Source organism: Bactrocera latifrons, unplaced genomic scaffold, assembly GCF_001853355.1.
Source record: "Bactrocera latifrons isolate USDA-ARS-PBARC rearing strain unplaced genomic scaffold, ASM185335v1 scaffold_92, whole genome shotgun sequence".
In the NCBI taxonomy this organism is placed as follows: Eukaryota; Metazoa; Arthropoda; class Insecta; order Diptera; family Tephritidae; genus Bactrocera; species Bactrocera latifrons.
Window position 1 is genome coordinate 281,339 of NW_017537623.1, and position 61,516 is coordinate 342,854.

Sequence of the window (61,516 nt, forward strand, 5' to 3'; positions counted from 1 at the left end):
CTATGTTTATTCCTAAACTGGAGAATGTTAATTGAAAAGTTTAAAGGACGTAAATTAAAATTCTGTGCTATTCTTTATTATGTTCAATATAGCTCTAAAAGTTGAGGCCGCTGTCTACGAATTTCGGTTGTAAATTTTAATAATTTTGACTCGTTGTTGAATCGTATGTCCTTACAATGGTATACCTTACTGGAGAGAAATGTCCAAAGAACGGGGAAAATATGGCATCGTTTGCTGCCCCTAACGGTCGACTTTGGTAGCGTCCCTATTGAAACCCCTATAGTTGAGAGTTTTTAACTGACGTAAAATATTACTGGCGGTTTTGGTCCATAAGAAAATTTGAAATTTTTTTTTTAAGCTGGCCAGAGCTTCAATCAACCAAAATCAGCTGATCGACGTGCTGAAGAATACTGCTTTATCAGAAATAACAGTTACTAGATTGGCGAAAAGGTAAGCGTCTGACCAGTTATGGTTACCGTTCGTACTAGTTGTAAGGTAATGAGTTCATATCACTACAGTATGACATACAAGTACAGCGTGTTATGTTATTTGCATTTCACAACAACATACTAGCTTATGAAAAAGCCGAAACTAGTCAACAAGTAAAAACATCGTCAACCTATTACACAGCAAATAAAATAAATGCCCACTAAGCCCCCATGTTCAGCGGGATATGAGTGAGTTTTTCATGAGTTTCGTTAATAAAACACAATTTATTTGTCACAAAATGCCAATTTGAAACTCGCGGGAGTTGCGTGTTTTTTCGTGTGGCACACACGCACACATACATAACGGCACATTTGCGCACAAGCACTTACGTGGCACAGCCATAGTTCCGCAGAGAACTTTAAACTTCGTGTTGCAGGCATGAAATAAAATCATAAATGTCTATATTCATGCACATGCCTTCATATATGTATGTATACATGGGTGGTAGTAGCGTATGTGTGTGTGTGGTCATATACCTGAAAAGCATAAGCGCATCGAGCCATAAATGCACACATTTGTGTACACCAACATGCATGTTGCAAAGTCAACCTGAAAGCGCATCAAATTGACAGAACAATTTTTAAATATTTCAATTTTTTCCGAAAGTCAGCAAGTTTTTTTACGTAATATGTTGCATGCCCCGACAGATTACAATGAAAATGATAGACATAAAGAGCTGAGTAAAATTTATTTATTTTTTTTTTGTTGTGCTTTTGTTTGTTGTATGGCAAAATGCTACTGTAAAGCGAGTTTTTAAGTGATATCGACCAAGTGTGCGTTATGATGCGCGGATTATGTTGAGAATTCGAAAAATTTTAGTTAAATAAAAACAAATATTTTGAAAACAAAGAGCTTCTCTTAAAAACTTGTATAGTTACAATGAAATACAATTATTGGTTTCAAGTGTTGCAGATAAAACACAAAATTAATTATAAATGTTTTTATGAATGTCCTAACAATTTTTAATTGTTTTTTATAAAAATTAAACAAATATTTGTATAAGTGACTAAAAACAGTCGAATGATGTTGAAATGTTAAGATATTTAACTTTTAAACATACTCTCAAAAATCCAGTCCTAAATTTTCTCATGGTTAATATCATAGATTACCTTAATCTTTACTCTCTCTAAATGGGAGTTTAGCGAAAAATTGTACTACATTGACCTTTGCAAGACTTGGAAGAGTATCAGAATTAATTTTTATACCCCAAACAGAGTATACTAAGATTACCACGAAGTTTGTAATACCCAAAAGAAAACGTCGGAATCTCCATAAAATACTCCCTGAGGTTTTAAGATTTCGGTCTATAATTTCGAATATTCTCCACTCTCCACTCTCCCCAAAAGGCGGCTAATTAGTCATAAGCGACTTCGAAACATTTTAGCATCTTTGTATGGAAAACTTCTTTATTTGACGAGATATCTTATATAATCTATGCTAAGAAATTATCCAGATAGGACTCTTTTAAGAGAATTAGCCTTTTATATTTCGGGACTGTATTACATAAATAAATTTTATCCAACGAAAATCGCTTTATTGCTTTTCAAAGTAATGTCCATTAAGATCTATGGACTTTTCCATGCGCTTTAAACAACTGTCGGAGCACTTTTGCCTGTTTGAGGTATCTCCAAAGCAAGCCCTATGAATGAAACAACTGGCTCTTGAGATGCTGAAAAAAGTTCATCTCTTAGTTTGTTTTTTACGAACGTGAAGTATTCGGTCCCAAGTCCAGACGATACGGTGGAAGACTCATCACATTCACGTTTTGAGTGCGTAGTGAAAATGATCCGTTTTGCGTGTTTAGTTTCTTGCAAGAAAACTGGCAAAAAATTATTATATATCACTCACAATTTACAGTCCTGCATTGTTCTAGTGGTATGGTGGTGGCATATCAATTTTTTTCCAAAAACTTCCGCCATTTGGATTGGAAGGGCTTAAATTACTCCTAGAGTCGACTGCTGTTTACTTTTGAGCTCATACTTGGACATCCTTCCTTGTAGTACCCTTAGCTCTTGGTTTCTGAACATAAGGCTGCCGACTGGGTATCTCCTCCACACCCACCTCGTGCAGGATAAGTGGGATGTAGGACAAGTGTCTTGGTATCTTTTATTCCGCGATCTTTTTCTACTTCACTAGTCTCCAGCATGTTTTTGTTGCCGTCCGCGGGGCGGTGCTTCTTGAGGCAAAGGAACACGCTTCCCACCCCCCACGCCATCTTCCCAAATCCCGGATACAAAATATCTTATGCCGATTTATTGATCTGGAGGATGCATCTTCATTAATGGATTTCGCCACGCTTAACACCTCCGGTCTAGTTGGCACGTCCGGATTCTGTCTTTATAGCAGCCGCAGAGCATTTTTCGGGTCCACCGCGCGATGTATGATTACCTTCGCTTTGTGCACCGATGGAATACTGCCGAGGCCTATCACCTCCAGCTGACCGCTCTCTTACCTATTTTATCGTCGGGTCATCGTCGTATTTTAAGGCTTAGATACTATTAAGCCATCCTGCTCTATAAAACAATGCGAGTTACTGCGTTTTCACAATCTCATTGGCGCCGCCGCCGCTGACTTCAATGATGTTGGTTTTTCGTCCGCGTGCTTGACGGCTAGTTTCCCGGCTACGTCTTTGCACTTCCTCTTTTCCGAGGGCGCGTTCATATATTCCCCGTTGAACGCTACCTCTTTCCAACATAACACCATATACGTGTGGCGAATTGTGACCTGGCCATTCTTCACCTTCTCTCTAGCCCAACGACTGAGGTAAACTCTTCTTTCTTCCGGCTGGACTTTCCTTCAGGCTGGACTTGCCTGCAAGGTAGTTTCAAATTCCAACCGCCGCCTTCTATCACTCTTTTTCCTTCTACTCCTCCTTGCTTGGCTTCTTCCGGAGTTTTAGATTCGGGGGTCTCTACACCTAGCGATTTATACCTACCAATAGGCGTTGAATTACTTATTATTTCACCCAGTCAAACATAAGGCGATTATTGGGATAATGCCTCAGCCTTCGCTAGGAGCAGCGACCCCCCTTGCAAGGTCGCTACCGCCGCGGAGGGGTGCAGCTAAGAAAAAAGCGTTAAATTAACTAGTATGCCTGAGCGTTAGAAAACAAAAATTTTCCAAAATTTGTTGTTGATTTAGTTCAACCTTGAAACAGTGGTTTTCAATTTTTTTCCTTAGATCATGGTACAACTTTGTGCTACGCAAGCTGAAGCTATAACTCCAAAAAGAGATTAAAAGTAAAATCAGACAGCTTATAAACTATATACATATATTTTAATCCACATTTACAAACGCGCCTAATTAAGCACGAAATCACATATATTTTTAGCAGCGTTTGGCAAACTTTTCGGTGTAACTCGTTGAACTCAACTCTTGTGACAAAATTGTATCTCCGACATTAAAAGCGGATTAAAGAACAAAGCTTAAAATTTTGATTACACAACAGCAACACCTACAGTAAAATATGCGCTAGACGAAATTAATTCCTTCACCCACCCACCCTCTTTCTACTCCTCACAGCGCAGGCGTAAGGAAAGCCTGCTGGAATCAAGCGCCACACCAATGTTCTTGACGATAAGCAAGAGATTGAATAATTCAGTATGGACAGTATGGCTGTGTGTCTATGTGTATGTGTGTGTGTCTACTGCTAACAATCTCTCCACAAGATTGTATTTACATTATACACAAACAGACACAAATGCACTTTCGTACTGGTCGTAATAGTGGTGATAGTGCCACAAACTTTATCAAAGAAAAACATTGCCAAATACGTAGAGACCGAGAAACCTCCTGCTCAAGCCTTAACTACCCCCGTACGCGGACGAAATTTGCATTGTTTTTCTGCTTAGCAACGCTTCTTGTCTCCCCCAAACTTTCCGGATGAGTGTGGCATAGATACTTAGATAAAGGATAACAGGCCGACGCATCCTCTCTTGTCACCCGTTTTTAGTCAGATTGCCATTGTTAAGTTACTTTTGCACTTTTGATGAGTTCATGTTTTTCTCGTTGACGTCGTCGTTGTTAAGAACACGCTCGCCGCATTGGTGCGCAGCTCCGTACTTAACTGCATTGAAATTCGTCGGTTCGGCCGAACTGTTTATACTCAGTTGACTTCATATTTAAGTTGAGAGGTTTTTGTGCTGAATCATCACAACGGTCGCTTGGCCTTTCCCCGTGCTGGCGTATTTCATTTTTCCGGGCGTTTGCTGAGATTACAAAACTACTTAACATGCAAATGATTTAATTGGAGCCTTATGCATTAAATTTCTTACCCGGATTAAGTGTTACAATGTCTTTGCATTTGACACTTTTCGTTGTTTGGCGCAACAATGACGTTATTATGCTTGGCTCACGCGGAAGTGGCTGGCCGAAATGCGACAATGCTGAGAGAAATGGAAATCTACGCCAAAACTAGAGTGCAGATAGTTAAACAGAGTTAATGCGCTAAGTGCATATGTATATGTAAATCGTGGATGCGTTAGTGGTGCTAATAATGCCAAGTATTTGGTTAACAGTTGTGAAATAAAGTTCAAACTCTGCATTATGAAGAGATGAAGATTTTGAAGGGAAATTTTCGCATCTTTGGAACAATTGAAGTAGATAAAGCACTAAGACTGCCAGAGATACTCCCTTTTGTAGCCTCAAACGCTCCCAAACTTAAACATCAGGTATCGGCCAAAACAACTCGTCTCTACTTTGGAATTTTGTAATAACTGGAGGTATATCTTAGTTCTTATCTGACAAAGACGGGACTCTTAACAAGGAATTATTGATTTGATCTGGTAAGATTTTTAACCGAACATCGATTGGTAATGATTAGTGGAAAAAATTCGGCACCTTGCATGCCGACTTGCATTGATTTATGAGCATATTTTTACATCAACTCTCAGAGTAAATTTGTATGACATCTATTGTTATAGCTAATAGTTCTCAGTGTGCAGAGCGAACAGTACTAGTATGATACAATTCCTGAATCATTCGGGTTTCTTGGATGCGAATAGCTTGAGAACATTGTAATCGTAGTTTACATTAGATTTAAACCCGCGCACTTTTCTAACATGACAACGCTTCTTCTAACTAATTAAAATTATGATTATGAAGAATTTAAAAAATTAGTCTACTAAGGTCATATTTCACAGTTTACTTTCTGCGTAGTAAATGCCTCTTAATTCTGTTTCAAAATAGGATGAAACCAGTATATAAGATATATTCAAAACTTGGAGTTTCCAACAAGTTTAGTCTCAGACTTTCACCTCAATGTTAATACTTTAGCGTCCCATATAACAGGTGACCCATTTCGAGGCTTCCTACATAAAATAAAACACCGAAACTTTGCAATGGTTACGTCTCAGATGGTTAATCCGTTGACTCAAACTCTTGATGACTCGTTCGAGCATTTCGGCTGGTAGATAGCGAATTTACTCCAAGATCTGAATTGAAGACTTTAGGGTTTTTGCATATCCCCACAGGAAATCGTCTAACTGCGTGATATCACAAGATTTTAGTGACCAATCGAACGGCCCAAAACTTGAAATTATCTGCTCACCAAAATGTTCCCTCAATAAATCCTTTAATTTTAGTTATCGAATAGTCAGTTATCCTGGAGCTGTAATGGTCGACAATAACGATTACGTTTCCACCAATTTTGAAGAAATATGGACAGGTGATTCCACCGTCCCACAAAACACGGTTTTATGTGTTTATGTGTGTTAAGTTTTTTCTAAATGAGATGACAGATCTTGAATCTAAGATTTGTTCTTGAGGTTGCTCTTCATCCCAAATACGTCAATCTTGATTGTTTACATGCCCATTGAGCCAGAGATGGGTCTCAGCGCTGAACAAAATTCAGTACGAACACGTCGGATCTTCTTGGAACTTTTCAAGAGCTCATAGAACGTAGAGGTGTCGCTTGGAAAGTTCGAGCGGCTTTAGTTCTTGCACAAGTTTAAGATCTCGACGTAAAAGTCGTCCACTGTCTTCGTATACACTATCAACTATGACTGCTATATTTTCTTTTGGATGCGTGAAATATAATCTTCTTCTAGGAAGTGTTTTTGGTATTGTTATAGAATATTCAAAAATATTCGAGAACGCGTTGACGCCGAATCACGTTCAGGATGTCCATCAACCTCAACTGTATTTGAGAATCAATAATTAATAGTTCGAGATCTCACTGGGATCGTAGGAATATCGTAATGGATCAGTGAAAACCATTTTGAAAGACCATTTGCCCCTAAGAAAAGTCTTCACTACATACACAGAACGTGGATTTTCGTAATAAACTTGAACCATTTGTAAACGTTGTTCAGGCGTAAGTCCTTCCATGAAGAAATGCCAAACAATACTGAACAAAACTAGCATGAAAGCTTGACACGACTAACGCGTGATCTATCAAAAAAGGCTATTAAGAAAAATATTTTTACTTTAATTTCCCGATGTATGCATCTTTTATTGACAAAGAAATTAAGAACAATGAACAAAAAAATGACACTTACAGAAGAACTTTGGATATTCGAGAAGGCAATCATATAGCATTTTGAACAGTAAGTATTTCATATCTTCTTCTTCTTAATTGGCGTAGACACCGCTTACGCGATTGTAGCCGAGTTAACAACAGCGCGCCAGTCGTTTCTTCTTTTCGTTACGTGGCGCCAATTGGATATTCCAAGCGTAGCCAGGTCCTTCTCCACTTGGTCCTTCCAACGGAGTGGAGGTCTTCCTCTTCCTCTGCTTCCCCCGGCGGGTACTGCGTCGAATACTTTCAGAGCTGGAGTGTTTTTGTCCATTCGGACAACATGACCTAGCCAGCGTAGCCGCTGTCTTTTAATTCGCTGAACTATGTCAATGTCGTCGTATATCTCGTACAGCTCATCGTTCCATCGAATGCGGTGTTTGCCGTGGTCAACGCGCAAAGGACCATAAATCTTTCGCAGAACTTTTCTCTCGAAAACTCGCAACGCCGACTCATCTGTTGTTGTCATCGTCCAAGCCTCTGCACCATATAGGAGGACGGGAATTATGAGTGACTTATAGAGTTTGGTTTTTGTTAGTAGTTTTTGAAGTATTTCAGATAGCCGCTTAATTAAGTCAATTAGCCTTTTACATGAAAGTATTATCTATTATAGGTATCGCGATAACAGGGTCTATGAAATATCAATTTAACCAACTTCTAGAATTAATTAATAATAGGTGAGTCAATAAACAATTTGCAATCATTTGCTAATTGAGTTCAATTAATGAAAATCAAGCGATTCGTAAGTGTCCAAAACCGTGAACTTTTTCAGCGTTACATTTTATTAAATTTTCTCTCTACTTGGTAGAATACTTATGTATATATTAAATTGGTATTTGTAGGGTTTACAGATTTTTAAAATACCAACCAATGTCGACCAAGAACCACTCTTCTTCTTTACTGGCTTATGAGGTTATAGCCGATTGCCGCCAATTCAAAAGACCAAGTGCAACCAGGTCGTTCTCCATCTGATCCAAAGGAGTGGAGTCCTTTCTCTTCTTCTGCTTCCACCGGTAGATACTGTGCCGAATACCTCTAGAGCGTGTTCATCAATCCGCATAACATCACCTAGCCGTCACGGCCGATGCCTCTTGATACGCTAAGCTATGTCAGTGTCGCTTTATATCTCGTACAGTTCGTCATTCCATCGACCAGTTGTCAAAGCGCAAATGACCATAAATCTTCCGAAAAATCTTTCTCTCGAAACTTTGTAACGCCGTCTCATCAGAAGTTGTCATCGTCCATGCCTCTGCACCATATAGCTGGACGGGAATGATGAGGAACTGATAAAGTTTGGTCTTTGTTCATTAAAAGCGGAAATGCCCGATTAGTTATTGATTTATTATATTTAATTATGTGGTTTTCGACATTTCCGAGGTTTAATCCCTTAAGACGTTTTCCTCATGCCCGTTAGAATCTAAATTATTAGACATAATTATCTTGATCTTGACTTCAGTGGAAGAAGCGTTTTTGAATGTAACCGATCTAGAAGGGTATTCATCTCAAGTAGTTTTCCGAGCGTAAATGTTCTGAACCAGCATATTTTTTTTTTATTTCTTAGAAAATATAAAGCTGCTTATCCACAGATATATTTCGTTTCTTATCTTAATTTATTATATTTTATATATATTTATGTATATGTATGTATATATAAATAAGTGTAAAATCTAAAAACACAATGTGTATGAAGCTTTCTTTTAGTCTTTTTAGTTGAAACAAGTGTAAACAATTATTTTAAATGCGCTGTGATGTATATAAGTAACTGTTATAAAATATATAGAATATGCAACAGGTGATGAGTATTATATTAAGGCATTTTGCAAGACTTGTAAATACAGATTTCATCAGAATTCATACAAATAATTACGCGGAATACTAAATAATGCTTACATATACTCTCATAAAGCTTTGACTGCACCAATGCACATTTTTACTTAATTAGATACCAATAAAATACAATATATTTAGATCTGCTTAGAAATCTTGGAGCATGACTCATATTAACCGAGCGCTGCGGTGAACCACACGGCGCACGAGTGCATTGCGGCGTCCTAACAGCGGGAAGTCTTATACAAAATTCGTAAATAGTTTGCTAAAGCTTTAAACTTAAACTAAAAATCTCGCAAATTTTCGCAACAGCCAATTTAAATGTACTGCTGAAAGCTTGGCACTAGATATGCATAACACTAATTTAGGCTGCGACCCAAGGGCGCAAACTACCTATTTGGCAGGGCTGGCCGGCTCCGAAATGGTCAGTTTTTCAAACATCGGCACGGCGCCGGGATTCTTCAAAGCATTCACATCGAATACTTCAGCATCGGGATTTACGGCCAAATCGGGATTCTGCGCTGCTATATCATTGACGGCAATGTCATTGGACAAATCCACCGGCACCGCATCGTAGGCATCAATGTCGTTGCTCAAATCATTTTGTTCACTGGATGCGCGCGCCAGATCTGCCTTCAAGTCACCCCACTCCGAGTCGAAACCGGGATTCATCTCCACTTCGTCGCCCTCCGCTTCGTCATCGGATGATGAGAGATCTTCACGATTCTTGTTGTTTGCGTAATTTGCGTAACGTTTCTCATTTGGTTCGTTGTCAACTTCATCAATGCCGGCGTCAGACGGCGCAGCCACAGCCGCATCTTCACCCAACCACTCAGCCGAATCATCAGCAGATTTCGTCAGCTCAGTTACTTCATCGATTCCGGCTGTTTTACCACTAGCTGTTTCGTTAATATTTTCCTCATCCAATTCAGCACGCAAATCATCCGCAGTCTCAGTGGTTGACTCGTTGGCGGCGGTGTCCTCTTCAACGTTAGTTGCATCATCATCGGCTGATACGACTACGGCTTCAGTTGCTGCTGCTTCTGCCGCTGTGGCATCATCATCAGTATTTGATGACTCATTTGGGCTGTTATTCGCTGCCGTTTCCTCATTATTTTCAATTGTAAGCGCTTCGTCCTCAACAGCATCCTGTGTCGTTGGTGTTGCTGCTGTTGTCGTTGTTGTTGTTAGCTCCTCCACAGCAATTGTAGTATTTTCGAGGTTTTCCATGCCGGCTTTTATCTCGCTGTTGTTAACAGACTTATTGGTTTCCGCTTCGATATTTCCGTCTATTTCAACTACCTCGGCGATTTCTTCTTCCGAACTCTGTTCAGCGCTTCCTTTGCCAGCTGCCGCTTCAAGACTATTGTCTGTAACAAATGCAGCATTTAAGTTGGCGGCATTGTTCTCATTTGTTATTGGCAACATTGTGTCTTGTATGAGTTGCGCTAGTGGCTGGGGATCGGTGTTGAATGCGCAGTGCAGTCAAGAGTATTGTATGCCATATGAGCGTGTGGTGCGGGTGGAAAAGCGGCGAGTGTTCAGCGCGTTGATAGGTGGTGGTGACAATGCGGATTCAAGAAAACGGTTGATGTGCCAAAATGTGGGATTAAAGTTGAAATTATAGTTGAAATTTCATTTGCAATGTGTGTATGTGTGTGTGCATAAAACGATAAGAAAAGATTTTGGAAAACTCAATTAGTTTTAGGTAAGTTTTTGGTTAGTTTTAGTTTAGTTTTAGGTTAGTGTAGGCTAACTTAAATGAAACGCGAATGAGCGTATGAAGAAGCTGAGCAAATTAGTTGGTTTAAAAATAATACTCACACAATGAAATTGAAATCGAGACTTAAACTAGTTGGCTTATTGTTTATGGTATAATACTTGAATGATTGCTAAACCAGCGCGACCACTCTTTATATATGGGCAGCAAAACCGCAAATTCACTATTGATAAACAAAACCTACGCTCTAAAAAAAAAAAAAAAATATTTACGCTCAGCAGAGCTCACAAGCAACCACTCTCAAACCTCAAATATACTATACACTCAAATACACTTCTAACGCAGTCGTCTGAAAAACCCGCTCTTAGCAGGTTTGAGTCATGAAACAAAGCTTCAATGTTGCTCTTACTTGTTTTGTTATTGTTGTTAGCTATACTTGTAGTCAATTTGCACTCTCTATTATTGTTTCAGCAAATTTTTTGCGTAGCGCACTTAATACTCTAGGCATTACTCATTAAGATTCCGCTGCGTTGCCGTGAGTCACCTTCAACGACGCCGAATTACCATATTTCCTGAACAGTCAAGAATTTCAAAAATCCTACGCGCCAAGTGCTAACCACAGTCGCGTCGTATAGTAACTTATGCCACTGGCTGGTAGCTGTTAGCTGTTAGCTGTCACCTTAGTATGACGTTTCAAGCGACAGATCACTTTACAAGTGCTTTGTCGCTATTATGTTGTACCCAGCAGGGAAAGCATTAGGTTTTGAAACTTTTTGTAATAGTAAGACTTTTGAGTATAAAATTCATGCGAAAACCTATTCACAAATTTTTCTTTTTGATTGGTATGACAGTCAGTCACATCTATGCCATATGTCACATCAAAATAATCATTAGCTTTTGGTATACGCTTGTCTTTCTGAAGTACATAACGTGCAATCGGAGACCTTTCGGATGCGTGAAATCTAATCATGTTCTAATAAATTTTGTGTGCGGAATCAAATTTTTTCAAATCAAATTGGTATTGTTATAAAATATTAAAAGATGGTCGAGAACTCGTTGACGACGAATCACGTCCAGGATGTAAATTAGCATTAGCTGATGACCAACACGTCAATAAAATAAAAGAATTGGTATTTGAGAAGCAACGATTAACAGTTACGAGATCTCACTGGGATCGTAGGAATATCGTAATGGAGCAGTGGAAACCATTTTGAAAGACCATTTTCCCCTAAGAAAAGTCAAAGCACGATAAGTGCCAAATCACTTAAATATTACGAAAAACAGGGTCGCGTTAACGTTTGTAAAACAATGTTTTTCGACTACCAGGATGTTATGAAACATATTATTGCTGGCGATGAGTCTTGGATCTATGCTTACGACCAGGAAATAGAGGATCAATTGGCTGAATATCGTGGTAAAAGTTTTCTTCGATTATCTAGATGTCGTGTACGCCGTGTGACTTTTGACGATGCAGCGAACTCAAATGACTGCTCCGGGGAAAAGATTTTGAGTCAATTGAAGACATTAAACTTAAATTACGTTCAATGTTATTACGGAAATTGACTTGCCTTTAACAGCTGTTTCGAGGATTGCAACAAACGTAGGCACAAGTGTAGAGAGGCCAAGGGGGATGACATAGATTTTGAAAAATAAATTAAGAATTTTAAAATTATGAACAATATCTTATTATTTTTTGAACAAAATTATATGATTATGAGTTAACCATCACCAATTTAGCACAGCCTCTACTGGGTAGGCATGCGTAATCCATATTGGTGTATATGTAAACAAAAATATTGACAAATTCATACTTAGTATGTTCGTCTACAAGTCGGTGTGCTACAAGCATGTTTACAAGCGTAGCTGAGAGCAATTTTAATTTTAGTTGCTTTTTCACCCATTTCTCGTTATGATTTCGTGGAATTATAAAAATATCGTTCTTTTTGAAATTAATCACCGGCATTTTTTGGACGTAATCATCACAACAAAAATAAAAGACAAATATTGATGATTTGCGGCTTTTGCACAATAAAACGTGTGCAAAATTGCATGCGACTTCATTGCGAAAAAAAATAAAAAATATGAAGCTGGATATGCTACAACAATTATATTTATGAGATTAACGAGATATTTTGTATTTTAAGAATTATTTTAAATAAATTCAAGACACTTCTTCGTTTTACGAAGAATAAATCTTTTTTGCGGTTACTTTCATTTTTGCAGCAGCCGTTCTCTGCGCAGACTTTTTCTTCTTGGAAGTAAATAATTCTCAATATAACTATACCCATAGTAATATATCTATTTCACTTCACATTAATATAAAAGGATAGATAGATTTTATTTAGTTTTATTAAAAGAAAAATTTAGGAAACTGAGAGTAGTTTGTTAGCAACACAATAAAGTTAAAACAACCGAATTCTCGCTTCCATGTCACTGATAGCTAAATTCACGGGCATAGAGATACCACTGATCCTGTCAGCTTTGTCTTATACTACACAAATTAGGATCCGCAATATATACAACAATAACAATACTTAGGTTTAAATGGCGAAATGTCATGAATCTGGACCTGGATCAACCAAAAATTACTTTAGGATTACAATGTTCTAAGAGTACTTGACTTTTCCAGGCTATTTCACATGATCAATCATATATTTCTCGATTATATGAATATTATTACACACTGACAAAATAATAGAAATGATCTTTAGAGATAAATCTTTTAGGCCGGAAAATATGAAAAATATCATTATATTCTATGCAGGTTTACAAAAGTATGGAAAAACTAAGAAAAATTAAACGATAATTACCTGCTTTTTCGGTAGAAAATAAATCACAGTACTCATCTACTGAGACATAGATAGGAGACAAATACTGGGGTCCTTTAGTTAAGATCACATCTAAACTGAGCAAAGTGAAAAAACCTGTAATCCTTCCTTTACACGATAAAATGTATGTGGAAATCGTTACTGAAAAAGCTCTCGTAGATAATCGTCGTAGAATATTTAAATCTTACTCAAGTGGTTTTGACAACATTCCTCTACTCGTCAAAGCATATATCAGCAGATACTGACAACAACCTTACTCTGATGTCGCACAAGGCAAATGCACATCAGTGAGCGCAATACGGGTTAACTTAGATCAATGCTAAATACTGGGGCTACGTTGACCCTGAACCGCACCCACCTATAATCGGCTGACAATAACACAACAGTTTTGCTCATAAGCAAAGTATTAAAAACACCCAAACAATTTGAATAGTGATATTAGGGAGTACAACTTTCTATTGTTAAACCTTTTTTTGCTTGATAATTTATACCAAAGCATATTGCTAAGCAATTCTTTTCAGCAAAGTTGGTGCTAATCAGATTACTCGAAGAAGCTACGATGGGGAGTTAAATATTCCGTAAAACCTCTCTTTCGAACACTACTATGGAACACATCATCGGACGAAGTCATTGTCCATGTCTCTACACCATATAACAGGACGAAAACGATTAGTGACTTGTAGAATTTTGTCTTTGTTCGTCGAGAGAGGGTTTTGCTTTTCAATTCCCTAGCAAGAGTGATTCTGCATGGGATTTCTAGGATGATACTGTTGTTGGTGCTAATGCTTTGCTTCCTTATCCAGTCTGGAAAAAGTAGAACCAACAACGTGGTTGTTGAGATCAACCTTGTCAAAATCATCACATTTACAGAAGGCTTCACCTTCTCTTTTTAGCTCTGTAACTCGTATTATTTTTTTCCAACAATAGATTGAAGAAGTCACATGATAAAAAGTCTCTTTGTCTGCAACCTCGCTTGGTATCGCGCGGCTCCGAGAGTTTCTTTACGATCTTGACGGAGCTTTTGGTTTTGATCAACTTCGGCTTACACAGGGGCTTTTGTAGGGATACAAAGTTCAAAGATAACGGCAAAGAGGCAGTTCCTTTTCGTGCTGTTGTAGGCGACTTTAAAATTGACGAAGAGGTTGCGTGTATCGATCTTCTTTCCACGCGTATTTTCTAAGATTTGATGCATGGTCCTGGTCGATAGAAGCTTCTTCACGTCAAAAGCCACACTCATAAAGTACAATCAATTTGTTGATGATGGGCTTAAGTTTTTCACACAATACAAAAAAGCTCATACCACGGTATTTAGCGCAGATTGTTGAGTCCACCTGTTTTTTTTTTTTTTTTTTTTTTTTTTTTTTTTTTTTTTTTTTTTTTTTTTTTTTTTTTTTTTTTTTTTTTTTTTTTTTTTTTTTTTTTGGATTGCACAGAGCACATTTATGATCCCGTATGGGTATGCTTTCAAGCGATCATAACTTGCTCATAAACGGAGCAGATGCATGCACTTTCACTGCTATTCAACAGGCTGCCTCGGGAGGTTTTACATAAGTATGTTCTGTTCTTAAAATCTTCTGTTAGTCATATTTTTGTAGAATTTTTGAGCATTTCCACTGTCGGCCAGCTTCTGAAGCTCTTTATACTCATGCATTTCTGCATCTTTTTTTTTTTTTTTTTTTTTTTTTTTTTTTTTTTTTTTTTTTTTTTTTTTTTTTTTTTGTCAACATATGCCTCTCGCTTCTCTCTTCCATTTACGATAACTATACCATCCCGCTCGGGCTGTCGGCGATCGCAACGGGCTGTTCGCTTTTTTCTGACTAACTGTCAAGATGGTGGATTTACCACTTCTCTGTTATTCTCTCCCTCTAACTTGTTATGAATTTTTCTCTCCACTTCAAAGCACCCATATTGATACACCCTTTAGCGAGCCAAATATTAATAATTTTTTCGTGGCCATGCAGCATACTAATTTATAGCAATGACATATAAAAGCCACAGTAATAAAAATATTACTATGAAATGCTTTAATTATGAATGCAATTACAAATGACGTATTAAAAATTAATTACCATTTTTTCTATGCAAATAATGTCACCGTGAGCGCAGAAAAAATATCGCCAGCAATTAAATGGTCAAAAATTACTGTAAAAATTGCGCGATGCCATGAATTATTAAATTATCAAATGAAAATGTACTAAGTAAATGCGCAATTATCGTACGAAGCATGAATGACACTCATTAAAACGGAATTAATTTGCAACCAAATGTCACAAAAAAACGAACAGCAACAACAAATTCAACAAAAATAAAATAAAGTACATAAAATGAAATTCTAAATTTTTCACCGCATATTCCAAATTACCGCGGCGTGGATGGTTAATTATACAAATATTTTAGAATTCTTTCACCTGTTTTTTCGCCAACACATTCACGCACGCACACACACATATGCATATAGTATATACAAACAAGCCTTCATTTGCTGAAAGAGTTATTTATGTCATTAGGAATGTGTGTGTGTGTGTGCGTGTGTGTGCGTGTATATATATAATCCAATCAGCAAGCAAATATGTGCTAACGGTATTTTCGCGCATACATAATAAACACATCACATTAATTTAATATTAACCGTTAATGTAGCAAAATAATATAGAATTTATACATTTTTTGCCGTCATTTTTGCCGCTTTAATGACATTAAATGTCACACGCGTTCACAGTTGCTTTTGAAAAGATTTGATTATTTACAAAAAAAAAAAACTAATTTTTCCATGTTTGAATTTGCTCATTTGCATGAATAAATCACTGTTGAAATTAACGAATTTTTATATGAAATAACACTTGAATTGAAATCTCGGCATAAATGAAATTTTTAGCCTTTTCGTTCGTTTTTTTGCGCACACATATTTATTTGCAGCAAATTTTGATTTGATTTTTTGCATTTGCTGACCTTTTGGCAGCATTTAAGGGATTCTGATGCGGACTCACAGCGCAGCAAACGCGCTTACCAAATCATTTTTATGTTTTACAGTGTCTGTGGCATGCAACACCTACATTTTTCACATTTTATCTAGCTGTATGGCTTTGTTACATAGACGTTGTTATGAGCAACACACACACACATATATACAAATGCATTAGGGTGAGTAGACAACTAACTGAGCGAGTCATGGGTTAAGCATAGGTTAGGTTAACCTAGTATATAATGTGATTTCTTGTGAGGGCGCGAAAAATTCCATTGCTCTTGTTGTTGTTGTAGCATCAGAACTCTGCTGGGTTGACAGTCCTTGGCCGCATAAAAAATTTAAGTTGATTTCGGCTATGTAGACCCGACTGTCGTGGGAACGGCGAACTGTCTGCTTCTCCGTTGTGATGTCACAACGCCTAGATACAGATCAAATAGACCGTCGTATGTCGACAAAACACCTAGAGTTTACCACAAATTAATTGAGTGTCAACACCAGCCCATTCGCCGGGTTCATCTACATCCCTTTTTCAGTTCACCGTATTCATTAAAAGTGTTACAACAGAGATGTTACAAACTAAGTCTGACAAAGACTGAACTTTGGATAAGAAAGTGTTCAAATATTTCCACCTTATCTCTTCATTGCAACTATGAGTGCTTGCGTCCTCTGTCTACATCCCATCTTTAGCTTTGCGGGTTCGTGAAAAGCACATATGACAAACTAGATGCTTCAACCTAAGTCTGCCGAAAGCTAAACAGAAGACAAGAAAGTGTCTAGATATTTTCAAAATTGGACAAATTGAGTCCCTATTCTACATCACATCATTAGTTCGCTAGAAGTATGACAACAGGTCGGGCGTCTACTAGACAGCGAAAACTGGACAGTGGATGAGACAGTTACTAGATATTTCTACCTTATCTTCCTCATTCCAACTTGGACAAATGACAAATTACATCCTTTCTTTTCATTCCATCTTAAGTTCGCTGGGTTCACTAGAAGCATAGCTACAGGAATGTTTGAACCTAAGTCTGACAGTGGATGGCAAATTGTCTAGATATTTTCATCTAATCTTTGACAAATTACGTCTTCCCTCTACATCCCATCTTCAGCTTACAGCGTGATTTCCATTGTGATAGTGTCCACCTGGGACGAACTTTAAGAGCTAACAGTTCAGTGGACCTTCTTCATTTCACTCTGTCTCTCTCCGACGACTTTCACTACACCACAAAATCAAGATTTACTGAGCTCTCACGAGGTCCATAGTCCCGAAGAATGGGAGCCCTGTTAGAATTTCAATAGCGGTTTATATCTTGCAAGCCATCGTTTTTATACTTTCCAAGGATACCGCTGTGACTAGGCAAATTTAATATGGAAAAAGCTTGTTGATACGACTAATGCGGTCTAAAGCGACTAAAGCTCTAAGCTCACAGTCAGCAAGTTCTGAGCCTTTACAGCAGCTCTGCTATCGAAGTGGATGCACACCTTCCTAAAAGCAGCCACTCTTGGGAGAAGCCCAGCTGCTGCTACCTTGATGGTTGCCATTTGCCATTTCTGCCTGAAAGCCATTATAGTGGGCTGGCTGTCGACAGAAAACTACCCCTCCAGCATTTCCCTCGAACTTCGATCTAATTATGAAAAAGCTCACTAGGCATTCCCCTTCGCGGCACTGTGTTATAAGGGTACAGTCAAAGTAAGCGGGGAGTCGGAATATCTCTCTTGGCACTCTTAATTTGTCCAGCTTCCTGGAGTCTGTAAGCAACCTTATCAGCAATGCAGCTGCATGAATTTGATAAGCTCACCCTAATATACACATATTGTATATTTATGTATGTGAATTATGTTTGTTTATGTTTGTACTTGTCGCTGTGCGAATGGACATTTCATATTTATGGCCATAAATATTAACTGTACAGAAAACAACGCAGCAGATATTTTGCGCCAGCAGCCGTCATATGGAAACAATTTGCTTGTTTTGCCCAGCGAACGGCAATAAATTGCCAATACACATGTCTATAGATGCGTGTGTGCGGCAAACAAGCCCTTCCCTGAGTCGTCGGTCGGTGCTGGGTCTCATAGGCATACACGAGCGCGCATGCATTTGCGAATATTCGCGATGTTCAAGACCTTGTAGTTATATAAACACATATTCTCCCATATATGTACTTGTTGGTAGTCAAGTTAGTCGATACAGTTACACCTAGAGCTATGTTTTCAATTTCAGCTACAAATATGCTGTCATTAGGGGATTCACAAATTTGATTTGATTTTTTATAACGGCTGCCAAACGATGCATTCCATAAATATCGATATATAATCAGTTGCTACATATATATTGATATGTGTAGCCACCTTTACTTGTGTATAGCAATATACAATAATACAGCAATATCGCGCCCACCTTCCTTTTAGAACGTTTTTCTTTCTAATAAATTAAAAAATAACTATTGACTAATGTTTTCCGTCAATAGCAAACGGACTTTAATACAATGTTCATATTATGATAGCTAACATTTTTTCCGTTTTGAAATTGTTTGCGCAATCAAAAATATAAATTACAAGCACAAGGTGGCTGGCGAAAAGTTCGTGTCGCTTCAATGACTCCTTTCAATTTGACGCTTTCTACCTTAGTTGGTTGCTCCTAGCAGAAATATTATAAGTGTATATAGTGTTGAAGAAATGTATATAGTGTTGAAGAAATTAGCGATATTATATATATATTTTAATGAAGATCACTCATAGCGATATACTATTCATTTCTTCACTTTTTTTTTTTTTTGTACTATTGTTACTCATACAACATGACACACCCAAAATACCCTAATATAGTTTTGCAATGTTACTCATACGACATGTACAACTCAAAAGAATTTCGAGCAAAAAGTTATTTTTCGTTCTTCTTATAACTGTTACAAATATTAGAAAGGATTTTAAACTTCTGATCTTAAAATTATATAAAATCAGCTGTTTTAGGAATACAACTTTTTTAATGTCTATATAATTGAAACATATGATTTGCCCAAATTTATATAAATTCTAAGTCAAAATTACTTAGAAGCTTGCTTCCTTCTTAATCGTCCGACAAATGTAATGCAACTCCAACAAACCCAATGCTATGGTGTAGGACTCACTTCTCATATGGGAAACCATTAACTTTCGCATATCTGAATTATAAAGCTTTTGAGTGTATTCTATATGTATAGTGCATTACTGAAAAAATTTTTTAAATTTACTAATAAATATTATCAAAAAATTTCAACAGTCCTCTCTACATGACTCGTAGTTAAGACGGAGAGAAGGAGGTGACCGGCGACCTCATTAAGAATAACTTCAAGCAACTTTCATATTAGACTTGTATGGGCGCCCGGTCAAAGCGTAATCGCCTAAAACTGCAAAGCCGATGAGCTTACTAGGGAAGACACTCTTTCTTCATTTACAACCAATTTAAAGCCAGCCGATACTCCAAAAGCTCAACAAGCGCTACTCAACAACCGGAACTTGTGCAACTGCGGGATCATTCTAGACCCGAGTGAATTGTTACTAGTCCTCCCAACTACTGGTTCTTAGAAAAGTCAATCTCGCCGCAATGTTAAGTGTTGTCAATAGACACTGTCCAATAGATTCAAATGCAGTGCGACTACATATTTCATTGGACGCTCTTGTAACTTCCTCCTCTATTACCTTGCTTTTACGATACTGAGATGGACATATCTTGGTAAACACGACATTGATTATTAACCGCCTCAACTAATGGATAGATATTGCCAGAGCATATCACCTCACTTAGTCAACAAAACATACTCACAAATCAAGACAATTCAAAGTCGAATGTAGTAGTGCGCATTTCCCGAAAACATGTAAGGAAGACTGTTGTCGAACATAAGCCATCTCGCCTAGTCGCCAAGCGCACACTGCTCCAAATGACAGCAGAAAAATATGACACAGTAATAAAGTCAAGTAATCTCTTCCCAAAGTATGAAGAAGCTGAGTGGTGAAATACCAGTGTCTCTTCTCCCACGGGATAACTTTATCAAAAGGGGTAACTTTACTAGGAAGTTTAAATTTGCCCCCAGTAGTAAGGCCAAGTGGGACAATTCCGAGTACAATTAAGTGGTTCACCGACAGCTCGAAAACGTCGGAAGGTATTGGTGCACGAGTCGCAGGACCACGCACAAAACCTCCAAATACCTATGGGCAGTTTTCTGAGCATATTGCACGCGGAGATCTTTGCTATAAGTCGGTGTGTAGAGTTAAACCTCCAACGCAACTGTCGCAATGAACGTAGCTATACAAAGCGACAGTCAAGCGGCACTCAAGACGTTCTCCGCGTACGAAATCAAAGCGCTATTGGAGAAGTGTATAGAACGACTGAATAGTCCATCAGATTATAAAATAATGCACCTTATTGGATGCCTGTATAGCCGGAATGAACTGGTTGATGAGCTTGCGCGCTCCGCAGCATTCACCAACATAGAAAGACCGGAACCTTTCATTGCGGTTGGTCCCCACACCATGAAAGTGCTGCTCCGCAAGGATGAAGCAGTAGGTAGAGAGAAGCATTGGCAACAACTCCTATGCTTGCCCTATGCCAAGTTGCTAATAGGTGGTTACAACCTTAAAAGATTTAGGTATGTAGTCAACCTCCCAAAGGAAAACCTGAGGCTACTCGTCGCCTTCTACACTGGCCATTGTAAGCTCATGAAGCACTTATTCAACATGGATCTAGCTTCTTGTGCGAATTTCTGCTTCTGCAACTTGTAGTCTGAAACACCAAAATTTACTGAACAGCAGTCCGTAGACGCAGGATAAAGGCCCTTGGACCCATGTTTCCAATTAGGCATCACATCGGCCCAATAGCACTTAGCAGTAGCTTGGAATTTATCAATTTGCTGAGTTAAGTTGAGATGTTGTGTGGCGGTGCATTCCTCATTTACTTATCTAATCTAGTCTAAAGTGCTACGTAGTAAAAAATTCGCAGATTCCAAAAAATGTCATTATGCAAATATTATTAAAAAGTTATTTTCTGGTGACTTAATAATGTATAATTTTACAAAATAATTTTCTCCTGAGTAGGCCAGTGTATTTTTGGAACTTGCTAATATTAGTACGCTACTCAATACTCACCACTTTGTTTTCGAAAACAATTTTTTTTTTTTAATATTTACAGTTATGAGTCTATTTACAGCTTACCTTTACCCAATTATGCCGAAACCAGTTTTGTTATATTTATTAACGGCTCAATCATATGTACAGCCATGTAAATATTAGATATATTCTGTATATTGTATATATGTTATTATATGCCTTAAATGTATGTATATATGTACATATGTATGCATATCAGCTATGCCCACGGTTATGCCTTAAATTAATTTTCCAGCAAAAGCATATTTACAAGTTTGAAAATAAACGAAAATAACTTCAATACAAACAACTTTATTCATATAAAAATAAAATCGTTTTCGTTTTTTTTTTATGAAACTATACAAAGTTATATATTTTATTAAGTAGCTATATATATTTTAGAATATATAATACAAATATTAGTTGCGGTAAAACTTTGTAGAATTCAATACAAGCATACATGTTAGTAATTGTTGTTTTATTTTATTTTTTTTCAAAAACCATAAAAGCCACTAAATAATGCATTTAAAAAATTGTAGTTTTCGTAAATGCCTTTTTGAGATTTTATCATATTCGATATATATATATATATGTATATGTTGTATATAAGTACACACATATAGAAATACAAATTTTTCACATATGTGTCAGCAAATATAGTCAAAGGTAATGTAATGTAGATATGTTTAAGTATATCGAAAAAATATTGAAATTTTTATAGAACAAAGCAACGAAGAAAATCAAATTAGTTTCAGAATTTTACACTTGCCGAAAAGATTAGTTGTTTGAAAATAGTAAAAACAAAATGAAAATATGCAAAACTTTACAATGTTATTGCATTAATAGATTTATTTGCGTTAATTGCAAAGTTGCTCCAGCGCTTAATATTTTACCTCGGGATCGTCGATGTTGTGTTTGATCTCATTCTCATAAGAGTTCTTCTCCAACGGTTCGCGACGTTCATCCGATTCGCTCTCGTCATCCTGTTTGTTCGGTGCGGATGTTACAGGATTTCCAGCCTTGGCGTCCGGTGTCTCGGCAACGTCTTCGCCCGACTCGAGCGGACGAATGTTGACCAAACGCACCTTGAAGAGATTATCACCATCTCCATAAACGGTTTCATTTACTTCGACCTTATGACCATCGACAACCTAAATTAGCGGTAGAAGCGTTAGTTGCAAATTAAAGAGATATGCTTGTGTAATTAACGGTACCTTCACAGTTGAAGTTGTGTTGCCTTTCGAGGTGTCGAAGGCGCCCAATTCGTCGGTTGATGGCCAAATTTGGCTGCTTAGGCGACGGAAAATATCTGCGAGGATGAAAAAGCATACAATAAATATTTTTTGCGAAATTGATGCTATTTAACCTATACATTAGTTCACACAATTTAACGTAATTTTATTACATTAATATTTAATGATAAACTAAAAGATTGCAATAAGGTTATCTTTCAAAAATGGCAAATCAAATATTGTCTTTTCAAAGGGAAAAACTACAGTTGAAGCAAAGCTTTGGCTTCATGAGGAATGTCCGGACCTTGCCCCAGGAAAACCTATTATCAAGGTTTGGTATGCTAAGTTAAGACGTGGTAAAATGAACACCGAAAACGGTTAATAGAGTGGACATGCAAAAGAGGTTATTAGCGATGAACACATCAAAAAAATCTACAAAATAATTTTGGCTGACTATAAAGTGAAGTTCGTCAAGATACCGGGCAGTCTTAAGATATCAGCTTAACGTGTATATCATATCATACACGAATATTAGGTGTGAGGAAGCTCTGCGAAAATTGCATGTAGCGCGTGCTTACTGTTGACCAAAAACAAGGACGAGTTGGTGATTCGAAACAGTGTTTGGAGATGTTCGGGCTGAATAAACCCGAGTTTTTGCGTTGATATGTGACAATGAAAGAAACATGGCTCCATTATTTCACTTCGAAGTCCAATCGACCGTCTTTCGAGTGGACGACACACGATGAATCCACTCCTAAGCGTAGAAAAATTCAACAGTCGGCTGACAATGACTACCTTGAAAAAAAATTTAATAGCGACTATTGCATAGTGATATTGAACCGTTTGAAGGACGAAATTGTCATCTCAAGTCAATGCAAACGATAGCAAATAGCCTTGAATTTCCTCAATCACCGTATTCTGCAGATATGTACATATGTCCTACAGCGACTATTTTCTGTTCTCAGCTCTCAAAAGAATGTATGCCGGGCAGATATTTTCGTCGAATGAAAAGGCGACTGCCTACACTGAATCCTATTTTGAAAATAGTATCTAAAAGTTGAAAGACCGCCATAATCAGTGTATCAACCTTGAAGAGGATGTTGAATAAAAAAACGAATTTTGCCAAAAAAATGTGTTTTACTATGGTAGACCGGAGACTTTTCAATTGAGCTCTTAGTACTATGTTAAATTGGGAAAACAGTGTTGAAAAAATAAACACAAAAGTTTGCACCAAACATGGCTCTTTCCTAGTTATATCTAAAAAAAATGCTTTGCACTAAATTTATTCGAAATTTTTTCAAAGTAGAGAAGAACTTCAGGAAAGTTGTTGACGAGTTTTAGTTAAGCTGTTGTATTTTCGCTGGTAGGCGCTGAGCGCGCGTATTTCTAGTTTTATTCGTCGCATCGGATCATGCTATACCTTTTTGGAAAGCTCATTTCACGCGCTAACAGGTGTTTGATGGATTGTCGTTTCTTCTAAGTTGTTCGTGAGTTGTAGCGTCGCAATCATGGAGCAAAATAAAGAGAAAATACGACATATTCTGGTGTAGAGGTGGTCGAAGATGCGCCACGCTCCGGAAGGCCTGCCGTCGAAAACTGCGATAAAATCGCTGAATTGGTCGAAAGAGACCGGCATAGTAGTAGCCGTAGCATCGGTCAAGAGCTGGGCATGAGCCATCAAAAAAAAATTTATGAACAATTGAAAATTGAAAAAATTCAATAAAAATACCGCAAGACTTTTTTGACAACCTATTATTATACACTGATTATGGAAAATATTTCGTTTTGAAAAATAAATCAAATAACCAATAATTATTCGAAAAAGTCCCAGTAGCTGACTAATCAAATATTTCCGTTTTAAAATAAATGTATGTATGTATGTAAAAAATTACCTCTTAATATTTACACAAACAACAGATTCTTCAATCTTATTTTATTTACCTCAATGAAGTGTTTTATTATGGTGGACAAACTTCACCCGCTCATACATCTGCAGTGCTCTCTAAACCGGATTTTGAAGATAGGAAAGTCATACTTTTGTATATAGTAAGACATTCTTTAATTATTCTAAAGCTTTGCTTGCTTGTTGATATTGTTTTTATTGTTGACTTTCAGAAGTATTTCCCCAATTTCATTGTTGGCGGATGTGGGGCAGTAGGATTGTCATGAATCAAAAGAATTTAAAGTGTTAAGCTAAAAAAATAAAGACATGCGTCTACGTATATATACTCGTACATAAGGGTAGGTGGGTAAAAATAATAAAATTGTAGAGAAGCTTCTTTGTGACCTTAATTCAAATAACAAATGCAACCACAAACTCAACACAATACAATACCTGAAGTAATGAGGAATTTGTTTTGAGTTTCAAATTGTTTTGAATTTCAAACAATACGCGTACCAAATTTTATTCATACTCGCAATGTTATTATAACTGTTATCACACATTTAGCATTGATATATCAAATTAAATAAAAGTCACTTGCTCATAAAACTTTTAAAAAATTTAAGGTAGCTATTTTACAGCTCAAATACCAATTACTATTTTATTAAGCAAATTTAGCCAAAAACCTCCAATTGAAGACTGAACATAGTTCGCTTCAAAGGTGATACACTGTTTATAGTGACCCTCCAACCATTCGATTATGTAGTATAATTTGACCTTTTCTTCAAAATGAGCTTCAGTTTCGGCAATCACCTCTCCATTCGTCGAAAATTTCTTCCCAGCGAGCATTCTTTTGAGAATTGAGAACAGAGAAAAGTCGATGAAGGACCAAATATGGAAAATACGGTAGATACGGAAGCAATTCGAAGCCAATTTTATGGCTGTTTGCAAACGATTTTAAATTCTTTAGAGCTTTACTGCTTGCCGGTTCATCCACCGATTATCAATTGATTGTGAACGCAGTCAGCATGAAGTATGTGACGCAAGTCAAATAATACCTAGGGCTGACCATGAAGGAAAGAATGTATTTTACTGAACACTTGGCCAATGTACAAGAGCGTATGACAAATACGACGCATTTTGAGGAGCGCTTGTCAGATGTAACTTATGAGTACATTCGGATTGTTTTTGTAGAGCCGGGTTAGAGGACTGGATGCATATAAATATAGTATATAGTTATAGCATGCCCGATGTACTCTGTCATTAGAGATCTGGGTGGTCTGTGGAATTAGCTCGACTGATAAACAATTACATGTTAGTGTTCTGATCTCCACTTGTCGGAATTCCGAACAGCTAGGGTCGTTTCAGCGTGAGTTTTTTTAAGCGGCGAAGGCGTTTAGCAGGAAATTTTATTTTTTATAAGTGGTGTGTGTATGCCAATCCTTAGCCACCAGTTTAACTCCCCTACGGAAGTGTCGTGGTAGTCGTGGTTAAAACCTAATGTTGGAAGAACTCACTCTTTGTCATGTGGAGCAGGCGTTTTAGATGGGTCTCGAACCATACCAAGGTGGTTCTCGGTTCATTCCACCAACGAACGCTGTTCGTCCCTCTGTTCGCCTGTACGCGAACTAGTTCCTCAGTTTTTCCTGTTTTTTCTATCCAAGAAGCTGGGACCACTATATCATTCGATTCGGAGTCACAGAACAGAACGGAGTAACAGAAGTTACCTTCTTTTTTTTTTTTTCAAACGGCAAGTGAACAATTTTGAAGCATTATAGCAGTCCACCCTATATTTCGTAGTCATATACATATGCACATACATATATATGAGGCATTGTTATAAATTTCATAGGAAATGGACTTTGCGTGCACATTTGCAAGCTTTTTTTGTCGTCTTTTTATTTGCATTGCGTGATTATTTGTTGTCTTTCCATGTCCAAGTTTCTATTCTTAGCCTTGTGCCTAATAGTCAACCGTATTCTTAAAGGTTACGAGGGCTTGCATTGTATGCTACGCTTATTTATTCTTATTTTTATTGTACTTCGTTTTCTATTTTTCAATTTCCAGTAGACGTCTTACAAAACACAATTGATTGTGCACGACAACGTATGGAAAATAAACTATTTAGGCTAATTTTCTACGGCATTTGGATGTTTGAAGGCTTCACCTAAGGTGGATACCGCATAATTGTTTATATATGTACATCTAAATACATAAGAGTATATACCACATACATGCATATGTATATGGTAATAAGAAAACCATGAACTAAAGAGACCAGCACTGAAACACTCAATTCTAGTCGTGCTTCCTCTTCTAAACAAATAGAGTGTGAATATATTGATCATTTCTTTCATAGCGACGACACTCTAGCACTTTCTAGAAATTAGAAAAGAAGCTTTGCGCAAGCACGAAATTGGACGTACTGATTATCGATTCCCGCTTAAGCTGCATTTTCCATAATTATACATTCCTACGAAGCCTACTAAGCCTGGAGGTCGGACTGTCGGAATAACTTTTATTATCGCATAATATACAGCTATTCTCGTATGTGACGAATGCGATCACAAATGTCGAATCGATTGGCTGCGACAACATCGATTTCTCAATACGAAAATGGAGGAAATTCATTGTCCAGCTCGTTTGTCTCGTTTGTTAGATTTTTTTTTTTTTTTTTTTAAAGGGTATTATATCGTTCGTCGTTTCCTGTGGTCTGCATCGACTACTTTGAGAAGGTTGAAACTAAGTCGAGTTCGTGAGCAATTTGACGCCGAATTCCAGAAAAAAGGCTCCAATCGGTGATCCTTCACTACAACTCAGCTCAGACCCGTGTCGTTGAAATGACCAGAAAAGTGTATTCTCAAGGTTTGGTACCGTGTTTCTTCAGTTTTTTTTTTTTTTTTTAAGTTAATCGGCAGGCAGAATTTTAGTCGCATGCATTGTTATTTTGTATATAAGATAGGTAGTAGACTTGACCGAAAATCTACGGTTCTGATTTAGATAAAAATTTTGTTACCCATAAACGGCTAAATGTGGATCTTCAGATCCTTATAAATTAACGAAGTGTTTCGAGCTTGCCATAAATTCATTAAGACAGTTAGTAATAACTCCAGCCACTTCCTTAGATTCGCCAAACGTATGCCTATTGCGATATTTCAATCGCAGTCTGACAGATCAGAAAGAAAACTAAAATTGATCGAAGCCGGTACAAATAATGAATATAACATTTTAATAATAATACTTCTTTTGCTACGCTTAATGACCTCATACGTATAAATTATTATATTTAAGCCTTAATTTAATTACAAAAATTTCCTCTTCATATTACTTTTAAACTCTTCAAACATATATGTATACATACCCTCAAAAGCATCGAAGAAACCCAAATTGAAGGAGAACGGCAACGGATGTGGCTGCAGGAATGGATAGCCCACACCAGTATCGATGACGCCCCTGAAATCTTTGAAATCAGGTTCCCCAGCTGAGCTTTCATCCGAATCGTCAGTTGAATGGCGACGCGGCACATTAATCACCTCCGCATCATCGCTTGGTGAGCCGGCTGCAAAGAGAAGGAGCATAGAAAAATCAATTAACGCCTGGAAATGCAAATGAAGCTAACACAGTACAGCTAATTAACTGCTCTAGCGGTAAAATTAGTATGTCTACATATGAAAACGGTCTACATCAATGCTCCTGTGCGAGCTTTATACCGAATTAATATTCAGCAGAAACGCGCAACATTTAATTTGCCACATGTCAGCGTATTCAAAAATTATTTAGCAAAATTTATCAAATCACCCGCCCAGCAATCCCCATATTTCCCCAGGGATGTACCGTTAACAAATTATGTAACACTCGCACGCTTGTGGCACATTTTGATGCCGCGAAAGTTAGGCGAACGTTCGCAAACAGTCGTCAGTTTACGAACCGTTACGCGTACCGCGCCGCTACGTCAGCGGTTTGTGCACTAAATTGTGCCGTCACTTAAATGTGAGCGATTTTTGTGTTGCCGCACCCACACCGAACTCTAATCACTGGCTTTTCCGCATCATCATTTCTATCAATTATTTTACGGTGGCCTCAGCTCCTCATTACCGCCTGATTTTAAATAATGTATGGGTATTTAGCAAAACCAAAAATTCCGCATAATTTCAAATGGCAAGGAAAGGCATACGCACCAATAATGTTTTGCGGCCCATGCATCCCCTTTTTTCGGTAGCCACACATGATGAAACCGCGATTGTTACGTGCAAACTCGGTTCATTCAAAACACTTTCAGGCGAGCTTCATTTGTTGAGGAATTATTATGTGGATTCATAAATCTTAAGTCTTCTGCTGTCAGCTAATAAAAACAATTACGCTGAAATCTAATGCAATTAGTTCGCTTGTTTTCAACAGTCTAATGTGGAGTTCTGCTTTTTACATGAGAACCAGACGAAATATATCCTGTCATCAAAAACAAAAAGGCATCACATTCACGACCTGGCTCCTCCACCACTTTTGGCAGTCATAACTTCAAAGTCGTCGATAATTTCGTCTAACTTGGTTCAGCCAACCAACAACGTTGGTAACTCTTGCCAATAGGTGCTATTTCGAACTGAGTCAGCAATTGAGAAGTAAAATTCTCTCTCGACGGCGTTATCAGTTTTCGAGAGAACTTTAGCTCTGAAAGTATAAGCCGCAGTATCCGCCGAGGGAAACACAGGAAGTGGAAGACCCCCACTGCGTTGGAAAGACCAGGTCAAAAAGGACCTGGCTTCGCTTGGGATCTCCACTTGATGCCTAATAGCGAAAAGGAAAAGTGACTTGCACTAGAGAAATGGATACGTATTCGAAGCAGATTGTGACTTTTAATTTCCTTTCATCGAACAGACGGGTTTGGATTTTAGGAATATTGTATAACTTAGCACAATATTTCTTTGAAATGAAAGCTCATATAAGAACTCACCCTACTTCTAACTCAAAGGTCCCTGGGTCGTCTCCTTCCTTCTCCTCTACCACAAAAGCATTCCGTCCGCCCTAGCATCTGTAGGAAGATCAGCCAGCCTCTTACAGCCATTGCTTATGGCCTCCCTAAACTTCTTGAGAAAACCGAGGGTGTCCGCATTGGGCAATATCAGCGCTTGTCTATAAGGTTCTGTGGTTCTTCCAAGCCGTAAAACTTATCAACGGTGCCTAGGGTGCGCACAATATCTTATAATCTCCTAAATTTCTTCTTAAGAGAAAAATTTGGCTAGAAGCCAGATCCGAGGACGAAAGCGCCGTGGAATATCCACTTTTTCTACCAACCCTCCGATCCGGCTGGTTTCCACATATCTCCTAAAAGAGACACTCCCTCTATGCAAAAAGTTACGGATCGTTTATCGAACCACCGTATGCGCTTATGAAACCCAATCCCCAAACACGGTCTTTTACCAAGAGCGATATTTCAGTCTAAAGTTGCCGCTGGATTGACATTTTCTCCATGTTGTGAAGTTCTACCAACTCGCGTCTTTTTTTTTTTTTTTTCTTTCCTTGTATGACAAATGTCTTTCAGGGATTGTTCCTACTGTTCTGATTACGAAGAGATCAGACAAGAAAACCTTCACTCATCATTTAGAAAAAAAAAAACAGTTCGAACAAATTTAATGGCACTCTAGCTTTAGCCAATCAAAAAGAAGGATTGACTTATTAAATTGTTCACAAAATTTTCAAACCAAAAGCTTTATAAAACGTCACTGGTTTAAGTTCAAAGTATATGCACTTAATTAAATAAATAGAAATATTGAAATATTATTTAGTAGCACTAAAATCTCCCATTCATATTCATAAATCTACATCGATTGCATTGTGTTCTGATAGTTTGTTAGTTAAATATTTCACAAATATGTGCATTATAACAAACTAAGCACCCAATTAAAATGGCATTGTGCGACACAGATAGCTTTTAAGTATTTATATACACACAATTTAGCAGAAAACAAACATTATTTCACAAATTATGAATTTCGTACACAATGCACTGCAAATAATTAATTAATTAAATATTGCATATTGCCACACATTGCCACATATTCAGGGGTATTAATGTGTTGACGAAATGTGTTTGGTAGACTTTGTTTACGCCCAAAATACATACTATTTTCAAATTTAATCACCCTGACAACGAAAATCAAAATATGAAAACTCACAAAAACCGGCACATGAAACAATAGAGACAACCGAAGTTAAACAGGTTATTATTTATGAGTTGATTGTGAAGGCCAGTAGAGAAATTTTCAGTTATATATTTGTCGCGTTGAAATATAATATGTTAAGATCTGAATAAATGAAACCCAAAGCCTGTTCGACTCGCCGCTCCAAACCAAATAATAATAAACAGGAAATCGGCTTTTCTTTCAAACTACTTGTATTGCATGTAAAGGCTTTCAACTCGTATAATCACTTACTGTTTCAGCTATTTTTTACTCTAAACTACTTGATTTATACCAGTCGAATGTTCGAACCAGCACTTTCTGAATAATTTTTTAAACTTTATGGTGCTCGTTTAACTCGAGTTCGACTATTTGAATTGCATCTAAAGGTTTTCAACTCGTATAATCAGTTACTGTTTCAGCTATTTTTTACTCTAAACTACTTGATTTATACCAGTTGAATGTTCGAACCAACACTTTCTGAAAATTTTTTAAACTTTATGGTGCTCGCTTAACTCGAGTTCGGCTCTGTTTTCAACGTCTTAAGACACATATAACATGTTTTCCTTGTACAGCTACTTTTTATACCAAATTATATGGCAAAAAATTGCACATTTTTTATATAATTTTATCTTAAAACTATAACCGAATCTTAAATATTTTATTTGTATAGTCTCTTTTCATTCCACATCCATTTTCTAAACCCAGTCATTCGATTTATACCAGCTGGTTGTTCGAATCGCCACTCTTCAAGATTTGGAAAATCGAGCACAGTTTCGTTTCCGTTATCACATTGTTATAATTTCCTCACTGGATATGCCCACACATTCACGGCATATTGTCCTAACTAAATATTCATGTAAATATAATATTTAAACCTTATTCAATACCAGTGTTTTATATATGCATATAACTATATTTTAAATACTCTCTGTTTGTCCTATAAATATTGACACTTCTCATTAGAGGAAGAACATGTTATACTGCTGAAATGGAAGCACTATAACATTACGAACGTGTTTAGCTTTTTTGCTAATAAAGTGCACATAAAGTGAGGCTGGGAAAATGGACCTTTTATTTTATGGAATCATTTGGAACAAATATGAATATTTCTTCATTAAAAGTAAGCAGGTTTAAGTACCATGACAGGTACATCTTAGTCATGAGTTAGATATCAGAAAAAATTAATTTTTAGAATTAAAAGATTGCCACCAAAGTAGTAGTAAGCAACATTACTACTGATGTTCCAGAACCCAATATGATTGCGCACAGAATACTTTGTAAAACTAAATAGAAAATCGGTCACTTGTCGTGAATAGAACGGTAATTTTCATTTATCAATTGTTATCCAGCAGTGTCTAATTCTCTTCTCACAACATTTGACAAGTAAAGACAACAGCAAAGTCCTCCAGCTGAATACTAGTATTGCTGATTTATGCCTGTTACTTGTTGCGCTACTTTACTGATTGGTCGAATCGAAGACAGCTAGCATATATATATAGGATTTTAAGGTTTCACACAATACGTGAGCTATAGAAATTTTAATTTTAATGGAGACCTGAGCGATCTGGTTGGTGGCTTTGACATCCGGAGACAGCCAGGTAGCTTGATGAATTTTCTTACCCGGGGACCTAGTATTGCAGATAACCCTATTTTGGACCCCCGCAATGTCGAACAACCTCAACCCATTTGGCGATGTTTCATCACAGAGGTTGCTATCAAGTGCTCATAGAAGGCGTCTTTGGTCACATCGTCAGCGATATGTTGAAGGATTTTGCTTTGAAGGTTATTGGACTAGACGTTCATCCACCGGGGTGAATGCCAGTACTCGGCAACATAGTCTTTCTGCCACCACGAACTCCTGACCGAAGTTGAGCTGCTTTAAATGACCACTGTAGTAAATACTACAAGGACCTATTCGTTTCTGTCTTTGTTTAGTCCATTTCACTTCCAGGACGATGGTGATGTCAGTCTTTACTCTTACGAAGACATCAGTGGTCGTCCTCAGAAGGAGGTCTCTCATCCGAGGCAGTTTTCGTGTTTTCATTGGAGACGTTTTTTACGTGGCGGATCTCAAACCCAGCGCACAACCCAAGAGAGGGATGGTCCGCGTTCTCACTTTAGCTCGCCTTCAAGTTGAGCAACCCAGAGGTTGCTCGGTCTGTGTTCGAAAGTCATGAGCTATTTGAAACATATGTAAAAAAAGTTTCTGGCCACTCTCAAGTGAATGGCGCTCAGAGAACTTTCCTCACTTGCGTGAACTTCTACATATATGACTCATATATCAGAATATATCGGCCAATATTTGAGTTATCTCAATGAAAACTACAAAACATGTTTTACTCATGACATTGCGCCTAAAATAGATGAAGTCGGCCGCGAAACTTGACCTAGCCCCAATACAACTAGAAAGACATGTAAGCTTCAAAAGTCTAAAATCTTCGGTTGCACACGAACTTAGCACTTCCTTACTTTTTTTTCTTTCTGTTTTCTTTTTTTTTTCTTTTCTTTTTTGATACGTGATTTTCAATAAAAATGCTCATATATAATACACCCATAACTACACACACATATGTAAATCCAAGCGCCACATACCCACCCGCATCGTGAGTAATTCTGCTAGCGTATTTTATCCCGACGTAAGTCTGAAGTGGCAATTCGGGCAAAAACTTTTTATTCACCAGCAGTAAAATATTGCGAGCCATTTTTCCACTTTATTTATAAGTAGTAAATATTTGCAGTCAACGGTGTGCAAGGTGCACCACTCGCACAATAAACGGTGGCTATACATACATATATGTATGTATGTATGTAAGTATGTGCTGGAGCGCCTGTGTTTGCATGTGTGTCAGCGAATGGCCCACATTTTTCATACTTTACTTTAATTTATCACTGAACAGTTAAAATGCGAACACTTGGAATCTCGAAGAGATTTTCTTGTCTTTTGTTTTTGGTTAAATCGGCTTAAAAGTGCAGTTGACACATAAATGCCAATGTAAGCTCCTGCAAGTGTCACGTTCACGTACACCAGCGGCGCAGACATACACATGCCGGAGCACACCGCCAACGCCACCAGCTCACCGTCATCTGTCAGCACTTGTGACACCACACGTTTGTGGCGCCGCGCGGCCCCATTTGATAGACATAAGAAACCGTTAAATGAAACGCGCATTCATAATGTAAAGGAATGCACAGTTATACTACCATTTATATATATGTACGATATATACTTAGGTATGTGCAAGCATAAATGTATTCTTGTTCGATTTGTGGATAGCTATGCAGATTTTTTGGGCGTGAACTATTTTTGTGTCACGAATCTGTGTTATTGTAATATAAAGAAAAATATGCACATATGTAAGGAGATATATACGAATGTACTTATGTATATATGAGTACGTATTTGTTTGTATGTAAATATGTCCGTAAGTATTTGGCGTAAGTGAAGAATGATTTTGAATAAATTCCGTATTTAAAACAGTTATTCCATACTCCACCTTGATTGATGTGCCCTAATTTGCATTTATTGCCTGAAATCCTGTGGTGAATAACACTTTCTATTTTAAAGATAGCACGTGATCACGAGGAAAGAAAATTACGACTGGGTGAGGACAGGAGTGAGAACAGGAGTGAACAACTGCCGTAATTGAGAGCATTTAAAAAATAGTAAAAGAAATATCAAAACAGAATTTTCATATGTCATCTAGGTACTTCGCAGCGGCTTGGCTAAGCGAACGTTTCTATATCAAATTCAATTACATTTGGAATACATATCTATCCAGAAACATATATTAGTTTGTCAAGAAAGTCTTGTGGTATTTTCGCTAGTTAGCGCTGAGAGCGCGTAGTTCTAGCTTTATTCGTCGCATCGGGTCATGCTATACCTTTTTGAAAAGCTCATTTCACGCGCTAACACGTGTTTGATTGATTGTCCTTTCTTTTAAGTCGTTCGTGAGTTATAGCGTCGCAAACATGGAGCAAAATAAAGAGAAAATACGGCATATTTTACAATACTATTATGATAAAGGCAAAAATGCATCTCAAGCCGCCAATAATATTTGTGCAGTTTATGGACTCGATACAGTTTCCATTTCCACCGCACAACGATGATTTCAACGTTTTCGTTCTGGTGTAGAGGTGGTCGAAGATGCGCCACGCTCCGGAAGGCCTGCCGTCGAAAATTGCGATAAATTCGCTGAATTGGTCGAAAGAGACCGGCATAGTAGCAGCCGTAGCATCGGTCAAGAGCTGGGCATGAGTCATCAAACCGTTATGAAATAAAATAAAAATAAAAAATGCCGCAAGACTTTTTTGACAATTATTATAACTTTCTATAAACATATACATAACCTGGAAAGCAAATGTTAACCGTAAACCTAGAAAAATAATCTAAAAAAAAATATTATAAATTTTATAATCCGCTAGATGGCGCTGATGCTATATTTTTTATTTAAAGACAGCTCAATCTACTTATTTAGAAAGCTATTGACACTGTTCACGATTTTGTTGGGGTTATCAGCCATTTTATTGATTATCAAAAACAAAAAATCAGCTATTCAAAGCTGTCTAGTATTGTGACCAAGCTAGCTCATTGAATCAGTGCTCTTATTGACCAGAGAGTTTGAATAAAAGAAAAACGCTTTGTAAGAATGTGAGACGACTATGGACCTCTCGGCCAGTCTCAGTTTGACTTCGTGATTTCAACGCTTATTTGCGGAATGTGAGTATATTAATGACTTACATTTAGTTAGCTTCCTAATCAATGAATTGGAAGACCGATTTATATAAATTTCATAAAATATATATATGTATAAAGAATAAAGATAATCTAACAACTCCAGCTCGTTTTCTTAATCATTCCTATACAAGGATCTCATTTAAATGAGCTGAATGATACAACTATTTTTCCTATCATATTTATTTCCTAAAAATTACACGATCTGGTTCTTCAACTTGCTTTAGAGATATCTATCAAAACTTGATTATAGACTTGTACTAAAAAAGCCTTGCTTAGATAAGAAATTTCCTTGGCAAGCCGTCTAAAAATGTATACTCCATCTGATTTAAATAAAATAGAAAGTCAGCAGTGAAATTAACAATAACATTTTTCCCATATAAGCAACATAGCGGCACCTTGTAACCGATAATTTTATAATATATAAGTGACTTCCAGAATATTCCTTACATTACGTCTAACGCTCGTAATGGGTTACTTTATTACGAACAGCGCATGATGTAGAATAGCATGACGAAAAAACGGCATATCTGATTTATTGGCACACATTCGGTATACTCGTATACGGAGCTGTTTCTTTACTTCCATATGGACTATAAGTATGGTCTTGGTTAAAAACACCTGCTTTGCGCTCGTTTCGTTTTTGTCACTGCTTGCCATATATAGAGATAAGAACGAGTACAAAAACATAGTTTGTGAGGAGGTGACATCAATAAACTTACAAATAATTTGAATATTTTTGTGTTGAGCCTTAGTTTTTAGACGCCTGTTGGCTAACCTGGCCACCCAGTTATTAAACTGTGCACTTATTTGTCACGCGCAAACCTAATTTATCAAATCGAAAGTACAACTATTGTTTATGAGCCGTGACTGACTCAGAGAAACTTAGGAGAAAACAGGCGAAGTTCAGTTGTGGTAATGCTCGAAAATTGTTGCAATATTTCTTATCATTAACTTTGATGAATTTTTGTCGACTGCGTAGAAATGTTTGCTAATTGCAAAATATTACAATGTGTAGTTAATATTTTCTAGAACCGACGTGACAATACATATTTCCTACAGACTTGTATTTGGTGAAATATTAATGCAAGTCCATTAGTTAAAATATTTTTTCCGTGCGTTGCTGTATTTGCCATTAAATGCTGTAAACATTTTCTTGAAAAAATATTGCACATTCGAACTAAATAAGAAATTGGCCTTCGTGTGGTTAGTTCTCAGCCGGTTCTCGGCCCACTTTGCAATCGTTTTATCACTTATAAACGTTCTTTTATGCCATAGTGCCACTAAAGACCTTCAGCAATATTTCTCAGGAATCCGCACTACATATTATTCCTAAGGTAAACAAAATTTTGAAGCAACTTCTTAACTCAACAAAATCAACCATTATCAGCATTGAAAAATTCACTTTGGTTGCTTACAAAACCCGTACAATTCGCAAGTAAATAATTTAACCTTTTGACAAAACCGACGCTTTCCAAATGTTACGAACAGTCCCATAAGCCACAAAAAATGTACCTGCCTTACTGATGACCGTCAGCCTTAAATGACTATTTCGGATTACTTTTCAATCAAAGTAGTATAATGTCAGAGATTGTAGATTGCCCAGCAATTTGTAGAAGCAGGCTCAATGCCATTGGATCCATCGACGTGGACAAGAATTTCATCACCTCTATCGCGCCCAGCAAGCTCCTGGAATTGTTCCGAATGCTGGTCCTTTCTGACCATATGTGATATAAGGGTGCACACAATAGACTACAGGTCAGAGTGCAAAACTTCAATAATTTCTATCTATCACATCAGAGGAGAAAAACACTGAAAACTGTTAAGCTCTCAGAGTAGATGGAAAATTGCGAAATTCTCCATAAAAAATTTTTTAAATGCATTTATAGAATGAATACAATCGACTAATTGCTTCCCAATTCTTCCTCGTCAGTAATCCACCGTTCCAATGGAAATATAATTAAGATTTGATTAACCTCGATATTTTCGACCTTTCTTAGACTGGAATGTTTTTTTAAACCCTGAATCGACCTCGACGACCTGAATCGATTTAGCAGTCAGTCAATCAGTACTTTTCTTAGCATTTTTCCCTTAAGATGGATCTAAAATTTTGCTTACAGTCTATTCTAACGAAAAAGCTGCTCATTTGTCAGAAACGAAGATGTAAGACAACTATTGCATATAGCCACCATACAACTCACCGATCAAACTGAAGTCTTGTAAGGAAAACATTTTTAGTTTGACGAGGCTACTACAGAAAATTCAGAACTGATTACAATCTACCATTGTATTATCCAGGAAAATTTGGGAGATAGTAGACCGATATACATATAGCTGTGATTCGTATCAAGAATCCTAAGCAAGTCCTTGTTTCACGAAACTCAGCACGGACTATTTTCTAAGGCGAGGCAAAAATAAAAGCTACAATAGCCCTTGTTTCATAGATCACGCGTAAGTTAGCGCTTCGCTTAGTTATGATCAACATAATCGGCCTACTGAGCATACTATTCGCAACACCATCACCCGTCTTGAGAGATTCATTATTGAATAACATTCGACCGAATATATTATTTCTAGCACACGGTGAAGACCGTGCAGAGTCGATTCGGCGCCGTAGACTAACATATGGAACGACTTCCTGCACTTTACGTCGAGATCTTAAATTAAAAGCGTAAAAAAAAACTTTTACAGCCTCTATGGGCTCTTCAACAGTTGTAAAAAGATCCAACGTTTCCGAGCTAAATTTTGTTCAACGATAAGGTCAATTTCTGGCTCAATGGGTATGTAAAGAAGCAAAATTTCCGCATTTTGGACGAAAAGCAACCTGAAGATTGTTTGAAGAGCTTCCATTTCATTTAGAAAAAAACAAAGGTTTGGTGTGGTTTTTGGGCCGCTGGAATCATCGGTCCATATTTCTTCAAAAATGATGCCGGTGAGGACCTAACCGTCAATGGCGATTGTTGTCGCCTCATGATAATCGACTATTTGTTGACTAAAATTGAAGCTTGTGATCTCGGGGACATTTGGCTTCAAAAAGACATCGCCACTTCTCACACATTACATCAATCAAAAGATTTATTGAGAGAACACTTCGGTAAGCAGTGAATTTCACGTTCTGGCCCGGTCGATTGGCCACAAAGATCGTGTGATATCACATCGTTAGACTTTTCTGTGCAAATATGTAAAGTCTATAATGTGGACAACCCCGCTTTGATTCAGGCCTTGGAGCAAAACAATGCGCGTGTCATTCACCAGTTACCAGTCGAAGTGTTCGAAAGTGTCATCGAAAATTTGACCAACGGTTGAAACATCTAAGACCTAGCCGCGGACAATAACAGCATCCAAACCAACAAAAACCCCTAAACCACCTAGCAGACTTACTCTGCTCGTCAGTGACCATCCCCACGCGGGAGCTCGTTATATTGCGGAAGTAAGCGGACAATTTTCCCAATTACAAAATACACAAAATGCACTTGACTTAATAAGAAAGATCATTTTCAAAAATTGCAACCAATAATGGGATGACAAACTTAAAAAATTAGGTGTGTTTTAGTTTAAAGCGGCAGTGTCTTCACTATGTTATGTGTATATAAAAATACAACAAAAGAAAATTTAAGTTCAAACTTTGATAATTTAAATTTGCTTTGCATTAATCATCGTTTACTGCTTCATTTCTGAGAAATCTAACTGAACGGAAAGCACTTTTGATCAACTGCTTGAATGTTTATGTATATACAGTATATATGTAAGTACTTAAGTAGATATATTATATGTTATGAGTATATATAAATATTGCATAAGTACACCTGTCGTGAAATATATAAACCGAATGGTTACATGAGTACACCTACCATGCAAATAAGTAGCGGTAAATGGTGTAAGCAATATGTTTATACACGTAACCACCCATCAGTACCGCCTCACACACACACTCGCCGCATCACCCGTGCTTAAAAGTATTTCAATATGCCATCAAAATAATTAGTTCGCAACGCATTGATGTGGAGGTCTGACTTTGTAGATATGCAATTAGAACCGCAAAATATGCAACAACATTGCGGCTGCAAGCAATGTTGCATAGAAAAGTGCACACACACACACACGCACAGATATGAATAAGCATATGTGTAAATACACACACCAGTGCACATTGATATTATATTTAGATACCGTTATGAGTTTAGTTGAGCGACCGCAGCGTACATCTCACTCGATTGGGGCTATCCTCACAGAGATATAGGCCATTGAACATGTGAAGCCGGAGAGCATTAAAAGGATTGGGGTGGCGGTGACGGTGTGCTTATTTAGTCGCTGCTGGCTGGGGGGTGGTAGGTAGTTGGTGAAGCTTTTCGTCGTGTGTTGACGCTGTGGTTTACAATATAATCGCATCAAATGCAATCATGAGTAAACAATTTTGCACGATTTTATTTCGCTGACATGGCATGGCAAATCATGAGCAATATGATAGGCAAAAACAAAACGCAAAGCAACAACAACAAAAATTTACTATTATTCATATTAAACGCAAAGAGGTTATTGTTTTCATAATCTGCACGATTATTGGCACGTAAAACAATTGCACACGCACATATTTTAATCACATTTACACACACCCATATGTACATATGGATATAAGCAGCGATATGGCTTAATACATGTATATGGGTGTATGTGTGTCTGTACAAGATAATAAAATTCAAATCGTGTGTATTTATTGTTATTGACAATCGAATATTTCAAATGTTTATTTCATTTTAGGCTTTGCCATCAAATTTTCATAAATGTTGATAACAGGTTGCTGCATGTTGCATGTTGTTGGCGTGCCCTTTTACACAAAAAATGGAATTATTTGCTTTCACTGACATTAAAAGAGCTGTGGTACAAATATTCCTGTTCGTAGAACATGTATATGCAAAACATGTGGTAACCCTGGTTCAAAAAAGTTAAAGATCTTGACGTTTTTGTAGAATTTGTAGAACAGAGGATTATTTTTTTTTTTTTTACTTTATAACGTACTCTTAGAGAATATAGAAAGATATTTTATTAAGAATTCGTCCAAATAAAATTTTTGATAAAATTCTGCGACACCAGAGGGCTTAGAAAATTCACTGATTATGAGGACTATGGTCTAGCTATTGTAAGTTGTTGCCCGCGTAAGTGATTCACCATGAGAGCCATGCTAAATTTTATTTTCTAAAGCCTGTTCAAAGGCAAATCGAACACTCAGCTTGTATAAGTGCTCATATACTCTCTTGCAATGAATTCAACTGGAGAGCTTTGTGGTTGCCTCCGAATAAATATCTTGACAATAGAGCAGAACTCAAACGTAATGAAAAAGTTCTGAATCAGAACGGATTTTATAGCAGATTAAATTGTTTTTTAATTTTCCTTTAATATTTAGAAAATACAAATTTAACTTTGGAAATAGGTGGCAACTCTGTTGAAAAAAATTTTTACCAATTGCTTTGTTTCGAAAACGTTTTCGATTTTATGTGAAATAAAAAGTGTAATTATTATTTTTTTTTTGAAAAGGTGGCAACTCCCCTGAAATTATATTTATAACTAAACATTCTCAGAAATATATTTCTCAAATAATTCTCGTTTCATATCCACTATTGATATGAATTTTTATTTAGAAAATTATACTCTACAAACAGGTGGCAACTATTTCAAAATATTTCAAAAATATACAAATATTTATGTATACATACATATGTACGTAAATTACATTTTAAAGATACGATAATTGCTTTTTATATATTGAAAATTCAGACGTTTTAACTTTTGAAATAGATGGCAACTCTGTCGATAAAAATTTTAGCAATCACTTTGTTTCGGACCTATTTTCGATTTTATGTAAAGTAAAAATGTTTATTTAATTTTTTTTTTGATAAGGTGGCAACTCCGCCGAAATTATATTTTTAGCAAAACACTTTTCAGAAATATATGTATTTCTCCAAAACTTCTCATTTCATAGCTACTATGTATGGCTATATAGAAGGAAATTAAAATTTTCAAACAGGTGGCAACTATTTCAAAATATTTCAAAAATATACAAACTTCACGAGAACACTCTTTTGAAATTGATATTTCAAAAAAAAACAGTATTTGAGTGTTTCCCAAATTCTACGTTAGGCAAATTCACCACTCAAAAGTGGTTTGCAGTATGAAGTAAAGACTATTAAGCTGCCTTAGGTCAAAAAATGACTTTTTCGGTACCAAAACATTATAAAAAAACACAAAAATGAGTTTGACGATCATAAAATGAAGTAGAAATATTTGACACTCGTTCATGAATATTTGGATGTGCGAAAGCTCCTTAAAAGCTTAGGCCACAAAAGCTTACTATAAAAGTCTGAAATTAATGGTACCGTTAACAGAATTGCATGAATTAATATTATATTTGAAAAGCTACCGAAACCACTGTTATCTTCACAACTGAAGCCTACCTTAGATCTCAAAAGAATGCTCACTGGGAAGAACTGAGGCTGAGGGCTACTTTAAAGTACTATAAAAGTTTTATGGAAAATTTAAAGATCCTATTATAAAAATTCCTCTTTTTATTATTTTGTCGACTTTATACAATTTATGATACTTCATTCATGACAGAACGAGTAGACTGCAGTAAATGTCTAGTGCAAGGCACCAGGGAAACAATGGAGCATCTCTTGTGCACTTGTCCCGCATGGGTAAGACTACGCTGTCAGCATCTCGGCTGCCCACGGTATGTTAAACTGGAGGAGGTATCGATAGTGAGGCCGCAAAGGCTATTAAATTCGTGTCCGTCTGCTATAGCTAACAACCAAACTGGTCTATGCGTGGCTAATTGTGTCCACCAAACTAATCTAATCGGAAAGGTGGTTGATTATATACATAATTATGAGAAGAAATGGAATTGATTTATTTTTAGTAACTTAGAGTAGATTTTAAAAAATTATTTTCTTTACTGACTGATAATTCCATATAAGCACCTTTTCATACCTAATCTTTACATAGCGAACTAACATTGCCGACAAAGGGGCGCTGAAGCTGCCTAATGGAGTCACGTTATCAAGACAAAGCCATTCACCGTATCTTGTTCGATTACCACTGTTGCCACTGCCATTAACAACATAGTCAGCAACAATAATACAAACAACAAAATCCCCACGAACCCACGAAGAGTACACTATGAGGCTAACACAGTGAGGCAACCGCTTTTGATGTTGATGACCGCTATCACTGATAATAACTCGTGCAACTCACACATGCAATATATTTGTATATGGTAAATATATACATACATGCATATACATATATCAAATATATGTGTGTGGCTGCTTACGTTTGTATATCCGCGTAGGTGCGCTACAAAGCCCATTTGCACGTTTGTATTTAAAGCTCTGCCCCTCGCCCTCTTTATATATATGTGTATGTTAAGTCCACCTACACCGTTAGTTTTGTATATACACATGTACACCCATGTTTCCACACATTTACATGTGTTAACAAATCCAGATTCTATCGACAGACACACACACCTAAACATAAGCTCACACAGCCGCATATCGATCCGACGCATCGGTTGCAAATGCATCGGTGAATTGCGCAGCACTTGCAAAAGTTGGCAATATTTAGCTATGAATTTGTCCAGTTGGTCGGTCAGTCAGCACAATCCGACCAGCTATATGTCATCCGCTACGCTGACGCCCTCCGGCATTTGTCACCGGCGTCGGCGCTGGCACTTTCGTCGTCAACTAGCAATAGCCGCCGAGGTTACTACGCTTGTGGTCGTTGTAAATTTAATGAGATTTCTGTCAAATTAATTTCCGGTTATGATTAGATTTTCGTTAATAGCAATTTGCGGTTTTCAGCCAAATATTCAAATGTTCAACTGGGACATGTGTGCTCATCTTCAACCATACATACGGATAGCCATATGTATATATGTTTGAGTGTATGTTTGAAAGGTAATTCGTATGTCAACGAAGTGACAGGAAGCTGTACGATTTTTACGTTGTGTTGTAAAATATAACGGTATATACAAATATTCAGAGTGCAAACACTAATTTTGAGATTTTTATTGATAAATTTTTGGGTTATAAAACTACATTAAATGTCTTATACACTTGAAGCTCAATTATTAAAGTGTTCTCCTTAAACGTAGACAAGGCTTATTGAAAATCCACTCTATATGAATATATATTGCAAAGATTTAATATAACCGATACCCAAATATCGATAACTATCATCTAATTAAAATAGTCTGGGACACTGCGCTAATCCAATAGATCTACAGCTTATAAGCTACGTTGCTTGAGTACCACGTATCAGACAGTGACAATATACCATGTTATGTTTCCAGAAAATCACATAATATATTTGTATAAAGGACTTAGACTAGAACTCATGAAACCCGTAACGTACAAGGGTTTTTATAGACTGGTGCTTAAGAACCACAAAGATAAGAAATCAAGCTTCACAATCAAATTGATTCAGATATTCAAAGAATCCTCAATCGCCGACGAATGGTTCAAGTTGCCTCAAGACTATTATTTTCATAGTGGTCTGAACACCGCGGACTACAATAATGACGAGTACCAACTAGAGAGATTTGCAATCACTTTGTATGACAACTCGCACTATTTACTATATAGGAACTGTTCGTTTTCTGAAGTGCCCGTTAGATTATGTGACACTTCTAATACGGATAGCTTACCTCTAAGCACGGTTACATACCCTTTGTATAAACAAGTAAGCTTATTCCTCCGTAGTGCAGCTTCTTTTAGGAAGGTGAACAGTCACTTCGATAACAAAGCAGCGTTATTAGATTTGAGCTCGCCAATTTGCGTTTAAAGTTAGTCAAGGAATGTCCGTTCTCATAAAAATAATATGAAGTTACTCCACTAACATGAACGTTTGGGTGTCTGGTTATAGAGAAATCGCCGAAAATTACAACGTTGAACCGGTACCCCGCTAACATGAGAGTAGAAACGAGTTAGGTGTCCGTTGGCATCACTCTCGCACTAGAATTACATATGTACCTCTCGTCCACTTAGTGGACGTTAGTCAACGTTTAGTTACTATGCGACGGCGATACACTTCAGGCTTTGAGTAGAACATAGGATATCTACTGAACTATCTTCCCTTATCAAAGGTCATTTTGCCGCAGTCGTAGAAATTCTTATTAGGAATTGCCCAATATGCACTCGCAAATTGTCAAAGTTGTATGGAGGAATAATAAGAGGCAAATATCCAGATATTTTTCGCTTTTACAAGGCTAACCAGTTACACTTTCGACAAACCAGGAGACATAGCCATAGTCTGCAATGTACGACTCAACAAATTTCTGATCGCCTCGACGAGCTTGGTTTTGATTTGTGAGAGTCTTAAGGATGAATTTCATCGGAGCTTTCAGTATCGATACTAAAACGGACCGGCGTTAAAAGTTGTTCAAGTGTGACCTCTATTAATTTCGACACATTTATCCCAACCTAACCATCCTCCTAGAAAGAAGTAATGTGTAGAAGTACACGCGAGTGAGGAAAGATCTCTGAGAGTCATTCACTTAGGAGGGGCCAGAAACGATTCTTTTACATATAATATAACTCAAGCAGCTCCCGACTTCCTGTCTTAGACCAAGTATCCCCTAGATTGCCAAAAACATCAATTCGAAACATTCATCGTCAGGGTTTGAACCCGCCACGTAAAAAACAAAAACATTCGCTATGAAAAGATCAAAACAGCCTCGGACTAGAGACCCCCTTTCGATGACGACCACATGTTAAGGATTACGATTTAAGGGCCTGAACCTGAAATATCCAGTTCCTGAATTGGGAATGTGTCGCTACTCGGCTGGTTGATGTTCTCGTTAGGGTAAAGGCTAACATCGCCGCCGTCCAAGAAATGCGATTGACGGGACAAGAACTGAGTCGAGTACGTTATTGTATCATTTACTACAGTGGCCATATAAAGGAGCAAAAATTCGATGTCAGATTTGTGGTAGGAGAGGGAACCCTTCGACGAACACTGGATTAACGCCACAATCCGCATCAAAGCGAAGTTCTTCAACATATCGCTGATGTGCGTCCACACCAAGCCAGAAGAGAAGGACGATGTGACCAAAGATGTTGGGTTTTGCAACTCGATAATGTACCGTTGCATCATACTGCATTGATTCTGCGGGAGTTTTTAGCCAAGTTTTCAACCAATATCGTACCGCAACCATTGTATTCGTCTGATTTAGCTTCGTGCAACTTTTGGCTATTCAGTAAACTCAAACAGCAACTCCGTGAAAACCGTTTTGAGCCGATGGAGGATATTAAACGCTACACGGCTATTCTAGAAGCAGACTTTAACAACTGTTTCGAGTATTGGAAAAAACGTTAGCACAAGTGTATTGCCGTCAAGTGGATTTACTTATCGGGAGACGACATAGATTTCGAAGGCTAAATTGAGAATTTTAAACAACAAAGTCTTACTTTTTTATCATAGTTGTATATTCTTATATTTTAGATGAAGCAACTGGCATTATATTACTTAGATAATGGCAGGAATAATATTATAATTTTAATACCTATTCCCAATTACATTCGAACTTAGCCCTTAGAACATTTTATATCACAACAAAAGCAACTAATATTTAATCTATATTTTATACTAAAATACGTCAACAAGCCAACAAATTTATATAATTGGAATTATTTTTCGTGAAGGCGTGTCTCATCGCTACATTTTTAAGTGAATATTCGTGTTAAGAATTAGCATAAAAAGTAGCAATTGTCGGGGCTAGTCAAGTACTAAAATACAACACCGCTTCTAATAAACCGATTTATATTAATGTGACAATAGCAAAATTAACAACTTGAGTGTTGGAAATTATTTTCAGCGAATATATAAATATTTTATGTATTGAAATTTCGACAAAAAGCGAAATTTACTTGTCATTTTTATAACAAGTTACATTCATTACAAGTTTACAAATCATTACGAAGCTCGAAATATACAAAGAAAAGCTTGTTATGCCTAACGGTTTTGAGCACATGCAGATTTATATGTTATAAAATAATCTCCACAATTCAGTAAATTAATTTCTGCTGATTTCAGAAACGATTAGCTCTGAATTATATCTCATTATTTTCAATTTAAACCTGTAGTTACGCTCAAACGAACATGCAAAGGCACACATACACACAACACAAAAATACATATGTATGTATGTATGCAAATCTCTTCACTAATTAGTTGTGAGATGATTCATCGCTGCTATTTTGCTGTATTTTTTGCATTACATGACTTGCAATAAAATTAACGAAGTAATTAACACGCGGTGAGTTTAATAGGCATTAAAATTTGTAGACTACTAGTTTCTAGAATTCACTATTGTTCAAAATTTTAACGGCAAAGTGAAAATTAGTTCCTGAGTGGGTTTTTTTTACAATTACAATTTGCTAATAACTATCGAAGGTTGCGTTTATTGACTCATACTCCAATTATTATAGTTGATTTGAAATAGTTCTTAATTGCATAATTCTTAATTGAGTCACTGCCTTGATTTTCTAATAATTTGTTAGTATTTGTATAAATATTTTTACTACATAAACATACTTACTTATATATATATATATTATTATTATTTTTTTTTTTTGTTTTTTTGATCTCTACAAAAGCAAACTCGCATCACGAGACATTTTCACTACATAGGCCTCGCTGACGAACACGCAATCATCATTACTTTAATAACATATATCAATAATTTTTATGAATGCACCTTGGAGCAAATAGCTATTATATTCATAGTTATATACTGTATGTATATATTTCACAAAGTTTGAAAATTTATAATTTTTTATACCATTTACCGAATGTATGCAATAAGTTTGCCAAGAAGTTGGAGATCTAGAAGAAAACATCGGAGACCCTACGGACCCCCGGGTGTTCCAAGTAAAAGCACTTTTTTCAACACCCACTTTTTGACAGATCTCGCGTAAGTCATATCAAAACTGTCACATTATTTTTGTTCAGTAATCTTTGGCATTTCATCGTGCAATTACTTACGAATGAACAACGTTTAAAAATCATTCAACTTTATTACCAAAATTCACGGTCTGTAAAGGATGCCTTCGCCCGCTTCGCTCCACTTATAGTCAACATAATCGGCCGATTGAGACTATTCGCAACAGCATTACCCATCTTGAGACCCAGCCATCATTATTGGATAATTTTCGACCAAAAAATTTAGCAACCGTAGTTGCATGTGTACACGAAGACCGTGGAGAGTTGATTCGACGCCATTCCCAGCAACTCGGAATGACGTATGGAACGACCTGACGCATTTTACACCGAGATCTTAAATTGAAAGCGAACAAAATACAGCTTGTGCAAGAACTAAAACCGCTCGACCTACCCAAGCGAGATCGCTTCGCTCCAGGGGCTCTTAAAAATATCTAAGAAGTTCCAACGTTTTCGAGTCAAATTTTATTCAGAGATGAGGCCCATTTCTGTCTCAATGCAAAGAGCAAAAGGAAGAGATTCAAGAGCTGCCAATTCATTCAGAAAAGAAAGGTTTGGGGTGATTTGCTGCCCGGTGGAAAAATCGATTCACACTATTTGATATTCTAATATTGCAGCTCGTGATCTCGGCGACATTTGGTTTCAACAAGGTGGGGCCAGTACCCAAACATCGCGTCAATCAATGGATTTATTAAGAGAACACTTCGGTGAGCAGATAATTTCACGTTTTGGGCTGGCCGACTAACCACCAAGATCGTGTGTTATCACATTGTTAGACTTTTTGTCTATGAGAATTTGTGAAGTCTAAGGTCTATGCGAACAATGCCGCTTCGATTCAGGCCTTGGAGCAAAACATCACACGTATCAATCCACAGTCGAAATACTCGAACGAGTCATCGAAAAATGGACTCAATGAATGGAGCATCTGAGACGTAAAACAAAATTTTTAATTACTTTCTATAATATATAAATATGTATGTATGTATATAAATCGCTGCAGCAGTTGGTTAACACATAAGCCTATAATTAGTACCGTTAGTCAACCATCGCAAGGATCAACAAGAATTATTTAAGTGAGAAAAAAATCACAAAAAAAAAAAATAAATATTTTCATATGTTATAACCATTTAAATATATGCACACTTATACATAAATACATATAAGTATATAATCTTACGTCTTGAAACCAAAAAACTGTTGCGACACAGCTAAAGCAGTACAAATTATAACAGCAACAAGCCGTGTCCAACAACAATGGCGTACGCGCAACGAAATGCCGAGGAGAAGGTATAAAGAAAAAAGCAACAATAAGAACTATGAAATAAATTTTAAAAAGTTAATTTGCCTGTCGCTTTCGTTGTCAACTGCAGGCGCATTTTATGAAAGTCTGCAGACACATACACATAAACATAGACACAAGCACAGTTCGAGTACATTCGTTATGCGAAATCCGCAGTTAACTACGCCGAAACGGGGCATCTGCAAATAAATGCAATGACGAACAACAATAACAACAATTAACAGCAACCCGTTGAACAAGCAGCAACAAGAATGGACAGACTGCAGTGCGGCCAATTGCTGCTGCAAAATAATTAAAATCCCCAGCAAGTATTCTTTGTTGTTGTTGTTGTTGTATGTATATATATATATATATATATATATATGTCTGTCTGCTTAAATGCCTGCCATGAATTGTGCATGGCTACCGCAGCCGAAAAGTCACCAATACCAACTCGGCAGTGATTCCACTCTTTGGCTGGCATCCATGCAAATACTGGTGTGCCGCGGCGTTGGCGTTATTTATGCTTATAGGATTTTATTGTGACAAGCATTTCACAAAAATTGTGCACTTTATTATCACACTGATTAACGCATCATAAATTACCTTCAAAAAGGGCAAATATGAATGCCAACAAGCTGAAGTGAACTGAAGTGGGCCGGCAGCGGAAGACACGACTCTAAAGGAAATACTCACGCGTGTGTGTGTACATATGTAAGTAAGCTTGCAAATAACGCAAGTATTCATTTAATTTAATTAATTGGTTAGCGGTGTAGACATACAAATATATTTACGCATTGTGGACTATAAGAACCCAAAGTGTTGTGTGGTTTGCCACAGAAGAGTCAATACGAGAATTGAGAGTGGGAATCAACAATAATGATTGTAAAGTATTGTCGACTGAAAAAAATTATAACAGTTCTTAGAAATTAAAGAGAGAAAAGTTAAAGAGTTGCCCATATAGAGATAATCGTAGGTTTACTGACTAAAAAAGACCTGAGGAACTGAAAATACGAAGACATAAAATTGAAATCGACAAAGAAATGGTTGAAAATATTAATCTGGAGTATTATAACCAACTTCTTTATAATAAAGACAATGTGAACGAGCAATATTGTGCTACAATTTATCAAACAATTACTAAACCCTACAAAACTTGAGGTGCGAATAGTTCAGATCAAAGATTTAGTCTTCTAAACAGTATGCCAACACCATATGAGCCGCCGCAGATTGCGAGCTCTTGATACATCTTTAAAGTAAGACAGTCATTTCAAGCAGGTTTGGTTAGATAGATAGGCTAATATTTCATAATCCCACTTGAACAGCTAGAGATGCTTGGCCCTAGTCATTCCCAGAACTTCGAGGTATACGTCAAAACGAACGTCGGATATCAACAGAACGTCTAGCGTCGACAACAAATTGATTGAGACGGTCAATTCGCCAGGTTTGTAGAAATGACAACTGAGATCAACTTTGGTCTGGCGAAAGATGGAGGAGAAATTATTCCAAGCTGATCTTCCTCAATACAACTTTTATAAACTCCATCCACTAAAATCGTTAGCCCATTGGCCCTTAGGGCAGTATCCCGTTAGGAGAAAAGAGAGTTCATGGACCATTTACGTTCCACCCTGTACCTGAAGGTTATCGCTATTCACAAGTACTGCTCGCTGAGCTGATTAACCCTAATTCGCTTAAATCCTAATGGAATTTGAGTAAAGGTGCCTTTTCTTGCAAGCTCATCGGAACCATCGGCGCCAAGACAAGTTTAACATTGAAGTAGCTTGCTGATGATTATTGACGGTACTAAATACCGAACAAGAGCCAATAAGGATAAGAATTGAGAAACAACAAGTAATAACGCTAGAATATATAACTGAATCGGCAGTTCATAAAAAGAGTGAGAAATATAACATAAAATTTAACTCAAAGATCATGAGATGGAGAGTCGATTCAATACCATTCGCAGCAGCTCGGACTGACGTATGAAACGACTTGGCCTATTTTACCTCAAGATCTTAAATGGAAAGCATACAAAATACAGTTTGTGCAAGAGGTAAAGTCTCCAGACCTTCCCACGCGACAGCGCTTCACTCTATGGGCTCTAGAAAAGTTCCAAGGAGATCCGACGTTTTTGGGTCAAATTTTTTTCAGCGGCGAGGTTCATTTCTGGCTCAACGAGTATATAAACAAGCGAAATTGCTGCATTTGAGAAGAAGACCAACCGGAGAGATTCAAGGGCTTTTTTTTCATTCAGAAAATATAACGGTTTTGTGTGGTTTGTGAAACGGTAAATCATCGGCCCATATTTCTTCAAAAATGTCTTCGGTGAGAAGATAACCGTCATCGCACCATTTTAACCGACTATTTGATGCCTGAAATCGAAGCTCCTGATATCGGCGACATTTATTTTTAACAAGACGGTTTCGCTTTCCATACATCGCATCAATCAATGGATTTATTGAGAGAACACTTCGGTGAGCAGATAATTTCACGTTTTGTGCCAGTGTATTGGTCATCAAGATCATGTGATATCACACAGTTAGACTTTTTCCTATCGTGTTAGACAAAGTCTAAAGTCTTTGCGGCCAATCCCGCTTCGATTCAGGCCTTGGAACAACACATCAAAACCTGTATACCACATACAATATTTTCTATCTTTAAAACTGTGCAACTTTTTATGACTAACCTTTGAACTTTACTCTGTAAATTAACTATGATTTCTAGTAAAAAAAAAATAATAATAAACAAAGTCGGTTTATTAAAAATATATGAATATAAATATATGGGCATATTAAACACGGAAGCAACGCCTGAGTGGCGCTATTGCACTGCTATAAATACCCACATAAGTCCACAAGTGCATCAATGTTTAATCTCTGGCGAGCATTATGCGAACAAAAAAAAAAAAAACATCAATAAATGATTGAATGCAATAGAAAAAGACAACAACAACATTATGGATTTAAAAATTCTATCTGTTGGAAATCATTTGCACAGTTTTCCATCATTGTAATCCAAATGTTGTAGTGCACTGCAAATGAGATACTTCATTACAAGTACTATACAGTACGAAAATACTGATAAGTACTCGTTAAGTACTAGTACCGTTTGCATGGAAAATCAACAATCGAAAAAAGAGAATATATGTATATGTATATGTACGAAATTGCACACTTGAAATTTCCGGTGATTTCTCGTTCATTTATTCACCGTAAATCGCTGCATCAGTCAACGCATCAAAGCGCTTGCCGACTGCGTCACGGTGTGCGGGGCATATGTAATCAGGAGTTCGCCGCTGCAAATGCAAATGCAAAAATCGAATATGAATACGAATGCGAATGAGAGTGTGAATGCAAATGGAAATGTGAATATCGATGGCAATGTTTGATTGTTGAATTGTTGAGGTTGTTGCTGTCGTATCATTATTTGTTTTTTTTTTCTCTGTCCCTGTGTTGCTATTACATAGGTACTCGTCGCATTATTTTATTGTTTATGTTGTTGCTGATGTATGATAATATGAAAATATTTTTTCAAGTTATTGATTTTAGCCATGGCTTAATGTTTTTTTCACTACTTTCTGCAATTTGCCAGAAAGTATTAAATATTATGCAGCAAAAAAATGTAGCCATTGTAAGCTGATTTTAATATTTCGAGTGCAGTTATGTAATACTTTCATGCATAAAATGTTTTGTAATTTGAGTGTGTCAGAAGTTGCTGAGTTACTTCTTGAAATCATGGAGTTTTTATGTAGTTACAAGCAGCGGGGGTCGATGGACGAATTACCGGCCGAACTATTTAAATACGGCGGCGAAGAAGTAATAAGGAGCATGCATCAGCTTCTTTGTAGAATATGGTCGGACGAAAGCATGTACGACGTTTGGATTTTAAGTAATCTCTGCTTAATAAACAAAAAATGGAGACCCCACAATCTGCGCCATTTACCATGGGATAAGCGTCCTCAACATCGCATGTAAGGTTCTATCGATTGTATTGTGTGAAAGATTAAAGACCACCGTCAACAAACTGACTGGACCTTATCGGTGTGGCTATAGACCTGACAAATCAACAACTGACCAGATATTCACCATGCGCCAAGTCTTGGAAAAGACCCGTGAAAAGAATAGAGACACACACAACCTATTCGTCGATTTCAAATCTGCTTTTGCCAGCACGAAATGGAGCTGCCTTTATGCCGCTATGTCTGAATTTGATATCCCCACAAAACTAATACGGCTGAATGAACTGACGTTGAGCAACACTAAAAGCTCCGTCAGCAACGAGAAGTTTAGCGAATTAGGAGACAGCGGCTAAGTCATGACATCGGTATGGACGAAAACATTCCAACTCTGAAAATATACATTGCAGTACCCGCTAGGGGAAGCAGAGAATGAGGAAGACCCCCAGTCCGTTGGAGAGATTGCACTGCCATTGGAGAGATCAGGTGAAGAAGAACCTGGCTACGCTTGATATATTGATAACCGGAAACTTTAAAACACCTCACTCACAGCCTCAAGGCTCGTAGATCTATTTATGTGGATAGGAATCACATAACCTCGAAGTTCCTGAAATTCGCAAGAGTGCTCAGCTGTTGTAAAACATGTGATAGAGAAGTGGACACAAAAAACCTATTATATAGACTTATTTCTACTCTATTATATTCTTGGCAAGATAATACCATTAAGGACGATCGTTGTACATGACTATGCTATACAATATTCTTCTCTGAAACCTGAAAGTGTGATTTAAGCAAAAAAAGGCTACGTATATAAATAAATTTGGAGATGGAAAACAGAAAACATTGTTGACGTAACTTCAGGGAATGGTGCCGAGTTGACAGTCCTTGATTGGGTAAAATTCCAGATCCATTTTTAAACGAACTTAGGTCCGACTGTCGTGGGAACAGTAACGTTTTTCACTAACGAAGGATGACAGAGACAAGCGTTATTAGATCGAATCGAACCGAACGAACTGTCGATTCTTCATGTAAATAAAACCTCCGCCTCTCAAGTAAACTGCACTGACCGAGTAAATAAAAACTACCTAGATTTTTGCAACATTTTTTTATATTTTTGTGAAGTTTGTTCGTCATATGTCAATTAGAGTATATTTGGCGGCTGTCTGTTTACGACGCGAATAGTTTGTCTGGCAAATTTTACCATGGAAAAAATATAACGATGAGTTTGTTTGAAATTTAATGTTTCTGTTGTAGTAGTGTTTTGGAGAGTCTACTTTATCACGAACACAAATACTCGAGTGGAACGAATCATTCAGTGAAGGTCGTGAAGTCATCGAAAACTTATCACTTGCGAGTCGTCCAACTACCTCTGTACACAACGACAACATTGAAAAAGATCAAGAAATAGTGCTTGAAAATCCTTCTGTTGGCATCTTGGAGATAGCATATTGGTTCAAGTTTTGTATATGAAACGTATCAATGCGAAATTCATACCAAAATTGTTGAATATTTCACAAAACGAAGTGGAGTTTAGATCGCCTAAGAAATGATCATCAGGGATAATACTGATGACGAAAAGTGGGAATATGAATATAACTTCGAAACTGTCCAACAATATAGGGAACGGCGCGCCAGAAATTTGAAACGGAAACCGAAAACAGTAAAATTTGCTGAAGGCACTGAAGGCCATCCCAACCTTATACACAGAGTGTGAAAAAATGTACGAAAGGTATTCATGCTTGCATTGGCCCAAAAGAAGTCTGTTTTGAAGACAATAACAAATATTATATTAAAATATAAGAAAATCTTATTTGGTCTGGTGGAATCATCGGGCCGTAATTCTTTCTAAATGAAGCTAGTAACTCAGTTACTGTCAATGGAGCGCGGTATAGATCGATGATAACCAACTTTTTATAGACGCAATTGGAAGAAGTTAATCTTGACAATATCTGGGCCCAACAAGACGTGAGTACGCCCCACACAACATGAGCACTAAAAAAATTATTGTCGGTACAGCTTGAAGATTCGATTATTTCATGAAATTGTGACATTGAATGGCCTCCAAGAAGTTATGATTTAACACTATTAGACTGCTTCATTTGGGGTTATTTGAATTGCAACGATTGCGACAGAAGCAAAAAAATAAAGTGGAATCACTGAATTTTAAAACATTTTGGAACAGAGTTGCCACCTAATTAAAATTGCATATACATGACGATAACATGCAGATATATTCACAAAAATATTTTTAAAAATGTGTGACAACCGTAAAGACTTTAAGAAAGTCTCATTAAAATTTCATTTGGTGACTTAAAATATTTTATTTTATTTTTATTTTTACTCATTAGCCTCATTGAAATGTAATATATTGCCGAAAATTATTTATGTGTACTAAAGTCTATTCCATTGTCAAATTCATGCAATTATCACTCATTAGCAGCTTTATTATCATATCTACACATACATACATATATATTGTCACTTTTCAACCATAAAATTAATCCTTAATAATCTTACGATCGTTTATTTCCAATCAAGGAAAACTACTATTATGTACTCTGTAGATGACCTTATATTAATTAATATTCAGTATTACTTATTATACAGTGAACAGGGTATATCCAGTCTGCCATGTATCATGAAATTTTAATACCTAGAAGGAAACTTCTGAGACATTATATACATATACATATACACCATATATTAATAACAGCCTGGCAAAGTGAGTCGATTTAGCAATGTGCGTTTCTCTGTCTGTATACACTCTGACAAAAATTTACCTCGAATTAAAATGTCACAGGTAAATGATATTTCAAAAAGATTTACTTTGGTAGCGCTGTTCTTCGAACTCTTCAGCTGCTGATTATATTAAAAAAGTGAAGGATATGTTATTGGAAAATCGTCAAGCAAGTGTTAATACCGCGACAAGAGAACTTGACATCTCTCGCGAGTTCGTTCGAATGATTTTGGTTGATATTTTGGGTATGAAATGCGTTCTTTTAATAGCAGAATTTTTTATTTTTTTTTTTCAAAAAGAAAACTATAAACAGGGTTCTTTGGACATGCTAGATAGTGTGAATTCTGATCTCACATTCATGGAGAGCATAATAGCTACCAATGAGACATGGGTCATGAGTTTGACATGCAAACAAGTCAACTATTATCGAAAGGGTTTAAAAATCAATGTGGTGCTTATTGTCTTTTTCGGTACTCGTGGTTTGAAGTATCAAATAATTGTTCCAGAGAGACTTACGGACATACATAAGGAGTACTATTGGTGATATTGAGGCATTTGCGTGAGAACATCCTTCGAAAACGGCCGAAATTGTGGGAAAATATTTCATGAATTTTATACGATGACAATGCACCATCCCATCGTGCCACGATTGTTACCGAATTTAGAGTCAAAAACACAACGAATACCATCGATTAACCAAAGTATTTCGTTAAATTTTTTCCTGTTCCCCAAACTGAAATTGGCGCCTATCCGTGGAATCTGTTTTCAGTCGATCAAAGAAATGAAGCAAAATTCACTGAAGGAGCTGAAGACCATCCGAAAAAGTGTTTATGAAAAGTGTTATGAGTACTAAAAAATCGTTGGCCTAAGTGTTGAGCTATTATTACATCTAGTGGGGATTACTTTCAAGGCGACAAAAAAAAAAAAATATTAATGAATAATTAAATATTTTACGTTTTATTTACAATTTCCAGGTACTTTTTGGACACAATGTATATGCGAATCAATCTCCAAGTTTTACAAAAATCGATTTAAAACTTTGCACACATTTTATTATCATTAAGAAGGTGCTAATTTGACGTAATGGCCATTATCAGACCCTACAGCAAAAGTTGCTATACAAATTGATTGTTTAAAATCAAATACTTATTAGAGTATACAACTTTTTTACGAGACAAGATATCTTCAAGAAATTTAAGCTAGATTATTCTTCCAGTTATCGCTGCAATCTGCAAACAAATTGTCATTCAAACTGATCGGTCATTATCAAGAAAATTACCTTCAAAAAATAAATGCCAAAAATGTTCCTTCAGATGATAATAAACGTTCCCCATTAAATTTGAAGTTTCTGTGTTTTTTTCTTTAAAAAAGTAGGGAAACTCGTAAGGAATCTTCTCTTTATAAATTTTTTTCCAATTAAGTAACTTTAACTTACGACTTGAAGGTTGATTATATCAATCAACGTGGCATGAAAGAACTAGCAAAAAATTTCTGATCAATACAAACCGTTAGTCGGTAACGTTTTCGGTTGCTATAAGAAACACATCTGTGAAGGGTATATAATTTTCTGTGCATTCGCACTTAACGTTTCTTGCTTGTTTTCTACGATAGTTAGTTTTTGCAAAATATAGCTTGAACTTTTTGGCAGAAACTTGTTATATATTTAGCTATTTTTTAGGAATTAAATGAATTACTAAAAATAAAAATAAAATGCAATGCGCCATTTTCTGCTCATGAATTAAATATTTCTAACCGTACCTGTAAGTCACCTTTTAACTAAGTGTTGTGACATTGCAATAATTAAAAAAAAAATAAGTTGACCAGCACATTACATAAGAAGTTTTTAAGGAGCGCAAAAGTTAACTATTTATATAATTTATATTATCTATATATTATATGTATATAAATATCACATTATCCTTATATAAATATAAACACATCACTATATTTCTAAATATTTATTTGTAGTGGATTATTACTCACCCGGTAGACACAGCACACCGCCCACAGCTAAAGATGCAACAAATAATCCGACGAGGAACTTCATGGTTTGTGATTTCTTATTTGTCAACACTTAACAAACACAGCCACACAAACGTTATTAATGTATTAAATATGAACTTTGAAAAAAAATAAATAAATAAAGATTTGTTTAAACACAATTAGAAAATATAAAATTTTACACAACAATATATAATATAAACGTTGTTGTTGTTTAGCTATGCAATTTAGCAAGCAACTAGCACAACGATAATTTGTAGCTTTTATGGGATATAATTATTGAAACCGCTTATTAAATATTATTTTTCTGGAATATTTCATAACAAGTGCACACTACCTGTTCAGCAGTTAGTGTTTTTTATTTATTTATTTTTTTTTTATTATTTTTTATTTTTTTGGTTTTAGAACTGCGTACCGTTTGCACTGCACAAGCTTTTGTTCGTCTATACCCGTTTGATGTCTATGGCGATATGGCGAGAACCGGGCACGGCAGCGAGTAGTTAAAGCGCTAAGCGGCGCTGGTGACACCACACCAACAGCGAATTTGCTTGCTGTCAGCGACGCGACGCGCGGCTGACGTGTGTTTTGCTACAATTCGTTATATGTTTGTATGTATTTTATGTTTATATATATTTTATATATATATTTGTATATATTAGTTACACCGTTTTGCCCGCTCAGCTGCAGCGCTTTGCACTGTTATATTCACTTCCTCCCCACCTTAGCTTTGTTGGGGCCTTCTGTTTTCACAATTCCGTTTTATTATTACGCGTTTATTGAATAAAGCAAAACGTACAGCACACAGGCAACAACAATACTACAAACAACAAAACAAACGCTAACTAATAAACAAAGTAGAAATAAAAAGTGTAAAGTTGTAGTGCTGAAAAAGTGCGCGCCGGCACATTCACTGTCACAGTCAGCGCTGACGGCGACGTCGCACACACAAACTTGCATACATTTGTGCATACATACCGACATATGAGTATTTGCCTTAGCAGCCACATGACAATACAAACAGTGATTTTAATTCATCACTCTCTTTCAATGCAGTCGCTGGCTCAAATCCACAAAAATAAATGGACGAGCATACATATGCACAAACTTTTGGCGCTGACTAATTTAGAGACATGCAGAAGAGACATATAACGGGTTTTTCTATAAGAGCGCTAAAAAAACGGTTTGGTATATCAGTGGAGTTCTTTATTCCTGTCATTCGATGTCATTATGTTTGGAACTCAAGTTCTTTCGGGCACGCTTGCAGAAGTCCAAACGCTAAACCCAATTTTCGAAGGTTTTCAAGCATAAATCGGCCGAAAATGCTGCAATTTCACGTGCGATATTCGTGCGAAGTTCATCAATCGTGGCTAGCATACACCATAGACTCAACGTAATCCCACAGGAAATAGTCTAAAGGCGTCAAGTCCCACGATCGAGACGACCAATTGACTGGACCATTTCATGAGCTAACACATTCACCAACCTTGGGTTTCAATAAATCGATTGTCCGTCCTGTTGGAACCACATATTATCCTAGTCCCATATCATCCAATTCGAGCCAAAAATATTCGGTTATCATTGAGCGGTAGTGATTTCCATTCACAGTGGTGTGCCGGTCTTGAGCTTCATGGAGGAAATACGGCACAATGACGCCGCCGGCCCATAAACCGTGCCAAATGGTAATTTTTTCGGGACTCAATGGAGACTCATGGAGTATGTGTGTATTGCTGCTTGACCAATAACCTATAATTTACTTATTGACGGAGTTATTCGGCCAAAAATGAGCCTCATAGCTGAAGATTATTTTACGAGGAAAATCCGAATAATTTTCAAGTTGTTGCTCAGCCCAATTCACGAACATTCGACGATTCTGGTGGCCAAGCGGCTTCAGTTCCGTGACTGATTTGTGTCTTTCTCAATTGATGCGCTAGCGGCAGCAACATTCTCGACACTAAGGGCACTTCCTTGTCGCACTGGCACGGGAACATTTTGTACTGTGCCTGTGGATTCAAATTTGTTCACTAAACGCTCAGTTGTAAATCTGACAAGACGATTGTAATGACCATAAATTGGACATAGCGCTCTTAAAGTTGAGGTCACTGACTCCAAATTTCGATAGTAAATATTAATAATTTCGACTCATCGTTAGATCGTATACCTTTCCGTGATGAAATGACAAACCTTACTGAAGAGAAATGTTAAAAGAGCGGAAAAAAATCCGCCCTTATTGAAAAACCCGTTATAACAAACATATGTACGTCACACATACATATACAAGCGGCTCATTGTATGGAACACCGGCAAATTAATAACAATTGTGTTACGAAAAGTGTCCATGTATATAAGTATATATAAACACATGAGAATTATATTTAAGTAGGCATCTAATAACCATATAAACATATTTATGTGTACATACTTATGTATATGCTACACGATTTTACATCCTCACATATATGTATGTATGTAGATACATATTTATATCTGAGCAAATTAGTTGGATGCAGCTCCCCTGTTTATAGAAGGCATAAAACGCAGACTAATCAAAATTACAGATAATTTTATTTACATATACTGCATAAATATGTACAGCTGCGGTCAAATTCTTAGTAGTGTGTAGACGCTTAACTGTTAAAAACGTAAGCGATATCGCCTTTATAAGCAAAAATTATTTTATACCATAAAAGTCCTAACAGTAGGTGAACCAAATCACAAAAAAAGACTCACTGTTTAAACAATTTCAATGAATTATAAAAATAACAAAAAAATATAAGAGGGATTTCTGTGATCGAAAACTTAATAGTGTAAACCCGAAATATCGACTAAAAAGTTGCTTGACCTTTATTTTTCAGTATTGCAACACAGCGTTGTAGCTTTGAGTCAACAAGCTTTCGGCAACTTTCGTTGGCAATAGACTTGCAGGCGTTCTTCACAGCCTCCCATAGTTGTGTGGTCGATGTTGGCTTACATTGGGCTACTGCCTCCTTGACCATCAGTTTACAAAGCTGTCAGGACAAACACCTAATAAACTGACCTACCTACATATACATATATTCGGCAAAAGATTTATTGGAATCATTATACATAGTCACTATACAAAAGCAGCCAGATGTTTGAAAATCCTAGTAATGGTTATATGGGGACTATGCCAAATTTTCGCCCAATTGTATCCATTATAGACGCAACGATATACTGTTGTGAGTAAAATACGTTCTGAAATTTTCATTGAGTTAACTCAAATATTGGCCGATATATTCAACATAAAGTCACCAGGCAGTTCGAAAATCTTTCTATTAGCTTTATGGGGGCTCAGGGAAGTATTACTGCTGCAGGAAAAGGATTATATTGAATATCTTACACATTGCGCGATATTTTCCATCAAAAGTCAACTGTAGGTACTGGGGTCCACATATTCGGTACCTAGGGTCGTGAACAGTTTTGGTTGGATTTAAACAATTTTTTGTTATAAGGTGGCCATGCACCAAAAGAAACTGGAAAAATGAAAAAAAGTGGTCGACCAATATGGTACATGTTTGTTTATTTATTTACAAAGACAACAAAAAATAAGTAAGGAAGGGCTAAGTTCGGGTGTCACCGAACATTTTATACTCTCGCATGATAAAGTGATAATCGAGATTTCAGGCATGGTTGTGAACCGATTTCACCCATATTTGGTACATGTCATCAGAGTGTTAAGGAAATATTATGTACCGAATTTCATTGAAATCGGTCGAGTAGTTCCTGAGATATGATTTTTGGTCCATAAGTGGGTGACGCCACGCCCATTTTCAATTTTTAAAGAAAGCCTGGGTGCAGCTTCTTTCTAGTATTTCTTCCGTAAAATTTACTGTTTCTGACCTTTTTTGTTAGTCGGTTAACGCAATTTTAGTGATTTTCAACATAACCTTTGTATGGGAGGTGGGCGTGGTCATTATCCGATTTCTTCCATTTTTGAACTGTATATGGAAATGCCTAAAAGAAACGACTCTAAACAGTTTCGTTGACATAGCTATAGTAGTTTCCGAGATATGTACAAAAAAGTTAGTAGGGAGCGGGGCCACGGCCAC

General features: G+C 36.9%; 1 protein-coding gene across 1 annotated transcript; it reads right to left on the minus strand.

Moving 5' to 3' along the window:
- Nucleotides 1–8,684: 8,684 nt before the first annotated feature.
- On the minus strand, nucleotides 8,685–57,953 carry LOC108977594. Its single transcript, XM_018947335.1, has 6 exons — nucleotides 57,865–57,953; nucleotides 57,432–57,568; nucleotides 27,940–28,137; nucleotides 22,679–22,773; nucleotides 22,352–22,615; nucleotides 8,685–10,285 (listed from the first exon to the last, which is right to left on the minus strand). Exons 2-6 carry the CDS (start codon nucleotides 57,493–57,495, stop codon nucleotides 9,224–9,226), a joined length of 1,683 nt encoding a protein of 560 aa, XP_018802880.1. The 5' UTR covers nucleotides 57,496–57,568; nucleotides 57,865–57,953; the 3' UTR covers nucleotides 8,685–9,223.
- Between the last annotated feature and the right edge of the window lie 3,563 nt (nucleotides 57,954–61,516).

Coding starts and splice junctions, on each gene's coding strand:
- LOC108977594 (XM_018947335.1), bottom strand. CDS start 57,495: ATGAAGTTCCTCGTCGGATTATTTGTTGCATCTTTAGCTGTGGGCGGT. Junction 28,138..57,431: donor CGGTGTGCTGTGTCTACCGG/GTGAGTAATAAT, acceptor TTCTCTTTGCAG/CCGGCTCACCAAGCGATGAT. Junction 22,774..27,939: donor TTTCTTCGATGCTTTTGAGG/GTATGTATACAT, acceptor TCATCCTCGCAG/ATATTTTCCGTCGCCTAAGC.